Consider the following 60,948-nt stretch of genomic DNA (forward strand, 5'->3'; position numbering starts at 1 on the left):
TACTTACACTATAAACCTTTTTCAGGCATAACAGCACAAACAACAGGATGTTTTTTGAAGACCAATTTAAAAATTGTACATCCTAGCCGCGCCCACTATCTTGTTGATGTAAAGTTGAATCACTACTTTGTATTAATCATAAAATGTAATTATTAACTATAAAATATTCGAAAAAAATGCAAAAACTCCGATGCCCTCCCTGTCCCTGATGCAGAGTTGCTGCTGAATAAAAACAAATTCAAACAAATTCACCGGCTCTCATGATGTTCTATATCACTGCAAGCTACAACCACAATAACACCAGGTTGTATTGTAAAACGTTAAAGATGCATGATTCATAATTGTCTGAGGAATGTTTCAGTCTGACAGCAGATCTTTAGTTAGAGTAAAACGGGCGACGAAGCAGCTGCAGGGATTATATTAAATGACTATCACTTCCCCTGATGAGCCTCACATCGCTGTCCCTGAAACTGTCCCTTTGCTTATATCTATAGGCCATTTCAGAGAGAGATGATGACAATCTAGCAGCAAATCCTCATTGATCTCCTCTTGCAGGAGATTACACAAGTGGAAAGTTTGTGCTCGGGGCAGGCAGACGCTCCCACTCATGCTCAGAATTCTTAAGTAATCCCCCCCACACACACACACACACACACACAAAAAAATTCCTCCACTCAGCCTGCAATTCCTCCAGTCCCTCTTGTTACCACAGCAACAGCCTTGGAACCCACCATCTACCATCATCCACCCCTCCCACTTGGCTCTCATTGCCAGTCAATCATTTTACACCACAAAGTGCCCACCCACACACTGCTGGGGACATTCCTCTCAGTGGGGACACACCGTCACACAATCACACCAAAACCCACAGGCATGCCGACACACCACTGAGCTCTATTTAAATGTGGCCAGCCAGAGGCGAACCAACCTCTGATAAGATGAATTAATATGTTTTCTTTGAGCCCAGTGTAACTCTGAGGGTATTCAGTCTTGCCCTTTATAGCTGCAGATAGTAATTAATAAGTAATTACTCATTACTCGTTATACAATTATCCAAATTGATTTATGGCCTTAAGATGGATTTAAGAACACGTAAGAATGTGCACACGGATGACTGTGTGCATACACATTATTTTCATGAATACTTAATGATTTCCACCATATCAAAGGGTGAAAGTAGTGACTTTGCCAGCTGCAGGGTGCTGTGTGCTGTGTGCAGAATAACGACAAGCTGTGAGGAAACACCTCAGGGCTCCGTTTTCGCAAGATAGTAAACCTAGCTTAAGGAAAAAGAAACCCTAGGCAACTGTTTAAAAAAATAAATGATTTTCTTTAGTTTATTGAAGCAAAGCAGTGCTGAGGAATACATATGAAATGCTTGCCTTGACACTGTTTCAAGCTCATCTGACAGTCAACTGGTTTGGCTTAGTGTGATATGCGACACACTTAAAAACAATTAAAATGGCTGGGACGTGATTGTGTGTGTGACTGTGTGTGTAGCACACTGAGGTATCTCATAGCAGTGCCAGGGCGGTATCTAAGTCTTCTCAATCTCCCACAAGAGTTTAACACACAGCCGAAGGAAAGTAGGTGTGACTCTGCATTAAATGACCACTGATCTAATGCAGCCCTGAGTTGAAAGTTGCACTGGGGGTCCTCGGCAATTAATAGTGATGAATGTTAGCCTGTCACAGGGGAACGGAGATGGGTGGACGGATGGAGAATGTTGGTTTTATAACTCACTCAGCTCGTCCCCAAACTACATTTTTAAAGACAAAAAATATAATTAGCATCCATCCATCCATCTTCTATACCGCTTCTCCTCTTCAGGGTCGCGGGGGCATGCTGGAGCCTATCCCAGCTGACTTCGGGCAACAGGCAGGGTACACCCTGGACTGGTCACCAGCCAATCGCAGGGCACATACAGACAAACAACTATTCACACTCACATTCATACCTATGGACAACTTAGAGTCTCCATTTAACCTAACATGCATGTTTTTGGAATGTGGGAGGAAACCGGAGTACCCGGAGAAAACCCACGCACGCAATAATGCTTTAAAAACAGTTTGAACAAAATACCACTAAATATCTATATTTGTCACAATTCAAAGTTAAACTCAGTAAAAATTGTCGTGCAGGCTGAGTAAGATGACTCGTGTACATGTTCATAGCACGTGCACATACACAACAACAGTTTCAGAGAAGCTTTGTGCGGTTATGATAGGCCAACCATCACCAAATGGTGAACCTCGGTCCAGATCCGGACGCAGTGATGGCCCTTTATGGCCCCGTGACCGGTTAACGTGAATGGGAAATATAATAACATATAAACATGCTTGCGGACCAATCGCTGTGGCAGTTTGCGAGTGTAATTAATTCAGTTATTATGGTTATGTGATAGCAAATGCGGTGACGTCACTCAAAATGAGCCAATGAAATAGTTTTACTTGCCGAGCTCAAAAGTAAAAAAAGTTGATAGCGAAAAGAGAACACTGAAAAGTGAATGGTTAATATGTCAATATAAGTCAATATGTGTTCATTCTTCCACAATCCAGTGCCAAGCCACTGTGTCTCATGTGCTCTGAAATTGTAGCGCTGGTCAAAAGTGCAAATGTGATGCGACAACCTGACAAAACACAGATCATTCGAGGGGAAGTATCCACTCAAGTCTGATTTGAGAGCGCTTAAAATAACTGTGCTTCGATCCCAGTGTGTAAAATCTGAGTAAAAAATGAGTCATCGCACATTTATTTCCAGCGCAGCAACATGCAAATGAGCTTTCACTAAGATTTGTGTTGATATTGGAGCAAAAGAACACATCTTTCACTGAGTTGTGAAGAGTTGTGAAGGATCCTTCACAATGCACTCGAGTGCTTTTGTGCAGAGACCTTACTCATAGGTAAACAAAAAAGAGGAATTGTGTGAAAAATTCAGGCAAATCTAAATGTCAGCTACAACAATAACAAGAAAATGTGAAACTTTAAGAGGATGTTCTGTTGCAGAGAAACCGGTGCAGTTTTATTTCACTTAAAAATAAGGCTTTTGTGTTCATTCATTGTTTGTACTGTCAAACTGTTTATTATTTCTGTTAAATTTGGTCCTGTATTTTTATAAATGCAATTTAGGTGCCAAAATAATTTTGTTGTAGGGTAATGTGCAAGGGTTTCATTACATTTGATATTCATATGAGCTAGTCAGTATGATGGAATTTAAGGCAAAATAAGGTTCAGACTGCATGACTGCAATTAATATATTGACATATTGTTTTACTATTTACTGTTTCACAAAATATGTGACTGTTGCCAAAAGGGGGTCATAGATAGTGGCCTAACACTTAGCACAGTGCAGTTGTTTTCATGCATGTTTCTGCTGGTAAATAATAGGTGACATAAAGAGCCCTTCCATGCCATTATAATTCCTACAGTCTCCATATTCATGTTGCTGTGCCCTACAGACAAGTGTCCATGTTGGAAATTGGGCCAGAGTGGAGGTTGGCTCCTGCGAGATGACGGGCCTGCGTTGAGGCGTACAGGTGGGGGAGGGGAGGAATGCAAAAGCGCATTTCCGAGCAAGTGAGCGTATTTCTGTGTGACATGGCTCTCCCCTCTTCATCAATAGCACACGGTCTCCTCTCTGACAGTGAGAAGGAAGAGTCAGACAGATTAATGATACGTTGATGGGATGACTCACAGATTTGGGGAGGAGAGCGCCACTCTCTGCCCACACTAAGGCGGCTAGGAGCTGCAGTTGTTGCTACTGCTGATACTGAGGCTCATCAAACTGCAATGAATATCATACACTAATGCAATATCAGGATTCAACACTCTATATTCATGAAGTACGACTACTGGACATGTTGGCCTTCCTCTCTGCTCTCCTCTTCTCTAGTCCTACATATGCGATACGCCCCAGCTGATTAAAGGCAGCAAATTGATTTTTTTCTGTCCATCCTAGCCGAACTTGGAACAAGGAGGCTCCTACCATGTGTAACCAGTGATGAGGTCAGGATAATTAGGGGACCCTCTCAGAGTGGTGGATCTGCACACAATTAGAGCACAGCACGCTGGACACACAAATATTGCTCAACTCAATCGGCCACTTTGTTCAGCGGTCCCTGAATGCACCATAGTTGTGTGCCGTGTGCGGCAGATTGAGATTTATGTGTATGACTTACTCTGACAATGCACAGACAGACATGTGTTTTCTATTTCACCTTTCACATCATCCTTGTTCACAGATGTTAATGCTGTGTGTAAATGTAGAGGTGAGAATTAATAATGTTAATGTGCAAGCCCCGTATTGAGTTCATGTCCTTCTTGATTTCTGTCATTTGTGTACCTTTGTTTTCTTTGTTTTTAGCTGCATTGTTTTACTGATCATTCTTGGTATGCCATGTTGTTGCAGCCCACAGCAAAACAGCATAAAGATCATAGTTCACCACAGCTTACCACAGCTTGTCACCACATGTTATAAATAAATCCACCAAACAGAAGACAAACCTGCCGTGTTCTTTAACTTGGACACATCCATCTATACCGTTGGCCACTCTAACCAGGAGACATATGACTTTTCCGAGACCCTCTCCATTTTAGAATAGTATACGTGCAGCTGAAAACTAAGAAACAGAAAGAAAAAATAATTTCCATAATTTAATTTTTTATATGTTTTATTTTGAAAAGTGGCCAGATTCTCTCTGTTACATCCGTCTCACATGTCCATTGTGCGTGTGCTAACTTTATCTCATGCCGCACAGATAGACGACTACTGTATTTTTACCATTTTTCTTTCACCTCATATTTGGTGTCAAATGCTGATACTATGTGGGAATGCATAAAGGTAAGTTTTGATGACTTATTGAGTGCTAATGTGCACATTTGTCTCAAGTTAATTCATGCTAGCACACTGCCTTTTACCACATACGTCAAACAGCGATGTAATAATCTCTCTGGAAAAACTTGGCTGGAACTTGAACTGGTGGATGGTGGGTCGGCATTCATTTTGTGCTTTTCATTTGATGTTATTCATGTCTTAGTTTTACACAATACATAATAAAAAAGATAAATTAGATCACTATAATGTACGACTCTCCCCGCCCCCCAAAAAAACCCAAAACAAAAATGGAATGGAAAAAACTGGAGTGCTTTTTTATGCCTGTTTGTCCGTCAGTTTATGAGTTTGCAAGCTACAAGTCAGGAAAAGATGGCCAGGACTTGGTAATTGTAGGACACAAATATTAATATGACTCAAATGGGAACAAAATAAATCATTTTAACTGCAGTAAACAAAAAAAAAATAACTGAAAACCTTTGTTAGTCAGTCAGGTACTTTCTGGTTCATGGTTCATGTCACGAAAAAATGGACACTACACTACGACATCATGAAAAGATGGGCACTATGCTATCATTTGTTTTCTTGAGGTGGGGAACGGTTACATTGTGCAGAAAGACCAAAATAATTACCTTCATTTTTATGAATTTGCTGCAAAATTAAAAAGCTTGTTCTTCAGCAGGTTTAATGGAAATTGTATACAAAACAAAACCTTTCACCTTTGCATTACTATTAAAAATACAAATCTGTAACATATTTGGCTGGTAAACTGTTTATTTGCCTTTTGTGGTTCATTGTCTGTTGAACAACAGACGCAAAAACTTGCCAAAATCAAATACGCTTGAGCAAACACGGCTCAACAGGGGAGGAAAAAGCTATGAAAAGAACCCAAGTTGAGCAGGCAAAAGGTGAAAATGGAGGCCAAGCTGAATGTTTAAATAGTGTCAAAGGAAGAAAGCTGCAAACTCAATGGGTGAGTCAGATGGGCTGGCCCGGTGGTTCTATTCACAGTCTTAATCCTCTGCATCATGCTGTTCGTGCGAGCGACCCGAGGCGGCATATGGAAGAACAAATGCAGGTCACTAGAGTTTCTAGGCTGCCTTGTGTGTTTGTCTGCTCTAGAAAACCTACTTCTGCTTTGCGCCCACATCCCCCGGCATCAGGCCCAACTCATGCTGATCTGATCAAAGGTCCACAGTCTGGAATTTAAAAACAGGATTTGGTCTGGGGAAGGAATTACACTCTGTGCTTTCGGACAATGAGGACAATATTTGATCGGCGAGTAAATGGTGCATCATCTCATGCAAGTTGGTCTTTTACATTTAGGGTTTTTATAGAGACAAGTAATGTAGTAGGACCACATTACAGTCAGCACGCAGCGGGATCAAACAGGTGTTGACAGTAACCAGGTCAACACAGTAGACGGCAGATCCCAGAGGAGAGCCGCCCTGACACGTTGACCTTCTTTTTCACGCTTAGTGTAAATTAACATATGATGCCCAAAGTCGGCAAGAACTACAAGTGAAGCGGACATAATATTGCCTCTCTCTCGCTCTTGCTGTCTATTTGCCTGCCTGGGTTCTAGTCACATGTGTTAGACCTGAAAAACTAAATATGACGAGAGGCAAACACACTAACGGGCCACTTCACTAGGAACATCTGCGAACTCAAATGAGCTCCAACACAAAAAAGCCTGTCATTAATGTGATAATAATGATATTAATTGTTGTTGCCCATCACACTTTAGCTGAAAATATCCTCAAGAAACCCAGTAATGCATTTTTGCCCTCTGCAGTGGACAAGCCTTTTACAGCCTTATTTCAAATGCAAAACGCTCTACAAGAATAAAAAGCTATTGCGACGTGGAGAGAACATCCTGGGCTTTCCAGTCATATTTGATTTGTCTTCCAAAAATGGCTGCCATACCAACCAGCATGTTTTATAGGTACAAGAGAAGTAAGTTATTATATTTACCCAGTTGTTCTGGTTTTCAGGGTCGAAATTGAAGGTTCTTAAAGGAAAACTGCTTTTTAAAAAAAATATTGCCCATCATCCACAATCCTTATGTGAGACATGAACACACACCTTTCTCTTTTCTGTGCATTCTAAAGATATAAAAAAAAAAACGCAAATGCATGCACTGAGACGCAAATATTCCGCTTGCAAAGCCATCTGAAAAAAACTCCAAAACTGACAACAATGCTCCATTTACATACAGTAATGTGACCTGCATATTAACCAATCTACAGTGACATTGTTATGGTACTACATTTCTGGCGTAGTGACACCACACTGGCTAGCTACTAGCTTCACCACACACTCGCTCACAGCACTTTCCTCACAGCACCTCAGGCCACCACCGAAAGGTAACGCTACATGTTGCTATTGCTGCTAACGCTACTGCTGCTGTGTTTTTGTTTTTGAGTTTGGAAATGTTAACACTAGGTGTAGCGTCCGTTTCTATGATGCTATGTGAAATTAATGTGCCCAGGAAGGAAGTTCCAGTAATGCTTAAAATGACCAAAGTACGACAAAATGTATGTGTACATGTATGCATGTATTTAAAACCATAAAACGTTGTTGGAGGCTTTTGGGGGTGTTTTAATAGTGGGCTTTGCAGGCGGAACAGGTGTTTCCCATTACGTGCATTAATTAGTTGCCTCTTTTACCTGTTTTTATTTCTTTAGAACGCACAGAAAAGAGAAAGATGTGTGTTCATGTCTCACATAAGGATTGTGGACGATGGGCAAAATTCCCCCCAAAAAGTGCAGTTTTCCTTTAAGCACAGGTTTAATCACTATAGTTTTATGGAGTTATGGCAACATACTTTTAAGACAACGAAAACAACACATTGTACCAAAGTCCTCTGAGATGGACATGAGAACTACTACTACTTTTGCGTATAAAATGATGAAGGTGGTTGATGCAACAAATGCATCAAGATGCAGAAAAGCATGTGTTTTACCAAGAAAAACAGCTTCTTGCAGTATCGTTCATAATATGACTTAAAAATTTTGGCATGAAAGTTACAAAATGCCAAAACCACACAAGTTCAAGCAAAGGTTTTCAATGTTTTTTTTTCCATGTTCAATGTTTAAAAAAGTGTAAGAAAGGAATACAAAAAATATTTGGATTATGGATGAAAAAATGGTTCAGTTGGAACTAGAACGTGCTGTCTGCAAAGGACATTGCATAAAAAATAAACAAAACAATTTTCTTGCCAAGAAAAAGACTATTATTCAATTCACCCTCTATTCGTGCACACTTAAAAAACACAAACCACACAACGAAGCATATTTGATATACTATTAAACATATGATATGTTATGACATTATATTAAAAAATAATGTGTCTTAATTTTCAACTGCACACATGGGCTACTAATTTAAAACGGAGAGGGTTTTAGTGGGGTGATAGGCTCCAGCATACCCCACGACCCTAGTGAGGATAAGCGGCATAGAAAATGGTTGGCTGGATGGATGAGATTTAGAGGGGTAAGATATCTCCTGGCAGTTTTGTCTTCTGTTTGGTGAATTTATTTGTATGTGCATTGAGTAGTTAAGTGATGACAAGCTGTGATAAGATGTGGTGAACTGTCTGCAACAACGCCGAAATAATCAGTTCAATGCAACTAATGTTACACGCAAACGTAATAATTACAACTCATTATGAAAAAAGGCACATAACGTACAGAAATGTATTCAATACCAGGCTCATTACTGAACCAAATGGACATATATAGCATGAGATTATGCACCAAGAGAAAACGCACAGCAGCATAGAGGTAACTATTCAACCTCACCAGCATTAACATTTGTGAACAAGGATGAGGTGAGAGGAAGAATAGAAAATGCATGTCTGTCTGTCTGTGCAGCGTCTGAGAAAGTCATACACATAAATCTCATTTAGCACACAATACAAATGATCTTGAAAAATATTCAAGATTAAACTTTTAATGAATAACGTCATCATCAAAGTTACTTATTTGTTCATCTAATGCACACAGAACAATGAACAAATTCATGCTGTCACCTTTCTTCTGCACAGGACTACTGGCTGTGGCTGTTCACATGAGGCATTCGAGCGCATTACGTAAATCTGTGTTCGGCGCTAATGTGTAGTCAAGCCGTTTTTCATTTGTATTCACATACCCCCTACGGCAATCTGCATACCCCTAGGGGTACCCCACTTTGGGAATGTCGGTCTTGGAACATGGTTCACAAATGTTTTCCACCAGCTACAACCTCAAAAATGTTTGGTCTGCATGTAACACTGTTTTTGCTACCACCGCTTACCATCACGATTATCATCGAACATGTGGCTATAATATCATTTTATTTCTTTGTTTTAAATATTTAGTGTTCCTGCACCAGCTGTACTGGTACCACAGCAACTTGAACAAATATTCCAGTTCCCCCTCAGCGTTGCAGGCAACAAAAGGGGACACAACCACAAGAGACTGGTTGTACTCTATTTCGACACAGAATTTAAATATGCTTAATTACCTGACGTGTCCCAAAGACTGAGCTCCACTCTTTGCTCCTCCAGCTCCAGACAGGCAGTGTAGTTCTCAAACACTGTAGGCACGTAAGTCTGTGTGGAACAACGAACATAAACACGCTGCCATTAGTGGGGGAGGTGTCACTCAGTCAGTAGGCAACAGGTATAGAAAGGGGAATTGATGCATGCAACGTGGGAAAATTGCACCAAAAAGGGGTAGGCGTTTAAATAAATACATTGAAACAGCTCGTTTGTTTAATCGACACTGCTGAAGACACTGCGGTGTCTAAGCACAAAATACATACATTAGACTTGTAATTAATGTATTAATAACAAGAAACTTGTTCATTCTTAAATGTCTAAATGGGCACAGACGCAGACAATATTTTTGGTAGAAGAGTAAAAGCATGCGCATCCTGCAGCCAGACATACCTCTGGATAACAGTCCTTGGCCAGCACTTGCAACATCGCCGTTTTACCGCATTGGACGTCTCCCACCAGAACCAGCTTACATCTCGCCACCATCGGCTGCGTGTTTCTCCTTTCCTTCATGGTGGCCACAATAGTCCAGTAGAACTTGGTGGAAATGTGGCGAATAATCAGCGGTCCAAGCCAAAAAAAGAAGAAGAAAATGTGTCTCGGTTTAACCTCGCTCACGTAGAGTGTCTGCAGTGGATCTGATTGAATTTGCCACTGCAGCCCTTTATAGACGGGAAAGCAGCCAATAGGAGGCAGCCATCCCATGACTCCCTTTTGCGTCTTGCGCTGTATGCACTCAGCAAATACACTAGCACGTCATCATATATACAAGAGTCGTTTAAAATCATTTATACATCTAATATTGCAGAGTGAAACATGCTTTAAAACAGTGGCGATCGGTCAGGTCCGTCAAGGCCTTTTGTGTTTGCCTAAACACGATCAGACACACTGACCTATATTTGCAAATTACATTCTACAGTAGCATTTGTTCCATGAAATTGTATTCATTTATTTCCAACAGTCTATTATCTTCATTGTGTAGCGTGTTTCTTGGCTCAGATCAGAGGTACCGAATTGGCATGGGGGTACATGAATAAAAATTAAAAACAGCATGACGACATTGTCTGACATTGTGTGTCTGAAAGACAAACACTGAGAGTTAGGCAGTGCGCTTGAACGCCTCATCATGTGGGCAGCACCTGCACAGAGCAGGTATTACAGTGCAGAAGAAAGGAGACAGACAGGAAGTTGTTCATTTTTCTGCGTGTGTTTTAGGAACAAATAAGTATATTTGTATATTTGTGAGATAATTACTAAAGCAAAACAATAAATTAAATGAATAAAATCAATTCTTAAAAAATTACAATATAACAGGTGAGAAATAATTCAGAGTAAGATGTTTTATTGTGCTTACAGACACTAGGGGGTAGGGGCTACATGGCTTCAGGTGAAACGTCTGAAGGGATGCGGGGTACTCTAAAAAGTTTGGGAACCGCTGACTTAAACTATATTAGCAATGGGGCTGATTTTTTTAACCAATCAAATTTCAGATTTGCCTCACAGAGACCCGCTAGCAAGCATACAGTAACATAAGCATTCTTTTCTTTCCTCTGATTGGTTGATCAGAGTAAAACAAAGCAAAGCTCGACAAGCAGAAGGTGGTGGTACATCAGAAGAAGCGTCTGTAGTGCAAAAAGGTTGTCTTTTCTGGAAAAGCTAGACATTGTAAGAAGAGGTGGACCAACTCTGAAGCTAGCTAGCTAGCTTGTCTCAGCCCAGGAAAGGGTTTGTTCACCACTCCCAGCCCAGTGCTTATGAGCTGTACAAGTGGCTTACAGCCTCTTCTGGTGAGTTTTTATATTTTAGTAATGTTATTAGATAAAGACTGATTCTGAACTGCTCCAGATGATGTTGTAGTATACAGGTTTGGAGTTGTTGAGAGGCGATGTATTTGAGGGTTAACTAGTTTCTTGCTTTCATCCCCAATGCTATTATGCCACACATTGTTATATTGCCTTTTTGCATATTATTGATGGTTTGTATAATTGTAATGTGATGGTGGTGTTAGGAGGTGGATTAGGTCACTTAAGCCCCCACTGAAGGCCTGTGTACAAAATTCACCGCCCACCATTGCTTTAAAGACACTATACACCAGGGGTCGGCAACCCGTGGCTCCTGAGCTGCATGCAACTCTTCAGCCTCCTTCAGGCTCCGAAGTAGGGTAAATGTGCATTTTCAAAATGAATGTGAAATATCTGACTCACTGTAAGTCCGTGAATGCATCTAGACTGCGCAGAGGTGGTGGCTCCCGGAGAGGCAGAGAGTGTGCCGCTGCAGCTGGCTGTACACTCACCACTTAGAACAATATGTGCTTTCAGTTTCACGTCTGCAAATACTAGAAAAATCTCCCAATGACCTCAGGAAAAGTCTTTATATTTGTCGCTAGTCGCTTTTGAGAAAATAAGTCACCAAGAGCGTTTGGAAAGTCGACAGATTTAGCGAGAAAATTGCCAAGTTGGCGACACATGGCTGCGCATGAGATGGGAAGCCATTAACAGATGGAAAATGCATGAAAGAATGGTTCACAAAAATATCAGAGCATCTACTCTCCGAATTAAAAAACAGGAAATTATTCAGAAAATGAAAGACAGGACTAATAGAATTGTTATTGATGACAATTCAGCGCAGGCGTAAACGGTATTGAGCAAACAACATGATGTGCAGTATGTGAACTCTGATGGACTTTTTTATCTTAAAGTTGGCTACATGTTGTTTTAATTTTCCACAATAATGGGAATCTGTGAATATGTATTGTGAATCTATTTCCTGTCAGAGTGCACATTTGTGTTCTTGTTACAACAGTGTGGTTATTGTAACTTTGCCTGTTAGTAATTAATTGATCACACTGACTCCAAGCATCAATAGCAGACCAAACCACTGTGGACTAATGAGTTGACTTTAATATGCGCAGTCGAGTCAAGTCTGTTTTTATTGATCAATTAGTCGATTATACAGTCCATGCTGTAGCAGGGATTTTCAAGGTGTGAGGCAGGCCAGAAGATGCCAGAAAACTTCAGAGGAGGCACAGCAGCCTGAGAAAAATAAAGAAAAACATATTTTTCAAAGCTGCTAATCAAAATGAATTGTTTTTTTATTCATACAGTCAGAGAGTAAACAGAGTCTCATGTGAGAAGAAAATCTGATTTTTGGGGAGAAGAGGAGGTCCCAACTCTGTTCTCGCAGGGAACTACCTGTATGGCACACTCCTGACATACTGTATAGTGTTTTGTTCCAGACTTAAAAGTGACCAGTGTGCTTTGCCATTATAGTGGCCTCCAGACAGGTGACAGTCACCGGAGCCACACTGCTGCCTTTCATATGTGAAGGCTACTTCTAACCACTGTATGGAAATGTCATTGTGAGCAAATGGAGAATTAAAAGAAAAAAGTCAATTAAAAGCTCTTCCCTAATGTCTGGCTGTGTCTGTCGCTAATTTGCTTACTGTTGACAATTAGAGCCCCCTTGCAGGGCTCTTTTTTACCCCAGTGGTTCAAATTGTCCTTATCAGTAAAGCCTCCTGGTCTTCAACCCCCCCATGCTGTCACCTGTCTGGGTTTTACAGCCATGCTATGTTGACATCTCACACTGCTATGATATCTCTGCATGCATAAGAACAAACAAAACTGCCCATCTCAGCTTTGTGTTGTAGCTAACAAAGCAAATAGTTATTTATGTTAAAATCATATTTTTTCATGTTCTTTTCAGTGTGACCCTGACCGTCCCCTTGTATTCTTCTAATGTGGGCTGTGTTTAATTTAATGTTTTAGAATATTCCACAAGCAGATCAAAAATGAATAAAGCTGTTAATTACATATAATACTTGCTCAAGTTACGTGATTACTTGGGATAATCGCGTCACGAGACAAGATTTCTCATTCTGAAAAAAATAATAGAATTAATCACACAATAAATGAAAATGAACTCGATAATTTTGACGGCCTCGATATATTGCCATGTGTATGCATGTCTGTTTTCCTCGTCTCTCGCCTCCAAACAGGCAGGAAGAGTGCTCACTCTGTGCATTGGTTCAGCACTTAGATGCTTCATGTTTTTTTTATGGATGTGACCTCCATGTGAAAGTGCCATGAGATAACTGCTGTTGTGATTTGGCGCTATATAAATTAATTGAATTGAACTGAATTGAATTCATAGAACGGCTTGAGATGTTGTGACATGGAGTGAGACCTCTTGTCAGTCATATAGTCGCATTGTCTCTGTGGGGAGAAACGGGGCCGTTAGCATACACATAGCAAAAGAGTGAAACCTCGTGAGCAACAATGCAAGGCAATAGAAATTAGTAAAAAAAAAAAAAAGCAAAGCCAAATGCCACAGCCCACATTTGGGAATATTAATAATGAGCAAGGTGAGCTCATCAACATGAACAAATTTGTTTGAAAGTGGTGGCAACATAAACAAAACAAACTTGCCCACCTAAACATATCCACCAGACGCACTTTTCCCATGTGGGGAAAAAAACTACGCACCGACAGTCAACGCTCACTGAGCAAGGTAAATACAAACGGAACAGCGCAAAATGGTGTGTGTTTAGAGAGAGTGTAGTTGAATACATCGCAAAATAAATGCTGCTCTTTAATATAGTTGAAAAGCCAGCATTTCAAAAAATGCTGCAAAAGACAGTACAAATTGCCTGTGAGAAAATACATGGCACAAACACCAATTCCACAACTCTACAGAGTGAAAGATGACACATTAAAGGAAATATTGTATTATTATGATATATTATTATACATTATTGTTATTATGTGCAGTCCTTTCTCGCTACGTCACTATTTGAACATCTATTGTGTTTTTTCCCAAAATAATTGATTAATAAATGATTGCTGTTTCATGGTTGGCTATGGCCTATCAGTCAAAAAATATTGAAAGACAAGTCATATGCAGTATTCTGGTCATTACTAGGCATCAGTAACGTTACATTGATCATACATTACAGTCACGTTTCGCGCTTGTGGTGTTGTGGCGGTGACTACAGCATGGGAGAGATGAGACCAAGTGCAGGTAAAGTATGTATTCAAATTATCATTGCTGCTGTGCAACGGCAAGGATCCAACACAACAAGTATACAAACGACTATGCTCCAACAACTAAGACTAAATAGAAGGGTAACAGAAATTAGCAACAGGTGTGAATGATAAGCGTAAAGCACAAAAAACACAAAACAGGGTACGGCAGGAAGTGAACTACTAAATAAGAGTATACTAACAGGAACTGAGGCATGAAAATGAAAACATAAACTCTCAGGCTGGCTAACTCACGGATCATGACAATTACCTTCATTAAGTCAGCCATGGATGAAGAGTCTGGTATGATATGACAAAAAAAGTATGTTTTTGGCTTCTTACTTTGTCCTTCTTCCCCACTCAGTTTCAAACCTATTCTTAAGTTTATAATAAATAAATTGGAGCTCTTGTTAAAGCGGTGGCTGTCTTTTGTGTCATTTGAGGGATCCCGTAGCCTGTGCATAAGCGCTGCGCAATGTGGTTGTCACGCTTCGCAGGACAGGAGCGTGTACTTCCTGTCCTGCGCCATTATTCTGGCAAGCTATGCTTCCGGGGTGGTGGAAGGAACTGCCACTCCACGCCTGGTGGCCGCACAGCTGCGGTCAATACTAATCACTGACAGTTAAAAGACCAGCGCCGTCGTATGCGCCGCGCTGGTTCATTGTTGTTGTCATTTCCATCGTTGATTTTTCCGTGCTGTCACCTACCTGTGTATAGTTGATATTATTTTTCCCACAGAGTTTTTCCTCTGTTATTTTTAGTTTGTTCCTGTCCTGCGCAATAAAATTACTTTTATTTTTGCACCTTGCCGCCTTCTCTCTGCACCCTGGGGGTCAACCTGCCGACAGCTTCAACGTTCGTGACAGTGGTGTTAAAACAGCTAGCAATATTGTCAGAGTGTACCTCTATGTATGGCAGGTTAACGTTAGCCTGGCTGTCCTGTACATTGAACAAGTGGCAAAAGTCATAGTGAGTATGGATGATAGGCTGATGTCGATTTTTTTTTTAATGCTATGCGATCGACCTACATTAGGTTCGAGATACTACAACAACAAGGAACTTTCCCAATGCTTAGTTATTATGTTTTTATGTCTTATTATTGCTTATCATGTCTACTATATTAGTTAATACAAGTACTGTATACAGCTGGAGGGGTATTATTTAATGTCAACAGAGCTCTGATAATGGTCCAAATGGTCAACAATGCTCTATGCTCTAATGTCTATGCTCTATGCTCTAACTACAAAAATATTCTATCCTACTTCAGAAATTCACCAATAGCGGTCGGGAGCCAATTAATCGCGATAAACGAGGGATGACTGTATCATAACAGTGGGTCATTTTGTCTCAAAAATACTGACAATAATATTGTTTAGTGTAAATTTCAATTTCAATTTCAGAACGCACCTGCATTGTTTTGTGACTCATCACAAATGTTTGTTTGTTCAGTCATATTTTTTCATTGTACTGTTCATAAGTCAAATTAAGGTTAAATCTAGTGTACCCAATATCGTGTATTGTCTCGTCTTGTGAGTGGGTGTTTCATGACGGCTCTAGTGATTACTTTAATACATGGTTACCTACATTATCGAGGTAACCAGGAGTATACACTCAAAAATCTCCTTTATTTTATATTCAATACTATACAACAGGGGCGCCGTAAAGGTGGGAAAGTTAGGACAATTCCAAGTGGCCATAACTGATAGGGGCCCCAGTAAAAATGTAAATAATTTTGCTATCTGGTTGTGTTTATTTTTTTTTAAACATACTCAGAAAATGATTAAAACAATCTTTTGTATTTGGCAGTAACAATTAAATGGACATATTGTAGGTAAGGCACTAGGCAAGGTTGTCCACTCTCTCCCTCACTGTTTGCTATCTTTATCGAACCTCTTGCAGCAGCAATTCGACAACATATAAATATTAAAGGGATCCACACAACAAATGTTCATCATAAGATAAGCCTTTATGCAGATGATGCATTACTTTTCTTAGAAAATTTGCATTCCTCACTTCACGAGTCTGTCTCATTCATCAACAATTATAGCACCTTCTCAGACTACTCCATTAACTGATTTAAATCCACAATATTGCACATTACTTTTGGTTTCCAGAGCACCTCCTCTATACCACTGCGTTCAGGGAACATAAAGTATCTGGGTATTAACATTTCCTCCAACCTGTCAGACCTGAGCCATTTGAATTATACTTCACTAATTGAAATCAATTGAGGATGATCTTGTGCGTCGGAGAACCTTGCCCATCTCACTTATGGGCAGAGTATCCACCGTGAAAATGATGATCTTACCAAGGGTTAATTATCTTTTTTCCATGATCCCCACCAAACCCTCTATAACATGGTTCAAATAATTAGATTCACATATTAATACATTTCTTTTGAAAAACAAGTCAGCATGAATAAGTTTCAGAACGTTACAAAAATCCAAGGAATGGCTTAGAACTCCTAAATTTCTCCAACTGCTTCCTTGCAAACAGGCTACAGTATATCTTAAAATTGATATTTATGAATAGACATCAACCAATCATTTAGCCAAGAAATCCTTGTTTTTAAGTTGCCCTTCATTAGCCAAATCCTCCGGAAAAAAATAATTGCTTTAAGTATAAAGTATAATTATAAGCACCACTCTGATAGTTTGTGGGGATTTTTAAAAATAACCAGATCCTCGCTCACTCCTTGCCAATTCAGACTCATCTCGAGTAATCCTGACATCTTGCTTAAAAAGAAACCATGGATTTTCCAACATGGCACAAGGAGGGAATAAGATGTCACAAGCGGCGTAAGACAGTGTATGAAATTAATACAAAAGATACCTAAACAGGAGTCAAAAAGGCATACAAAAAATAATACAAAAATAGTAAAAGTCCAAAACACAAAAAATATCAGGCAAAGACCACAGAAAAGGAAAAACTCAAGACCCTGCTAGAAAAAGTAACAGTATGGAAAACAGTAATAATACAAACTAAGGGCGCTGCTGAAAACAAAGCAGGAGAAAAATACAACAACACGCTGTTGAGAACCAAGCAGGTGTAAAAAAAAAAAGGTTAATCTACTTTTAGCAAACAAGGCTACAATAACCACTGCTGGAACTACCAAGTAGGGAGAAGCATCACAGAGACAGGTAGGTAAAAGGACCAGAAAGCTAGCATACAGGAAGGCATACATGAGGCAAGGTTAGTGTTGAGAACAGGCGAGGAGCAAGGACAATCTGGCAACGAGGATGTTCTACAGCCATGCTTAAGAAGGCAGGAGATGATTTGCCACAGGTGTGTGCCGGTGGCTCCGCCTCTGCTGGGCCAGCAGTGTGCTGCAAGAGATGGCAATGGGGGTACACTGGGTTTGGCTCTGTGGGGTGGGTGTTCCACCTCTGCAGCCCCAATGGGGTAGGAGGCGATACCTCCTCCGTCCTGGCGGTTCTGTGTCAAGGGCCGGCGTGTGGTGGCATGGGGCGGGGCGGGCCCCGCTCCCTGGGGGTGATGGATGGCGTGAGGGGGCTGGCACTCCCTGTTGTGGGCAGGCTCCTTCCAGTTGGCGGGGGTGGTTCTGGACCGACCGGTGTGTGGCCCTCGGTGCCCGCCCGCCCTTGTGGTGTTTGGACTTTATTCATGGTGTTATCATGTTGTTGGTTTTATTACAGTGATGTAATAAATGATGATTTTGTTCACTATTATGGTTAATATTTTCATGACTATCCTTACCGCTAACTATGACTGTTTCAGTACAGTATTATCACTGTGGCTGTTGATATTATCTTGTCATTTCTATTATAGTCTTTATGGCAGTCATAGACATTTGCTGATGTAGTCCTGTTTGTTTCTGTTGTTTTGTTATTTCTCTCTGTATTGTTCTCTCTGTATTGTCCCCCTCTTGTCTCCGCACTCCCCTCTCTGTCGTCTTTTCTCTTCTTCTCTATCCCCTCCTTCTCCGGTCCAGCCGCTCCAAATTTGCATAAAATAAACATCAAATAAAGTCAAATAAAAATCTATATAACAGGGGAGGAGAATCTTACACTTTTCCCTGGCAGAGCAAATCTGTTAAGCATGTAAGGGCATCAACAATACTGTCTGCCTCTCTGTGTGGAGTTTGCATCTTCTCCCCGTGCATGCATGGGTTTTCTCCGGGTACTCCGTTTTCCTCCCACATTCCAAAAACATGCATGTTAGGTTATTTGGTGATTCAAAATTGTCCATAGACAATCATTCATGTGAGCGTGAATGGTTGTTTGTCTATGTGTGCCCTGCGATTGGCTGGCGACCAGTCCAGGGTGTACACCGCCTCTCGCCCGAAGTCAGCTGGGATAGGCTCCAGCATACCCCCGCAACCCTAATGAGGATAAGCGGCATAGAAAACGCATGGATAGATGGATACTATCTGCTGTGATGGCTGGACAGGACAAAAAAACAAAAAAAAACAATGGACAGCCACTAGCGTGCATATGATGTCAGAGAAGGTAAAGCCAAGCGATTTGTGAGGTCCGATTTTTTTGAGGAGGCATTTTTGTTATGCAAATGTTTTGTCATGCATTGTAATTGTTGTTGTTGCTGTTGTTGTTGTCTCTCTCTGTATTGTCCTCCTCTTGTCCTCGCACTCCCCTCTCTGTCTTCTTTTCACTTCTTCTCTATCCCCTCCTGCTCCAGTCCGGCCGCTCCAAATTTGCATAACAAGAATAACGTCAAATAAAGTCAAATAAAGTCAAATAAAGTCAAATAAAATGTATCACAGGGGAAGAGTATCTTACACTTTTCCATGGCAGAGCAAATCTGTTTAGCATTGAAGGGCATTTAGATCAACAATACTATCTGCCCCAATAGACAGCCGATAACACGCATTAATACGACGTCAGAGAAACTAAAGCCGAGCGATTTGTGAGTGTAACTAGTAGAGCTCTATGAACCTGTTAAGAGAGGTAGCACTTTTCACACTGCCACAGTGAAAACATCCACACTCTCGCTGTAACTCCAAAGCCACGTTTGTCAGGAAGTAATTGGCAGACTGTGTGTGTTCATGCATGTTGTCGACACTGGGGATCAGACAAACTTAATTTATCCGAAAGAAAGAATCTCAAAGGTAAGTTCTGTTGATACATTATTTGTCTATTAGTAGTTCATTCCTTGAAATAATCATGTTTGGAACTGTAGCCATATATTTGTTCCTTGGCTAGACTGTCTATTTTTTTAAGTAAATATTATAAAGTTTATTATTTTAGCAGTTTGTATAGAGGCTTAAAGGTGCTATCCTTGTTACAATAATTCTACATCAAATGCCAGCCACGGGCAACCACTGTTTTTCCTGTTCCTTTATTATTTAAGGTAAAAGCCTTGTTGTTTCATCCAGTTCTCTGGGGGTTTGTTAGTAACAGGGGCTACGAGCCTAGTAACAGCCCAGTTGCCTTACAGGTTGTACCACGGGCAGTTTGCCAGTGTGCAGTGTGGTGTAATTCCAGTGTGAACTGAGTTATCATGTCGCATACGTCAGCTCCCTCTTGTGGTCACATTGAGTAATACTTACTCCACTGATGTGCTTTTGAGTTTTTACTAAACTGAAGACGAGCATGCCGCCCGGAAGTGCCCATATAGTATAATTTCGTTTGTTCCTTCAACATTCGGGTCCTATGGACCAATCAGCGTCCCTTACTCCAAAATTCTCCAACTTTCTCACCCAATCAATATAGCTGAGTTTGTTTAAATCTGTTGAGTTGTTATATGTTTTGATTCATTTATAAGACTAAGACACAAAATGAGAAGCAATACAAGATAAAATGTATTGAAAAACAATGGTTTGCATTCCTTCACTTATTAAGGCCCACGGTATGTGAATGCACCGCATGGTATATGTAACGGATGGCCGTGTGGTCAATGCTCTCGTCTCGCATTACAAAAGGCCTGTTTTCGATCCCCGGGCAGTGTAAAGCAGGCGGGTTACATATATATTATGGTTATAACATATTCATTATGGTTATGTAGCATCTCATTTGATATTTCTGCCTCAATTTGCCCGCATGCCCACTGAATTATGATATTAATATTTCTTCATGTTACGATTTGGAGGAAACAATGCTGCAGCTGCAACAGCAAATATAATGACCAGAAGAGTAACTCAGGCAAGTAGCACTGGCTCAAATTAAATATACTACTGTATAGGTAGATATGATTTGAACCTTGTAATAATTACAATTCAAATGTTTTGCAGGATGAGACCCACACTGTTAACACAAGAACAGCCAGAACAAGCAGAAAGAGGCAACACTTTAAAGAAGGATTTTGTGTTTCTACAATAGCTTGTTTACAACATTTTTATGTTTTATTTGCTTGATATGTGTACGGCTTTTACGTGTACTTTTATGTGTACTTCTTTTACTGGCTTGACACCTGCTTGCAAACATACATGTGAAAAATGCTTTCAAATGCTGGTTTTGGGAGTGCTTACAACTCATTTTGCTCTGCTGACAGACCTGACCTCAACCTGTGCTGCTGCCACTACCCCCACTCATCCTATGCTTGCTACAACAGAAAGTGCCCCCCCCTCTAAAAAGAGGATACCTACAGTGCACGGTAAAATCAAAGACCTGTAAAATGTGTGGCCTTAGCTAGTATTTTGTCAGAGTGTATTCTCCTGCTGTAGAACCAGGGGCAAAAGATGAATGCTTAATGCAAATGAGAAAAAACAAAAATAATACTTCACTCACTTTATTTATTTTACATGATTTTTTAGTTAGTTGGTGTTGTGCACTTCTTTTAACTTTAATATGTTTTTTAATGTAATTTTTTAAATAAAGTAATTATTTTTCTATTTATTGTGTACATGGTATTGTCATTACTGGCTGTAGTTGGTGTATTTTTTTTCAACTCATATTTATTGCTTAAACCATTTCTGTGCTATTGACATTTATTTATTTATTTTAAAGTTTGTATTCATTGCCTCATTTTTTGTCACACACTACTAAATATGTTTATATCCAAATAACTTAGAATGGCTCATGATCACATTTACAGGATACTGTATCTTTAAGATGATGAATTTCTTCGTGATGTCTGTCTCAATACCACACACCAAATGTATCAAAAAACAGTTGAGAAGCTCAGTAAGTGGCTTATTTGTCTCAATGATGAAAACATCTGCAATGGCAATCGAAGCATTGACAATACAGTTAGATGGCTTGAAAAAGTGTAACTTTATGACAAATTTGGTTACTGTTGCCACGCTTTTATCAATAAAGTTTAACCTAAATTTAAAGACTCAGGAATCTAAACTTAGCAACTACGGTTCGAACGCCGTCCAAGGCACATAAAAAAGTGTTTAAATATATTTATCTGTGTTGAAGCATACAAAAACCGTCATCTTACACGCTTCTTTTTGTTTCGCCCTCTTCTTTTTCTCTCTTTTCTCTTTCTTTCTTCCCCTCTTCTCCCCATTCTTTCCCATCTTTGACAGACTATTGTTCCCCAGCTTCTTTGTACTCTACTTAACTGTTGTACTACCTTACATTCAAATATCATGACATTTTATGTATTGTTTTATATGGTTTTTGTATCTGTACACTAGGTCCCCAACTTACAAACACTCAACTAGCGAACACTCACGGATACGAACACAAGCCGACTGGTCTATATTTTATTTTATTTTGCCTTGTAGTCAGTCGCTCAATCAGTATTTATACTGCTACTGCACATGCTTGACCAGTAGAGGGCACTGTGACACTGCTAATGCAGCCTTAGAGCTAATGAGACCAACAGAGGAAGAGTTAGACTCTGGGGAGATACAGTTTAAAGCTAAATGGAAAGCTAAATTGTAGAACCCGGACAGAGCGTGTGATTAAAGTTTATGAAGAGTTAATAGGCCTGCTTAATTCTACACCACCCACAGAACACTACCTCGTTTAGAAGAGTCTAACAACGACGACGACTTGTCCTTTTTTTCAATATCTCCTCCTCCAACTCCACCACAAGCAATGCTCGACCACTCCTCTTCAAAGGTAAATAACATTTATCATTACGTATTATTATATCATTTTTATTATTGTTTTTTTCATTAATTATCCTCGTTTAATATTACTACTGCATCCAGACTCATATTTACATACATACGCATATATGTGTATATGTATACACGTACATGTAGTACCTATATCATTGGTAATATTACCTTTTCCCCTACTTAAGAACGATTCGACATAAGAACGGTTGTCTAGAACCAATTGTGTTCGTTAGTTGGGGACCTTAGTGTATTTGCATATGTTGATGTACTGTATACTGTAGTATATGTGACCAGATATGACGTGGCGCTTTTTATGTACATTGCATGAGTTTTTAGGTAGGATCACTTCAGCTGAATAAAGACGATAGAAGCATCCACATGCTGGCGAAGTCTTTTACTAAAAGCTACTAAGAAAAAAATACATTTATAAAGTATGGTTATCGACCATTTATGTTTATAAATGTAAAAAATAATAAAAATCACAGCACGTGACGTCACAGAAGTGCTGTCGTAAAAATTTGTGCGTGGAGGAAGTGACATACGGTCTTACGCGTGTGCAGAACCGATCAAGTTTCCAGTATGGAGAGTGTAGTGACTCCCCTTAGACCAGGGGTCTCAAACTCGCGGCCCGCGGGCCATTTGCGGCCCGCCAAGTCACATTTTGCGGCCCGCAACTTGTCTTCAAAGATTACTGTAATACGACAAGCGGCAAGCCAATGTTACTCGTAAGATGCACACATAAGCCTACACTGAACTAAGAGTGAGTGAGTCACTTAAAAAATGTGGTAAAAAAATTCCACCCATTTTCTATACCGCTTGTCTTCATTAGTGTCACGGGTAAGCTGGAGCCTATCCCAGCTGAATGCAGCAAAATATAAACTGTGAAATTATTTATTTATTTATTTGATTCACCCTATTACTGTATCAAGATATTATTGTTATTGTGAACCATGTATCGCGTGTTGTATCGTGAGGTAGCCCGAGTTTCACGGCCCTACTCCCAATACTATGCAGCCCAGCCTCTTCAGACTCTACCTTCAGCCCCCAGGTAAGTTGTGTTTGAGACCCCTGCCTTAGGCCAAAATACAATATACCGGGTCAGGCAAAATGATGTGACACATTTGTAGGTTAAATAAAAGGCAAATAAAGTAAAGAAACAAGAAAGTGTTTTTATTTTGGAAAAGTACATATAATGCCATTCTGTTTCATTATGGTTTAAAAATTAAATCAGTCAAATGGGATCCATTATTGTCCACACACTCAATGCAGATCCACTAGCTCTGAAGTTGGTAACCCATAACGAGATCGTGTTTCGAGCTGGTAAGGGATCATGTCTAGCAAGATTGAAGTGCAAATGGAACGCTCGTTGTGTTGCAGTTACAGATTCGTTTGTTTTGATAAACGTTTCCACAATGAAAGCGCGATGCTCACCAGTACAAATCATGGCAGCAACTGAAAAAGCAATGAAAAACAATGGCATTATAAAGAAACAAAACAAAATGGCATTATATGAAAACAAATGGCATTATATGTACTTTTCGAAAATAAAAACACTTTCTTGTTTCTTTACTTTATTTGCCTTTTATTTAACCTACAAATGTGTCAGGTAATTTTGCCTTACCCTGTACTTTGACTTCCCAGCATTTGCATTATTTTAATTACAGTAGATGAAAGAAATAGTAAATGTTCAAGTTTAGTTCATTTCTCAAGAAGAATGAGAGATGTAAAAAGAATGAGAGTTAAATATACTTAATGGAAGTGGCCTTTAAATAGGCTTATTGGCCCTTTTTAAAAAATGTAACCATAACCCATAGCAACATTTTAGTCTTGTTCTTTATTTGCTTTTTCTCCTTAATGGTAAATAAATGATCTACATTGTGTTTTGCAATGCTTCTGGAGTTTTGCTTCAAGTCAAAATAGTGGTCTGAGTTCTATTTTTAAAATAAAACTTAACTGAGTTTTCTCCCCCTCTTTTTTTTTTTTAAATAACTGCTCTCTATGGACTTTAGTCGGACCCATATTTATCAAAACTTGGCCAGCTAGACCCGAATGTGCTTGCTTTTTGTAGCTGCTCTAATTGCTTTCAGAGTCTTTTGAATTGAGCCAGTGTGTATTAATATATTTACAACAATCACGACATAGCGGGTGTAGCCACACTATCAGTCACAGAGCCAAAATAAATTCTCTCACACATTACTTCAAGGTATAATTTTAACTTTTTTTTATTAATTCACCCTCTTTTTGTCCAAATGCACTACTGACAAAGATACACCCTGTTCGGATGTACATCAGACGCAGCTGCATTTGTCATTTATCTTGCAGACTTGCCAGTAAAGCATCAGGGACATCAGATCAGACAGCTTGTGGGTACAGCAGAACGTGTGGTGCATTTATTGCATCATAAAGCAGACATTAAAAAGACAAGTAGTGCAAACATATACTCCAATATACCTGAGCAGGTATTGTGATAGTCTCAGCTTTTGCCTCGGCAATGTTAGACTTGAAATACGGTATTGCATACAGGACATTTAAGAAAATGTGCTTTGGGTTTTTAAAGAAGTGTGACTTTTTCTTTTTCTACTTGTGTTTAATTGATTAAATGTATTGTGGTCCCTGTCTTGTGACCAGAAACTAATGCTGCAAAAATGAATGCAGATGTTAGCAGAAAGTATTACATATTTGCATTACATCATTCTAAAAAGAGGATTAATACATAAATACATGCACTCTGTGGTGTACGTTATAGATTTTTGTGCGGTGACCTCTCTGCATTATATGCAGCTTGACAGTAACAATTCTAATATTCATAACAATATCTGCATATTAAATATACAATATGTACACTGAAGCTTTGATAATACATGTGATTGGTTAAGCAGGCTGTTATGAGGACGGTCCTGTAAAGCCCTTCTGATGGAACGGCAATACAATTATGTCATGCACTTAGACGATTTATTATTTACAATAATCACTGTCTGCAGATTAGTTTTACATGATGATAATGAATGCATTCATGGATGTGTTTACTAGAATACACTGTTGGCCAAGGCAAAATAACGGCAAAAAGGAAGACAAACTGCAAACTTTTGTTGAAGCCACTGATGTGATGTTTGAACTGTAAAACATAAAAAGTCTCACGACTTTTAAACGTCTCATGACTGAAAGTTGATTTTTGATTTTAATACTACTGTATTATTCCCAAGTGGTATAGAAACCTGTAATAAGTCAAATATACCACAAGAGGTCGTCCTCTAGACAGGTAGTACATAAAGATAGTCAACCGTCAAATTCATGCCAAAAGGCAATATGATACTACAATAAGAACACTGGTGAGTAGAAACCTGACTGTTACCACATTTTACATTACATTTAATTACATTTTTTATTCTTTATGTGATACATGGAAATTTGCGTCTGATGATAAAATGTGTATTTCAAGTCATAATAAGGTGTAGAAAATAAATGAATATAGTTGTGGAAATATTAATGCTTCTACTCACCGTATAAATAATACCATAGAGCTGGTAAAAGAAAAGTGAGGAAAATGGAGCGAAAGGAGTGTTCAAGTCTATAAACTCCACATCTGGAGTTAGGAGATGACAGGTAGCATTTTAAAGTGACTCTTCTGTGTTTTTATTCACTGATGCTATACAATTTTCAGTATGGATTGTACTTCCCAGCATTTCATCATTTTACCGTTGAGATTTATAATAAGTAAAAGGTAATCAGATTAAAAACACTGAATAAAAACACATTTTCGCTGGGTCAGTACTAAACTGGACGTTTGGAGTTTGGTCACGACTTTTTAAAGCCAGCAGTTTTATGCATGCATCATGCATCACAGTGTGCACAAAAATATGTAAGCAGCTACTATATTTGTCAAGATATGAACCTGATATAATAGTTTATATTAAAGAAAATGTAAAAAAAAAAAAAAAAGGCTACAGAATATTTAGAAGGAAATAAAAGCAATTACCGGTACTTCACTGTGTAAACTGACAACTAGAAACATTTGTGCCTTTTTCAGTAAGCATTTGGTTCAAGTGGAATGTCAGCTCACAGTAGAGCTGTAGAGATGGAAGACATAGAGAAGTACTGTATGTTGCTCAGATGGGTGAACCCTGGGAACCTTCTGCTCGCCAGCTTTTCATATATGACGACTTTGCTACTGTAGAGCATGATAACACAGGCTGACCTTTAAAGCGTGTCATTTGATGAAGATAAGTGCTGAATCACCTTGCTTGCGCCAAGGCTGGCTACCTCTGGGTAGGACACGGGGGCTGGCTCAGCTTTTCCAGGTGAAGGGAGGAGGGAGGGCATGACTTTCAGTAGGGAGTGGTAGGACGTGTCATGCAGTGTCTTCTTTCCTGTACTGTGTTCATTTAGCATTATAATGTGCAGCTTTAGAAAGCGACCCTGAGTAGTCACGTGGCGTTGGGACCGCAGAGGTGGGGTGGGGTGAGGGTTGGGAGTGGCCGGGGGCTCTCCCCTTGGTGGCAGCAGTGTGCCCAGGGCGCTCTGAATGATGAGCCGATGGTCAAATCTTCCCTCATCCCCGTTTGTTTTGTTTCAGCCTTTTCCCTCCAGCTGACATGCCTTCAGTGGCTTTTCCTTCAGACTTGAGGATGGAAGGATAAGGGCTACTGTAGCTGCTGCCCGCTGGTGGCGCCTTTGTCCCTGTGCTGTGCAAACTCCAGCAAACAACATAAGCTTCCTGAGAAGATAGCAAAATGAACGATCCTTGCTTTCAAATGTTAGAATAGTGAGAGGAAGACAGTTTTATCTCACCAGTGTCAAAGAAAGAGATCACTCTATCAACTCTTGAGTCTCAGAAAACTATAAAAGATGCATATGATCTGTTAATAATGTTGTCTATCAAAGCTTCACAACATCAGCTGTCTGGGAGCATATATTACCTGTTGGCTGGAGTTAGCAGAAGGAGGAGTGATGACGCTTTGGTCCTGTACAGGGTTGACGGGGACAGAACAAGGAAGGTGTGTAGCACGCCAATAAATGTCCAGATACTCAGCCAGGTGTTCACATGCATCTTCCAGCTGGTTCTCATCCAGGATGACATCAAACATTTCCTGAGTCAAAAATGGGATCATTACATTAAAGATTCCTTCATTTCAATGAAAAAGTCTATTACCGTTTATTGGGCAAGGAACCATATTTGGCATGTTTGACGCACACCTCACTATGAGGCAGTAGGATCATGTGATTTCTCCCAGTCAAACACAGAAGACAAATAATGATCATAAAGTCATACATTAAATCTACCTTTATTATGCTTTGTTTCAATTGCTGGATTGCAACCACGTGCGGAAGGGACGCAGGTATGACGCTTGAGGGGCAAACAATCAAAATGACCACATACACACTCAGATCCTTTGTACAATGTTTGGCAGATTCATTTGAATAACAGTGCATGCCGTTGAAATTATGTGCTCCAATTGTGTGAGTACGCATGTGTAAACCCGCCTCCTTCACACTGCCCGCGCCGGGCTCGAACACAGGACGTTCGGAATGGAGACGAGAGCGCTGACTGATTTTTCTATATTTTCTATCTATATTTTTATACCTTTTAAATTTGGATTTGGAACAATTAAGTTTTAACATGTCTTAATGTCGCTAGAAATGGAAGTGGAGCCACCAAACTAAGTTTCGTTGTATACTGTGTGCAATGACAATAAACATCAATCTATCGATCAATCTACATAAAATACAACAATGAAAAAAACAGAAGTCTTAACCTTCAATCCAATCAGTAATACAAAATAAATAAATAGTACAAAGCCCCCTAAATAATGGCACATCTCTTCCAAGCACAGATACAGTAAGTAAATAAAAGTACTGTATTTGTCACAGGAGTGAAATGAAAATGCTGTTGGAAATGCTTGGAAAAGTAAGCCATCCCATACTCATAACAATCGTAATCACACAACATTTCAGACTGAGCATTGTGTTTTCAACACCCCAGGCGGAATAGTTCAAAGTGCGTAAGTTGATCTGGCTGGTCAAGTTTTGCACCCTTCTCGAAAATTAATCCAAAGACGTTCCAAACGTTGGCGTTAAAACACCAGCTAGCTAGCTAGCATACTCGCCTCCATTGGTCTGGCTGGTCAAGTTCTGCACCCTTTTTGAAATTAATCCAAAGACGTTCCAATCTTTGGCGTTCAAACGCCGGCTAGTTTGCTAGCGGCGGCGTCCGGCGCACTGACACTCTCACGTTGTTTATAATACAGTGTTAACCGACTGTTCCTCTCGCGATATCCGGTGCATGTCTCCACAAGCAATTAATCTAAAGATTTGTGGCTGATTATTATCGATACAGGAGTATCTTACCGGCGAATCAGAATCGTTCGCTCCTCAAACCAGATATCCGGTTGCATTGCTTTATCGTTCACATCCCTAAAACACACATAGGGCAACTACTACTATGGGATTAATAAACAACTGTTAACTCTAAACACACAGCTTCAGCAAGTTTTTACAAACCAAGCACCACAATGCATGCTGGGAGCATGGCATCACTCTCAATTAGGGGTGTGACAAAAAATCTTTATCTCAAACCATCCCAATATTAAACTCTACTATGGATTATTGACACACCCTCGCCTTGTATCGTTTTTTAAAATTATTATTAGAATATAGCCGCTATAAACTTGTGGCGCCGTCCCTTCTCAGTGAGCCTAGTCACCATTTTACATGTAATCTAGGAGGAGCTCCTCGCCAACAGCAACTTGTTTGTCATCATGCTTACGGAGAAAACTGCCCAGTATGAGAAATGCTTCTTTTTGTGTTCAAATGCTAAATGTCGTGTTATTCAGTCAAGTGATGTGTGTTCAGTTGACGTTGTTCTGGTCAATACGTCACTACTGCCATACTACTCTAAATATTTATTTTTGTTATGCTTCTACTCTATACAGAGTTGATCTACTTGAGAGACATGAGATGTTATGTTTTCTTAATAAGTTTAAAACAGTGTCACTGTTTGTCAGACACCTAAACTTAAATGTTGTCGACAATTATGTTGTACTAAAACAGTCTCATACCTTTTGCAGCATTGCTGCCTGTATTCTGGTTAAAATATGCTAAAAATTCCATCCATTTGCTATACCGCTTGTCCTCATTAGGGTCATGGGTAAGATGGAGCCTATCCCAGCTGACTGCAGAAAACTACAAACTATGAAACTACTTATTTTTTAATTTTTCTGTCACCATATGAAGATATCATTATTGTGAGCCATGTATCGCAAATCGTATCGTATCGTGAGGTACCCTGAGATTCCCAGCCCTACTCCCAATACTTGATGCGGCCCAGCTTCACTCAGTCTCTACCTCCAGTGGCGCCCAGTGAAATTGGGTCTGAGACCCCTGATTTAGATGACGCGCTACGAGGAAATGAGGAATCTATACTTTTCTGTTGTGATGCTATTCTTTCTGCATTTCACATTTTTATGAGCATTTTCAAGTTCCGACTATATTTTAACTTTGATTTTAGTGTAGTCCTAGTGAGCATATATGGCGTGTGGGGCTCCTGAAGCATCGGACAGGTACCAGCAGGCCAAGTGGCACTCGGCTTCGATGCTGGTCGAAGCAAAAACTGGAGTGTGAAAGGAGTTGGGTGAAAGCCATGGGGCACAATTTTCGGTCGGTGTCATAAAGGTTCTGGCAAACCATTCAACACCTCAAAAGGGGGAAGCAGTGCCCGAGCCACACTGTTTACAGTGGGGATGGGGGCCTGCTGACCTCGACTGAGGATATAGTCGGGCGGTAGAAGGAATACTTTGTGGGCCTTCTCAATCCCACTGACATACCTTCCATAGAGGAGGCAGAGTCTGAGGACACGAATGAGGACAGGTCCATCACCATGGCTGACGTACCTGAGGTACTCAAAAAACTCCTCAGTAGCAAAGCTCCAGGGGTGGACGAGTTTCGCCTGGAATTCCTCAAGGCTCTGGATGTTGTAGGACTATCTTGGTTGGCACGTCTCTTCAGCATTGCATGGAAGTCGGGAACAGTACCTCTGGATTGGCGAACTGGGGTGGTGGTCTCCCTTTTTTAGAAGGTTGACTGGAGGTAGTGTTCCAACTGTGGGGGGATCACATGCCTCAGCCCCCCTGGAAAGTCTTTCCAGAGTGCTGGAGTGAAGGGTACAACCTGCAATGTGTTTTTTGTCCTGGTTGTGTAACACTAGACCAGCCCTACACCCTTGCAAGAGTACTGGAGGGTACATAGGAGTTTGCCCAACTGGTCTACTGTACATGTGCTTTATGGACTTGGAAAAGGCATTCAACCATGTCCCTCACGGTGTCCTGTGGGGGATGCTTTAGGAGCATGGGATTGGTGGCATGCTACTATGTGCCATTCAGCCCTGTACCACTGGAGACTGGTTCGCATTGCCAGTTGTAAGTGGAGTCTGTTCCCGGTGAACGTTGGTCTTCGCCAAGGCTGCCCTTTGTCACCAATTCTGTTCATAATTTTTATGGACACAATTTCTAGGGGTCCAGTTTGGGGGCTGAAGGACCTCGTCTCTACTATTCACAAACGACGTTGTCTTCGATGGCCTCATGAGGCTGTGACCTTCAGTGTTTATGTACACACGTGAAGTTTCTGGGATGAGACTCAGCACCTCCAAACCTAAGGCCATGGTACTGTGTCAGAAAAGGGTGGATTGCACCCTTTGGGTTGGGAGTGAGGTCTTGCCCCAGGTGGAGGAGTTCAAGTATCTCAGGGTCTTGTTCTTGAGTGAGGGAAGATGGTTGAAGACTTGCGGATTGGTGCAGCTTCTGCAGTAATGCGGTCGCTGCACCGGACCGTCGGTGTGAAGAGAGCTGAGCCGGAAGGCAAAGCTTTCAATTTATTGATCTAAGTTCGCACCCTCACCTTTGGTTATGAGCTTTGGGTCAAAAGAACGAGATCGCGGATACAAGCGGCCAAAATGAGTTTCCTCCGTAGGGTGGCTGGACTCACCCTAAGAGGTAGGGTGAGGAGCTTGGTCATCTGGGAGGGGCTCAGGGTACAGCCGTTGAGGTGGCTTGGGCATGTAGTCCGCATGCCTCCTGGACGCCTCCCTGGTGAGGTGCTCTGGGCATGCTCAGCCGGGAGGAGGCCCTGGGGGAGACCTGGGACACGCTGGAGAGATTATCTCTCACACACAGAAAAAAATGACTTTTGGGTGTACTAAGTTTTGTTTTATAAAACTACATAATTTTTACATTGTATAATCAGGATTCCGTGTTTATCACTTTTGTTATTTAACATTCTGTATTAACATACAATTTAGTCATATAAAATAAAGAATTGTATAGTAAATGTAGCAATTGCTAGAATTCTATTTATCCTTTTTTTTGTATAGTACCCCATTCTAAAAATGCAAGTACATTTTGTTGAAAAAAGTCAACGTTCAAGGTTGAATGTGCACGTGTTGCTTCCCATCATGCTTTGCTGCACTGTGCTGTAAATAGTTGTTAATATATAAGTTTTGTTATTAGTTTTTTTGTCATTCCATGTAGTATTGGTAGTTGCCCTGTGTGTTTTTACTTATCTGTTATCTCTTCTCTTTGAGTCATCTGACACCATGACTATGGTTAGTGTTGTGTGCAGTCATCCTCCTTCCATTCTGACTGTTATGCCTACTGAACAATGGAATACTCCATTTTCTATACCGCTTGTTCTCACCAGGTATGCCGGAGCCTGTTCCAGCTGTGTTTGGTGAGAAGCGGTGTAAATTGTGGACTAGTACAACCATTTACTATCATTGTTAATCAAGTGCTTGCTTGTAATTAGATGGTTGCAATCAAAAATCAGTTCTGTTAGTTTTATAGTTAAAAAAAATTAAACATAGAGAATATTAAACTGGCATGCCAAAGAATAGGTGCACATAAGAGTTACACAGTATTTGTAATCACTATAAATCAATATTGCAAAATGTTAAATATACCTTACTTAATTTTTTCACGCAAGGAAACGCATAGATCATTTACTTACCAATTGTGTTTAGATTTTATGTGATACAAGCAACGAGATTTGCTTGATTTACAGCTGTAAAATTTAATTTGAATGTCGTTGTGCAAAACGTTACAAGGATTTTTCGAAGTAAATGTTACTATTTTTTTTCAGTGCAGCTGGCCAGGGAACGCCTTGGTGTCCTTCCGGTGGAAGAGGTGGCCGGAGACTGGGAAGTCTGGGCTTCCCCGCTGAGACGGCTGTTGCTGCAACCCGAACCCAGATAAGCAAAAGAAAATTTGATTTTGAGTTTTTTAGTTCCTACAGTGAGTGTAAGCAGTCTGAGGTGAGCAGAAAATTCCACAAAACATGCTCGAGAACATTTTTTGATTTTCAATTTTTTGGGTCTGGAAGGGGAGGCTCACTGTGCCACACTTTAGATTGGTGCAAAAATTGTCCAGTAAGTTCAGGGCTGTGAATAGTTTTCACAATATAAACTGCCAATATTTAAAATCAATATCTAACACTACTTCTTACTGTATTTTACCACTTTCTTATGTCATTTCCAGCCAGAAGATACCCACTCAACAAACAAATACAGTTGTCCCTCGCCACATCGCGGTTCGAATTTTTTGGCTTAACTCTACCAAGGTTTATCAAACATACATGTATATTAATTAATAAATCACACTGTTTTGTGGTTGAATACGGCCTTTTGGTTTCTTGCAATTATTTTGTTTGCCTGGTGGTTCCTGTTTATTTTCTGCTTCCTAAGATGTCTAGGAGCTTGGTGTGGGGAGGATCCATGAGCAGCTGCAGTTGATTCCTTTTACTAATTAGTATTTGTACTATTTACTAATTAGTATTTGTACTATTTAGTCTCGCTGTTCGTGGTATGCTACATTGGTCACTGGGTGTCAGTAATTGTTCGGTGAGACAAGCAGACTTAATTGCTGAAACAACAGGCTTTTTTAGTGCAGGTTTGAATTATCTTGGAACAGACACAAAAATAAAATAATAATAATAATAATAACACTAGCTACTTTTGTGGCCATAACCCCCTATAAGCTAAAACTCAACTCTGAACCTCAACGTCACTTCCTACCCTCCACACATCCGGAACACATTTACGGCGATACACATGGACACAAGTTGTATTTATGTCTTAAATGGCTTAGGTTCTTATACTAATGTAAAAGTCAACATTTAGAAGATTATATTATTATGGCATTTTCTATGCCATAACGTATAAAGAAGGAATCCTACTTTGCGGAAATTCACTTATCACGGTCGGGTCTGGAACCAATTAACCACAATAAACAGGGGATTACTGGATACACCTTAAGTGACAATTTGTCCAAGGTCTGTATAATTTTGGCCCTAAATGTACTGTGCATTGATGTGTACTGTATGTAAGAACACATGAATGACTGAGGTGTTGAGAGTCAAGTAACATACAGGCGGACACTGTGCAAGCTTGTCCCCCGCCATCATCTGGACGTTGAGGTGTTTGCTCTGTGACTTGCCCCGAGATTTAATCAGCCTCTGCAGAACCTGATCACACAACAGACAATAAAGTAAAAGGAAACATTTGTTAAATGCATCGTCAAAGGTCAAGGATAGCCATCTCCAGAGACTGCACAAATACATGGCCTAGACGCTATGAGGAGAATAATACTAAATTGTGTGAGCAGGGTTTCTACAGATTTGACATTTCAAAATTTCATACATTTTCCAGGCTAAGTAAATAGATGTGTATCATTAGAGCTGCAACAATTAATCGATAAATCACTGATTAATTGCTTATCCAATGAATCAACTATTTTGGTATTCAATAAATCATTTTTTTATTTAAAAATGTAAATAACCTCTGATTTCAGCCTCTCAAATGTGAATATATTTTAAAAGCAGACCTTTTTGTCACATTGCGTGTTTTAGACTGCATGACGGTTTGTTTTTTTTCCACCTGTATGCCTTAGTTCCGGTTTCCTGCTCTTATTTTGCTATACTTCCTGTGTTGTTCTGTTCTGTTCTTGGTCTGCTTTATGTTTCTTATTACAGGCACCTGTTACTAATGTGCATTCTTGTTATTTACAAGTAGTTCAGCCGATGGCGTGTTTAGTTTTTTGGTGCATTGAATGTGTTTGTTTGGTTCCTGCTAGCCGCATGGCTGTCTGCTTTGCCTTTTTTTTTTTTTTTTACACGTTCCGGCTGCAACCTTTCTTTTTTCTGCTCTACGGTTAAGTTTAATACATACTTTTTAACTGCATGGGCCTCGACTCTGCATCCTGACGCCATCGTTAACAAATCACTATGCCACGACGTGACACTTTTATTGTTGTGTTGTAGGCAAAACAATATATTCACACACACATCAGCTTTGACTTTGGAAAACTGATGAAATTCCATACTTTTCCATACTCGCGTAGAAATCCTATGTGAGGCTCGTCTGATTGGTAAGTTCTACAATCTTTCACCAATGCCATGACATCATTGCTTTTCTGTCCATGATTACATTTTTTTTAATCTAGGGTAAGATGTAGCATAATAACAATAACAATAACAACACCAACTATCACTGTAAGGAACAAATAATTGAGTTGTCTTTCATTGTGTTGAAAGTAAGTGAGGTAGGTTTGTGCTTTACTTTGGGCGATGACACTTTGACATAGACAATGATGGGGGCCAGCGAGGTTTTGAGGAGCTGTGCAGGGTGATTGATGGTGTCTGCATCCAGGACGACCAGCTGGAGAGACTTGGCGAGCTCAAAGATCCTTTCTATCTCACTCTGCACCTCAGCTGAGAGCAAAGCATAGAAACATGCTCGTCAAAACAAGATGCAGCATCTATTCTTAGCAATTATTCATATTAATGAATGGTTGAAAAGAAACTCAACGAGAAGAGATCAGTCACATTGTCATCACTCACCCAGACTGGAGCGCATGTTGGACCTCTCCATGATGGTCTTCTTGTTGAGAACGGAACGCTTCGCCAGCGACAGGTCAGCAGTCACCCGAGTAATGGAGATTCTGCAGGAAAAGGATCTCATCACAGTACATCCATCACAGCAACTGTGTTTTGTGAGGCTATCAATAAATCTTTAGCATCACACATGGATGTCCTACAGCAGAGGTCTCCAACAGGTAGTTGTGAGCTACCAGTAGCTCTTGAGTAGCTCACTAAAGGGTCAAAGAATATTTGCTTACTTACTCTTAGCATTGATTTGTGTTCAATTCAGACATTATGCTGCTATTTATTGACAAATGACCACAAAATAGCATAAAGACAATGACCACACTGTTTGTGGGGAGAAAATAAAGTCCAATTTAAATGTTGCCAGTCATATAAATAGCTCAAATAGTAAAAGTAGCTCTGATAGTGATGGAAACTGGAGACTCAGTCCTACAATAAGTATAGCAGTTGAGAGTTGAGTGTGAATGTGTACCCACCTGCCATCGAACCTGTGCTTTAAGAAGTCAAACAAGGCTTTCTGCATCATATCTGTCACCTAGAGAACACACAAATAGAAGTTAGCACATTCAAGCTTCTTCTTTTTCTCTCTTACCGAAATCCAAAATGTTTATGGGCTCCTTAGAAAGCTGGGTGCTACACACACTACCTGGTCCAAAAAAGGTCATCACCTGGACTCAACTACAATATACAGGTATATCCCGATATGTTTTAAGCAAAGTGAGAAACAAAATCAAAGCCAAATATGTGTGTCAAGTTGTTTTATTAATAAATACTTACTGTAACATAAGGATGTTTTTTGAAATTTTAAACCTTCATGCAAGACGCACATAAAAAATCTTAGCTAAAAATAGCCTCTAAAATAAAGTAGGCCATTGTCTTTTTGAAATAAATACAGAAAAAGTCCATTTTAAAATGTCAAGCAACTCAAAAATACTTTAAACTTGAACAATAGTATTTTTTAGGTAAATGTTTTTAGAAGACACAAGCATGTCCTTATTTTGTGCCAGGAACACCAACCTGTCAAGTGCGTCAGGCTTAGCAACTGTCTAACGTCCTTGCACATTTGTGGTAGAGCTTGTCATCAGTGTTGTACCGTTTACGCCTGCGCTGAATTGTCAATAACCATTCTATTGGCTATTGGTCCTGTCCTTGACTGTCTTTGCAGACAGAGGCATTCTTTCATTTTCTGAATAATTTCCTGTTTATTTCCTAATTCGGAGAATAGAGGCTCTGATATTTTTATGAACAATTCTTTTATGTTTTTGCCCAGTGTCTTTCTTAGGGTGAGGCCTGCAGAGTGTGTGTGTATATATATATATATATATATATATATATATATATATATACACACACACACACACCACTCAGCTCTCATTGTATAATGATGTGGCATTTCATTTCCACAAGCCACATCACAATGTCACAACATTTATACGTGTCCAGAGTTGCATTCATTTTTCTCCAAGATCACGGGAGAGTCGGAACACTATACAAAGTTTTCCTTATGTCCTTCCACTTTTTAATAATTGGAGCAGTTCTTAACCTGATTTTAGTGGTTTCAGCAATCTCCTCAGATGTTTTCTTAAGCTTGATGCATGTCTATAATTTCACCCTTCTGCAGCACATTAACGGGATAGTTCCGATTTTTTAACATGAAGTTGTTTGACATCCCCGTCAGCAGCGTAGTGCATCAACAGTGACTTTCCACCCCACTGTGTCCCGTGAACCGAGTTCTGGTAGGTTTTCAGTCTGACGACCGCTGTGAAACGAGACATGGCTAAACTGAGAGCTAGGCTAGAGTGGTATTGTCACAAAAACAACTTCTACAAAAATGATGCGGACTTATATTGTCTGGGCTGCAACAACGGAATGTGTGTGAATCGCCCTATATATTCCATCGTTTTCATGTCACAGACATTGCTATTAGACAACTTTGGCTTCTTGCCATATTGGCTATAAAGTGGGAACCAAAGTGGCCAGTATGAAACAGCTTTATGTGTGTAGTGCACAATTCAGCGAGAAAGATTACGTGCCTACATGCCCAAGACAGAGGAAGAAACACGTTAGAAGAGTTCTTCTGTTCCAGCACCCCAGGTAAGAACTAGCTGTACTAGCTAATTAGATGATGCCTATTAGCACTTTGTTTACAAGCTAATGGTATGATACTCAGAACAGGCTATCAAGAATCAGCTACTAACGTTGTGTGCAGCAAATCACCAAATGTCATATTACAAGTGAAGCCACTACATAACATAACATTATATGATGTATGTTATTACAGTATTATAGTTGGCTACATGGAAACGTGAGATTGTCTCCACGTTTCTATAAGTATGCTTCCAGTCACAATATACAGTATGTGTTAGCTGTATGTGAGTGACAAAGATGTGTGGGTCCAGCTTCAGCACTTCTCTGTCCCTCCTCTCTCTCTCTGCCCGTTATAACTCCATCTCACAATGTCATCTGTGTATTCATGTTCATATAAAGGAATTACTCTTTTCAACGCATATTGTTTTGAGAAGCAAAACGCTTTACTTAAGTGACCCCACCAACTAGCGGGAACTACTTTCCTCAACATAAAAAATCCAACAGAACTCGTCTCAAGGAACGAAGTGGGGGAAAAGTCACTGTTGATGCACTACACTGTTTATGGGGATGTCATACAACTTCCTGTCAAAAAAATCCAAACTATCCCTTTAACATGTTTTCCACAACCACACCATGTGCCTTTGGACATGGTTGTTTAACAAGAGAGAAATTACTCACTGCCTCAGTTAGGGTTAAATAAGCTGCTGCCATCTGAAACAACTAGGGATGTCCAATAATATCGGACGACAAATAATATCGGTCAATATTTGCATACAAATTTTATATTGGTTGATATCTGTATCGCTTTTTTGCCGATAATGACATTGGTGCCACACGGCAACAAGCTTGCTAGCTTAGTATGGCTGCGATTTGGCATTATTCCCAAATATTGCCGTCAGATTGTAAATATGCAATTTGCAGTGACTGTAAAGTAAGTAAGGCGTCTTCTTTTAAAACCTCTAATCGAGGGGTGTCCAAACTTTTTCAAGTGAGGGCCAAAAACTAAGAAATGAAAGGATGCAAGGGCCATTTTGATATTTTGTAAAGCAAAAAATAAAGTGAAAAAGTGTATTGTCAGTATGAACTTTACTCTCTTTTTCCAGCCATTTTTCCTCTTTTCTCCCAAAGATTTCTTGCTTTTTTCTTAAATAACATTAGTAAATGTTCTTCTCATAATATTATGACTTTCTTTCCATAATATTCTAACTTTTCTCCAACCTAATTTTCCAAATTTATTTTGTTTTGTTTGTTTCTGATCTTTTTTTACAAAAAAAAATATTTTGGCTTTAATATTTCAACTCTTTGCTACTAAAATGAAATTTTTTCCTCATAATTGTAAAATCATAAAACTGCGACATTTTTTCTCATTAGAAATTGAAACTCTTTTCTTAACATTTTTACTTTATTCTAGTAAAATTGCAGCTGGTTTTTTTTTACCATATCTGCTATTTCAACTTTCTTCTCGTAATTAGGATTTTATTTTGGCTTTATTTCCGTGACATTGTAACTTTTTCAACAACCAAAAAAATTACAGCATTTAATCATTGTTTTATGTGTTTCACATTTTCCAATGTTATTGTCATAAAATGATGACCTTTTCTTGTTCTCCTAATAGTTTGACTTTATTCTTGTAAAAAACAGCTGAAATTGTAATTTTTGCTGTTTTTTTTAAGTTTTGTTGTTAAATTATATTTTTACAATGTGCCGCGGGCCAATAAAAACACAGCCGCGACCCACAAATGGCCCCCGGGCCACACTTTGGACATCCCTGCTCTAATCTGATATCACACCTCAAGAAGAATCACTCTGAGCCACACGCTGCTAACGTCTGCAAAAAAATAGTAAGTGACGGGAGACAATTTCACTGATTGTATTAGTCCAGATTTGCACTTTGTTCTTTTACGGATATTTGTGTCGCATAAAAATATGCAGCTTTCCAAATTGTATAGTTACCAGCATTACAGCCGTCCCTCATTTATATATTACAAGTAAGTACTTTTGACCTTGACTTCAGCTACCTAAACTTGCTTGGATTTCAATTTTTGCAGCGCAGCTTTATGAATATAATTTTTACAAATGGCATCATCCTTATGCAGTAACAGCAAGAACAAGAAAAACTCGTCCTTGATGACAAAGACACAGATGGTGTGTGTGTGTGTGTGTGTGTGTTTGCATGTACATGACTGCATGTGCATGACGAATGAAATGAATGCTGTCTATTTTTGCAAAGTCCTGAAAAATGGATGGCTTGAGGCTGGGCGTTGCTCGTCCATAGTTAAACAGGAAGAGAGAGAGGGGGGAAGAGTAAGAGAGCGAGAGAAAGAAGAAAAAGAGCACAACACTAATGATGTGCAATAAAGACACATCTGAGATGAAGAAGGCGAGCTGGCGGTCACCACTGGAGCATTCACAATGTACACTGCCAGACCGGAGCAATGCATAGATGTATATTTTTTTAGATACGCACACACGCGCACACACACGCACACAAACATCTAATGGCTTGGCAGTCAGAGGAAAGAGCGAGAGGGAGAGAGAGTTAGAGAGAGAGAGCGCGCTGGGCAGAGAGAAAACATTGCAAGAATCTGTTCTCTGACATACGCATCCCATTTCATCATAGGAATGCATTTTAACAGGAATTACTGTAACTCTCGCTGATGCTCGCATGCATCACATCTTGTTGTAGACTAGCACTGTATAGTATAGGCTACAGGACAGTATGTCATAGGGAGGTAGATAATTAAGGGCTATGTTTATGTGCAAAGTGTGTTGCATTGTGCTGGCTATTTATTTAATCGGAGATTTAATTGGAGATTTATATGCATTATTTGGATTGTGGAAAATGATGTAAGAGCAACAAGAAAGAAGCGAGCAGTTATTTCCATTATTAATAATTGTACATGTGCTGCCCTCTCCTGGAAATCATGTTTCCTGAAAGTTGGTTCTGTCGCTTGTTTCTGAGTTTGAGTTTTTGTCCAACGGGTTTCTGTCAGTGTTGCCAACTTGATGACTAAATCGCTAAATCTGGCGACATTCCAAACGCTCTTGGTGACAGATCTTCTCAAAAGCGACTCGCAACAAATCTAGCTACTTTTTCTGGCGACGTTGGAGAGTTTTCTGGTATTTGGGTGAAAGCACGTATTGATATGCAGTTTCTGTTCTCACTGAGCAGCAGCGGATGCTGGAGCCTATCCCAGTTGACTTCGGGCGACAGGCGGGGTACACCCTGGACTGGTCGCCAGCCAATCGCAGGGCACATGTAGACAAACAACCATTCACACTCACATTCATACCTATGGACAATTTAGAGTCTCCAATTAACCTAACATGCATGTTTTTGGAGTGTGGGAGGAAACCGGAGTACCCGGAGAAAACCCACACATGCACGGGGAGAACATGCAAACTCCACACAGAGAAATATACCCATTGCCCATTATAAGGGCAAATAAAGTTCAGGAAACAACCAAAAAAACGCCAAGAAGCCACCATTCTCAGCGTTTGCTAACCCTGTCGATCTAATTGAGAGGAGCCGCGTATGCATGCACACGCTGGAGTTTACATTTTGGTTTGGTTTGGTTTAATTTTATTTGAACATGCATGCAGGTTACAGTGGAATACATCTCATGAATCATTTCACAGTTCCACATGTCCAAAAGGAGTAGGAAGAAGCAAAGCTTATTTAATCCTACCCCTCATCTGTTCCACATCTTGTACAGTACATATTATTCACTTCCTGCATTCCATGGAATATTATTCCATATAATAATCAGTGTAATAATAAATCAATAAAAAAATAAACAGAACAATAAACAGAACAATAAATATAATAATCAAGACTCTTCTGGCTTGTATTTAGCTAACATCAACTGCTGGTATTGTTTTTTGAATTAGCTCGTCTTGGTATATGTTTGAGTTCCTTACTCAATCCGTTCCATAATTTAATTCCGCATACTGAAATGCAACAACAACAACAATTTATACTAAAATCAAATGTCAAACATTGTTGAATTTGCATTATTCAATCAACACGATAAATATACCGCCAAGATTGCAAAGCCTGTTATGTTGAATGAAAGCAAAAAAAAAAAAAGAGGGGATGTATTGTCACTTGTGCAACGATCGCATCTGCCGGGGGCTCCACGCACTATGACGACTCAAAGGCGGCCTCAAAGGTGGCACTGTACCCTGGTTCTCGTGAAGTCCAGAGCAATAACTCCAGCAGGAATAGTGAATAATGTGTAATATCCAGCAATTCCCCAAAAAACATACACAATATATGTAGCGCCACAGGCGTACTATCTATCCATCTATAACTGACTGTCGAAAAATAGGCACCCCGATGTAGACGCGGTCTTCTTCCTCTTCTTTTTGTTTATGGCAGGTCGCAACCAACGTTTAGGTGCATACCACCACCTACTGCACCGGACTGTAGACGCGTTGTGCACATACACAATCAGTCACAATAGTCACAATCTTCCATCGGAGAAACCACACGAAGAAATGGATATGAGTGGATATATACAGTATATGATATATGCCGCTTCCAAGTAAAAGGCAATGGATTTAGCTGTCAGAGAAGGGACTGTGCAACTTTAGCACAAGTCTGTGTATAAGCTCCTTATAGCGTGGAGCAGAAAAAACACTATCTTCAACGGATTTCGAAAGGCTGGGACTACTGCCAGATAGACACAGATAGCACTCTAAAAGAGAGACAGAGACAGTCAGTGTGTGTGACGAAGGAATTATGACGCTGTTCAATCCTGACACGGAAGAGGAAGACTTTCATAGTTTTAGTTCCCAAGAGGACGGCGATGAATGACTTTTCTGGTAGGCTACTGTTAGCTATGTTACATGCACTATTCCGCACTGTTTAAATAGCTGTGTTGCACCACTGTTTGGCACTCATTGTTTGGAAAAAAACATTTATTTTATTAAAATTTTTTAAAAATCTTTCTGTCCACTAAATATCCCTTTTTATGACCTGGACACGTCATAAATTATACATCGGTGCAGCTCATATATTTACAAATCTGTTTTTTCCTCTAAATTTAGTGGGTGCTGCTTGTACAGTGGTGTGGTTTATATACCGAAATTTATGGTAGTCCTAACTGCAAGATAAAATGGATAAAATATATATATTAAAGTTTGTATAATGTATAATATTAAAGTTATTTCATTTTGATGAAGTGATGGCCAATTTTAAATTAATAAAACAAATAATTAAATCTATTTGTAGTTCTAAACATAATTAGGTGTTTTTTGCTCACTTTTTTGTCTCTCCTACGGGGTTATGCTTTTTTTCCTACAGTTCTTACAACATCATATGCAAATAATATGCAAATTAGCAAATGACATCATCTAGTGACTTCTTGGACAGCCAGTAGCTACTTTTGTTACTGAAGAGTTGGCAACGGTGGTTTCCGTAGCTTAGCAGTGAGAAGCCAGCAGTCATAACGTTGTTTCCAAAGAGCTTAAGAAATACTGTGTGTGCCTGTAAGTAAATATACAGTATGTAGTGTATGCTGTTGTATGCCAAGTCTGTTCTGGTAAGATCTCATTAAATGCTTGTCACATTTAAAGTCATTACAATTGCGAATGCTAATTCCGTTAGCCCGTCTATGAGGTTTCGCATTTAAAGTCATTACAATTGCGAATGCTAATTCCGTTAGCCCGTCTATGAGGTTTCGCATTATTATCGCATCAAGGTAGCAGAAAACTCACTAACTTTGTTCTGCACAGTTGTATTGCATTTTTTTTTATATTATGCCGTCCTATATTGCTATTTGAACAATTGAATTTGTGTTTTATTTTGTGTTGCACAGTTTTATAGTAACTTCATTTGAAGGCAATCACTAAAGAACCTCAACTTGTAAAGCGTGCCTCTACAGTGAAGGACCTGTCTGCCAAACTCAATATGAACATTGAGGGAGAGCAAGAATAGTACAAAGAATGCAAAGAAATGCTCATATCTGCAAGAACAGTTCGTCATCTAATTGCTTTTTTTCTGCAACAAAATAGTATGAGTTCACCATCAGATGCTTTTGTAGGGGGTGCAAGTACAAATGCAGGTTTAAAATGTGTAAATGTCACTTGGCATACAGCACAGACAGAATGCATGTATGTGACCTCATCTAACTTGAGAATTACTTCAGAATACTACAGATGTTTTTCCTCACCTCATAGCCTTTCAGCGAAGGTCCCACCAGCACCACCGGCCGCATAGAAGGAACCACATCGTATGGAGGAACATGTTCAGTCTGTACAAACAGAAATGATGAATGCTGACTAACACATCAAACTGAATAGTACCGTCTGATGGACAGGAAATGCATTGGTTATTACAAAGCGTACCTGTTTCTGCTTCTGTTTGGCTTTGAAAGCAAAAAGAGCAAACATCACACAAGAAGGGAGGAAGCTCATGAGGAGTACAATCATTAGTTTGTTTAAAAAAAAACGTGAATTAGTGCCTTAACATGAAAACATTCATCTAATGCTGAGCTAAAATGAAGCACTTAGGGTTCCTCTCAAGCAACTATAAAGCTTAATTTACTGTTACTATATGATCACAGGATGGGACAGCTCCCGCTTGGGACGCTGACCCTCCGGGGGTCTAGCAGTTGGACTGACTTACCTGCAGATGGAGGCGTGGATCTCCAGCCCCCAGATGACGCATTCCCTCCTTTCCTGCAGAGCGACATAATGCAAAGTGTCATCATGGGCGAATTCCCTCAGCTGGCAATTCAAAGACAAGGACTTGCAAAGTGGACAGACACGAGCTAAGAACTAGTGTCAACAATGAAACCGTCATTAAAAGGTATGGTGGCAATGTGGTTTTACGCCAACAGCGGGTTAATGACAGCAGGCTGCTCATGTAAAAGACACAGCGTCAACGCATGAACTTTGACCTTGCTGCAGCTTTCTGCTCTTGCTTTATCCGGATGGCCTCCAGTTTGACAGGGCTCGGGATGAAAGTGATGTCTGCTCCCTCCTTCACCAGTCGACCAATCCACCAATCATTGTTGTATTTCTGCATGACAGCAAACCACAATCTGTTTTTAATGTCTCTGAAGACCTATTATGCGTGTGGCATGAAATGTGACATGCCAAACCTTTGGTACCAAGGAAAGAGAGATAGTATAGATAGAAAAATGACCTCTCACCTCTTTTATGTGCAGAAAGTCTTTGGTTTCAAAATTAATGGCTGCACCTTGGACTGGACAATCTTCATCCAGGGCCCCGCAATAACTAACATTTGTTTTCACTGCAAAGGCCACTTGTTTAGACTGTTGGAAGACAACAAATACCAATTATAAAGCAAATATGGCTAATACAATGGCCTTAACTTCCTGAAACTAAAACCCAATTGGCTGACCCTGACTGATTGCACGTAAAAGCTTTGACCTCTGACCCTCAACTTCTCACCTTGGCTCTCTCTAGCTGCAGCTGAGCCTGGCGCTCGGCTTCACGCCGAGACGCCTCCTGGTCCTCCTCCAGGGACAGGTCGGAGTCAGAGGGTCGACTAGTGTAGGAATCGGCTGAACCCTAAGACAGAATGCTTGGTTTAACATGAGCGATAATAAATACACATATTTCCAGTGTTTATACAATATAATACGGTATTTATAATGTGCTGCTAAACAGAGCTGCTAAGCTGATTGTCATTCTACAACAACAACAACAACAATAAATGTATTGTATTCTATGTATTTAGCCCATAGCAAACAGAAAGGCAGCCAGGAATTAGCTGATATCTAACACCACTAATAAAATGGAACTGGACTAGACATCTCCCTTAGTCCATGATACGTGCATTGCAATGAAAAAATGTAATTTAATTCCATTCCATTCCATTCCATTTTCCTCCGCTTATCTGGGTCCGGGTCGCAGGGGCAGCAGTCTCAGTAGGGAAGCCCAGACTTCCCGGTCCGATGTAATTTAATCTCCCTAAAAATTTTGCTGACAGTGGCTGAGGCAATAGTCTCTATAGGAGAGGAATAAACCTTAAAACCGAACTAAGGCTAAGTGTGAGGAAGCCAACTTTAAAACAAATGACAGAAAGCTACAGTATCAGACGAGAAAACAATGCATCCCACATCACACTTACAGCAAATTTAAATGGCCTTGCATTTTTGACAGATGATGGATAGTGCCTTCAATCAAAATGTGATCTATCTACTCTAAGATAACAAACAAACAAACAAACATACTGAGTCAAGGTACATGAGTTGCTAAATGAATCCTACCCATATAATCAGCATGTCGCCAAAATAATGTTTGCAGAAACATTTATTATACACCATAACTTTTTGTAGTCCATGTAATCTTTATCTAAATGTGACATCATTATTCTTGCTAATCGGACATTAAAATAGAGAGAAATGTTGCTGAGGTGCTGCAGTACTCCTCCTTTTTTTCAACTTCGTTTAAATACGCAAACATCAGGCTAACTGTCACGCTCTGTGTGACAGGTTGGACTTTCAGTTGTGTTTTCCTGTGTTTCCATCATTTCAGTTATTTAGTAATTCTTCCTTTTTTGTTCCGCCTTGTTTTCTGCCGCCTTTACTTTCTTTCCTGTTCTTATGCACCTGCCATTAACTCATTGACTGCCAGCCATGTTCAGAGAAGAGAGCTCCATACTGCCAGAGTTTCTGGCCATTTTTGCTGAACTTTCAAGACCCACAGAATATTGAGTTTTAGGACTACCGACATAAACATTCACTACCTAAAGAAACTTTAGACTCTCTTCTTTCATTAGAAAAAAGTTTTTGACCCAAACCTTTTTGGGTCTTTAGATATTGGCGGTAGAACATAGGGTAGTTTCAGCAAAAACACCCGATTTTGACGAAAAAACTGAGAAAACTAGCTTTTTCTGCAGAGAAGAAAATTCAAGTAAAACAGTGACTGATGTCCATATTTTTTAGTTTTCCTGACACCTCAAACATCTGAACAGTTGTTTACTTCTATGAAACAACAAAAATAACAGGAAAAAAGGATTTTGTTGACAAAATAACTACATTTATCCACAGATTTAGAGCATAACGCATAAAACAACACAAAATATCTATTTACAGACGTTTGAACTATTTACAGATGTGTGTGTGTGTGTGTCTGTGTAAACTATTTATAGAAGTGTGTGTGTGTTAACTATTTACAGTATTTACAGTTGTTTGCAGTATGTGTGTGTACGACTCTGAACTGCTTCCCGTGTTAGGCTCCAGTGTCGCGTCACATGGCTCAGCAACGCTAACTACTCGCTTGTCACCATCACCAATGTCACCTCTATCTTTTACGATTGCGTCACTAATAAATGCAGATCCACGGCCACACGAGCTCTGTGACAGGGTTAGCTGCCTGTATTTTTTGTCTCCGCACCATTTCCGAATGCGCTTTGCCATTCTCCTCTCTCAACCCGCAATCCACCAATTTCCGTCGTCTTCATAGCCAATCTGTCACTGTCGGTCGGAGGAAGCGAGAACAGCTGCCCCCTACTGGGACAGAAATACATTGCCGACATGTCTGAAATTCACACGCAGGATGAATAAGACTTTGATCTGGAGCTCCCGCAAAAAAAAGCAAAAGACGTTGATAGACGTCTTTGGCAGTCAACATTACTTTGGCAGTCAATAAGTTAATTTTACTACTATTTAGTTCAGCTGGTGGCGTCTCCCTTTGTTGGCGCATCGTGCCATCAGTCATTAAAGACTTTTAACTGCACTGGGTTCCTGTCTCTGCATCTTGGGGTCATCGCCAACACCAAACGGTGACACGAGGGTCAATGTGTCAGCAAAAGTCACCACTCAGCAACAAGTCAAGTGCATTAAAGATATTTTTATGTTCAGCTGAATGAATGAATGAATGAATGAATGAATCGGAGGATTACGTGGTCAAAAGTCCCAACTCGACTTTCAGACAAAACAGAACGTGATCACATTTTTATAACAAAGTAACAGCTTTTCCTGGAAAAAAATAGGCAAAAATAGGCAAATGGAGGCAAGATTACAAATGGGTTTCTGTTTTGAGAAAAAAATATATATAAATGGGACAAAGATGTATTTGAAAACAACATTTTTAACAAAAGTAAATTATCATCTTCATTTTATTGTTATCTTATGACCCTATTCCCCTGTTGGCGTTTCAGTGTTTTTCTATTCACTTCGTTCGTGTATTCTCCCACTAAGACTCCTGACATGCCGACCCACCGTGCATAAGATATGAATCAAGGTGGTCTTATGCAATTCATTTAGAAAGGAGTGGCGTGGGAACTTGATCTCAGCCATGGGAAGGATGTAAATTTTAGGACACATCATCAGTAATGTACCTTTGAAGCACTGGGTGTTTCGGCCTTTCAACACCAGACACCCTCATCAAAGATGGCCAACCACAGGGTAATCAAGCCTGAGCCTGTGTCCCATGCCCAATCACGAGTACGGTAGTGCCTGGAAAGTGGAGGAAGATGAGCTAGGCAGTAAGGTCCCGACCTGGGATAAATGAATAATTGCCTCGCCCACCGGTTCATCACTCAGCCTCCCCCCTTACCCCCACACCCCACCAGGAAGGGCAGGAAGGAAGGGGGTGGGTTTAAAACTTCTTTAGGCTTGTCAGGTGGGTACCCGCCTTCATTGGTGTTTTGATGATAGGTCCATGACACCTCCAGAGAGCTCATCGGCAACACCCGGCGTCCCAGGTGTGTGCCCCCCTCTGCTTTATGCATTATGTTGGCTACTTTTTTCTCTTATTCTGCCTGCTACGTTCTTCTGATCATTGTGGCGTGGTTGTGGCCAACAGCAACCTGTTTTCTTCAATAAAGCGATTGTTGATTGATCTCCCCTCAATCACATCCCCATCCTTTTTATAGCATTTGAAAGAAGCTACAGTATGTATTTTCTATTAAATAGTCACATAGTTCCAACTGTCAGGCCGGTAACGATAGCAACTGAAAGTAGCTTCCCTGCTCCCTCGTACAAACGTAACGTGGACTGTTTGTTGTACATCAGGAAGTCAGGCTCTGCAGATGCACACACAGTTTACCTTGCAGTTGAAGTGATCAGACAACTGGCTGATTGATAATCAATCATCACTGAACCATGCATGTTAACTTCAAATGAATGCTGAAGTGGAAATAAAATAGTGTTTTAGTTGTTTATTATTGTCCAGAAAAAAAGGAAGGAAGAAAGAAAGAAAATAAAATGAAAAAGGTTATAGAATAAAAATATACAAAATATAAATAGATACAGATTAGTACGTAAGTGCAATATAATGTTTCACCTTCCTGGGGCGCTGGACTTATCGTAGCCTCAGAAGCGCACAGGTGCAAAAGTACTAAAGTTGATGGGAGGATACATGCAAGGCCAGATTTGACTGGAAATGCCCACATTTTAGGGTTGCGCCACAGAGCATGTATCTTGAATCGCAACTTGCAACCTCTGTAACTTCATCGCTCAGCTGCACAGCTTTTTGCCCTTATGCACATGGGAGAATAAGGCCCTTAATGAGCAACCAAACAAAACCCAAAGGAGTGAGTGCCTCACCAGCCATAAACCTCACTGAACGTCACTGTAATACAGTGAGCCACACCGTAAACCAGGATATCGCTCAAGACAACACAAATCAAAACCAAAGATATAGTCCAGTAGAAATTGACTTAAAAAAGCTCTGGTCCTGTGATGTCCACCCAAATTGTTAATACTTGAAGGGATAGTTTGGATTTTTTTGACATGAAGTTGTATGCCATCCCCATCAGCAGCGTAGTGCATCAACAGTGTCTTACCTCACACTTTTTCCAGTTAGTTGGTGGGGCCCCTTAAGAAAAGAGTTTGGCTTCTCAAAACAATATGCTTTCAAAAGAGTAATACATTTGCATCACAAAAATGCCTCCTCTAAAAAAAAATCTGACCTCACGATCGCTGTGCGTTACTTTCTCTTCCGTTGTACCACTGTGCGTTGTCGCCAGTCCGTTGTGTATGTGTTCCACAGTGTTTACATGCGTGGAGGAAGACCGCTGTGACGTGAGACTGTCGCGTAGCAGCGGCAACAATGGACAGGGGACAACAAGCGGTGATACGACGGGAGAGAAAGTAACGCTGAGCGATTGTGAGGTCTGATTATTTCGAGGAGGCATTTCTGTGATGCAAATGTATTACTCTTTTGAACGCATATTGTTTTGAGAAGCCAAACTCTTTACTTAAGTGGCCCCACCAACGAGCCAGAACTATGTTCCCCATCACATAAATCCGACCAGAACTCGGCTCACGGAACGAAGTGGGGGGTAAGACAGTGTTGATGCACTACACTGCTGATGGGGATGTCACTCAACTTCATGTTAAAAAATCTGAACTATCCCTTTAAGGGTAGAGAACACATGAATCGGCTCATGATGAAGCGCTGAAACATCAGAAATGGTCGTCGGCCAAGCGGTTATTCCCTGCACGTTCGAGTGGAGATCCAACTATTTCTACTCAGCAATAAAGTAATACATATGTCAGTTAAAAACGAAAGAGCCTAATTTTTTGTCACCAGTTCCTCTTTGCACTTTGCAAAATGTGGGAAGGACGACCACAACAGCAATCAATAAATGGAGACATCGCCAGTGCACCTGCACAATACCTTCAATACCTTCCAAGAGCTGCAACAACAATTCTATCTTAACAAAAAAAAATTCTTGATCGAGAGGTATTCCATGAACAATATGTTTATCACTTTGATTGTAGTTTGCAGTGGTGTAAAACTGCATTGCCTCATAGTGACAAGCTCACCCATCCAACTGTTTTCTATTGTGTTAAGTGTCACATGGGAGATGGAGCCTATTCCAGCTGACTTAGGGACCGATCGCCTGCCAGTCACACGACTGACACATAAGAGACAGACACCAGCCACAAGAACACCTATGACCAATTTAGACTCGACAGATTTTAGATCATAGGACAAGGTACCCAGAGAGAACCAACACAAGCACAGGTAGAAGATGACAACTCCACTCAGAAAGTTGACGTTAATAACCTAACAACGAACAACAGTAATAATAAATAGAAATGAATGAAGTGTTTTTGTTGCAGCGCTCAGTAATTGCAGGTGTACCTAATGTTATGGCTGGTAAACATTCAGCTGAGCAGAAATGCAGCATGAGCGCAACTGAAAAAACTGTCCTGTGAAAACTGCTTGTAGACCGTAAGAAAATGACAGTGAAAAGCCTGACATTCAACAAATGGGACGCCCAGTGAGGCACAAGTTCAAAGCAGAGCATCCACTGCAAGTCCGAGCCCAGCTGGCGAGTTTGCAGCACGACCAAGGAGAGCGAGGGAGGGGAGGGAAGAAGAAGTAGAGAGATGCTGGCAAAGTAAGTGAGGTAGAATAGACATCTGATACCAGCGAGAAGGGAAGGGAAAGAAGGCAGACAGGGGTTGGGGGGGGAATACTGCATGCGACCAGATGCACCAACAACAGCAGCATCACAACATACCTTGTTGTTGCAGATCAGTCCTGTAGCACTGGAGTCAGACATGATTCTCCTGCCAGCGCTCCCCCCACCACCTAGAGAAGGTGGAACCCTCCTCCCCTCAGTGGTTACGATCAGCCTAAGAGCTTCACAGCTGGCATTTTGTGTGCTGCCTCAACACTCATTTCCTTCATAAGATTGATGCAGCAACTGCAAGGCTGCTGTGTGTACACTAGCACAGCATCAGCTCCACCCTGATGTAGATTCTCATGCATCTGCCTCTCCAGCATCAGATTTCCTTTTTTTTTTTTACGCTTTTGCAGCCACTCCGTCATACAGGCTAGTCTGGTGTCTTGTCCTTGACTGGGCACTGAGGAAGAAGTTATATAAATAAGAGAGAACAAAGACTGAGCCGTTATGTACGCCGCTGATGATGACAATAACTAAGCAAGGAGGGGTCCGTGTCTGTGTTTATCATTCGTCTTTCATTAGGGATGCACAATTTGGCATAAGCTTGGAGAAGGGTGACTAATGAAAACTAAATAAAGAACGTGTGATACGGCATCGGGCCACCATGAGACACGGGAATAGCTGCCGTGTGCTTTGAAGAGATTCTATAATAGATCTCTTTGGAATGATAAACATTCTTTCAAAAATATGTTACATTTGTTTTGAATAATGTCAGTGCAGCATCTGATTTACATCAACATCTTTCTTTGTGTGTCCAATTATCTGTCTAGAATTCTTGATACTTCAACTTGGAATTGTTAGGTATTCTCCCAATTATTGATTCAATTCTGCTGAGAAACCAAAACACACAAGACGTTATAAGGGGGGGGGATCTAATCTTTTAGACATCATCCAATTTTCCCCAACTTTGTGTTTTGTAAGCAGGATCAGAAGCAGTAATATCAAACCAGCTTGTATCTGGATCTGATCCAGCACATTTAAATATAAGCTGGAATGTATGAATGTTTTTATACACTGGTGGCCTTCAGACAACAATGCCAAAACAACCAATTACCAATAATACTTAATACTTCATAAACATACTTTCCATTGCACTTTTTCACCAATAAATATTTTTTATAACCTTATATAGCTAAATTAAAAGTAATTTGCTTTAAAAAAATGTATTTGCTCTTTTCTTCTGCTTAAGGTGCCCCGCTGGACCAGTGCCAGTCAAATTTTTGTTCAGGCTGCTGTACCAACCTGTGCTGCTGTGTTACGGAACCTCATGTACAGATGTATGTGTAGGTTAACATGCTCTGTAAACAGCATCATATATGTTCTGACCCACCCTGTACAAAGCTCGGTCAGATTCTTTTCTATTTTGTGGAAACACTGGCGCCTTAACCTACAGTATATACAGTAGCAATTGATAGCCATCTTTTATTGTGTCTTGTTGGTGATGTGTTTGTTTTAATGTTTTTTTTAATGTTCTATGGACCATGTATGTGTCTGAAATAAAGTTGATGCTGATGATGAATACAGTTTTGTGCTTTGTAAGACCTACTGGGAACATGCTATTTTGCGTGTCTGCAGCTTTAACGAACTGTGTTTGTCCATGCCTGTCTCCGACAGAGTGTGAGGCTCCAAAAAGGACTATTCGTGCACTTTATCCACTTTTTACATATGCACTGTAATTTTGCACTTTTCCAAGGTAATATATGCCGTATACCAGTGGTCCCCAACCAGCGGGAAGCTTTCAGGTGCAATGATAAATAAAAAAAAATACACTTGTAAATAACTACATCAAATTTTATGTAAATGCATATCAATTTCGAAAATATGGGCCATTATTTTATTTAAAAAATAATATACAGTTACAAATCCCATAGTTTTGGCATTTATATGTTGTTTGTTGCAAGTGGCGACCCGTCCCAGTTTGTTCAACGGTCCCTGAATGCACCATTGTGCGTGTGCTAACTTTCACTCATACCGCACAGATAGAATATTATAATGTATTCTTACCGTTTTTCTTTCACCTCATATTTGGTCTCAAGTGCTGATACTATGTGGGAATGCATAAAGGTAAGTTTTGATGACCTTATTAAGTGCTAATGTGCACATTTTTCTCAAGATAATTCATGCTAGCACACTGCCTTTTACCACACACATCAAACAGCCATGTAATAATCTCTCTGGAAAACAAACTCCAGGTTTGTACTGGTGGATGGTGGGTTGGGTCTGCATTCATTTTGTGCTTTTAATGTGATGTTGTTCATGTCTTAGTTTTACACAATACATAATGTCTGTATGTGCCCTGTGATTGGCTGGCGACCAGCCCAGGGTGTAACCCCCCTCCCCGAAGTCAGCTGGGATAGGCTCCAGCATACCCCACGACCCTAATTAGGATAAACGGCATAGAAAATGGATGGATGGATAACGAATAAGATATATTAGATCACTGTAATGTACGAACTCTCCCCTAGTCCGCGGGAGATTTGTGGGAACACAAGCCCGTCAAAAAGGTTGGGGACCAATGCCGTATCCTACATCAGATACTGGACACAAACATTAGCAACACTAGCAGAGCTATGTGAACTACTGGAACATCATGCGCTGCAATGCTCGGGTAGCCTAGTCACTGAAGAAAAACAACATGATCACACTTATAGATCCCACGTCTGTAGTGGACTACTTCATTTTGGATGCGTAGTGAAGCCTGCATTTTGTAGAGTTTTTCTCCATGAAGTGATGGACGTTTACACAGGGCAATCCAATCCAATCCAATTTATTTATATAGCACATTTTATAAACACTGTTTCCAAAGTGCTGCACAGACTAGCAAAACCATAAATAATAAGTAAATAAAGGAATGTAAATGTAAATAATAAGTAAAAATTACGACAATAAAAACTAAAAGATCAAATAGAAACAAAGAAACGTACTACAATAAAATATTTAAAACAAGAAATCGAAACAATAAAAGCCAAAAGTCCAAGAAGTAGGTAAAAAATAAATAAGTAAATTTAATTTAAAAACTAAAATAAATAGAACCAATAAAAACTAAAAAAATAATAAAAGACACAGAGGACCACACGACTCACGCCGAGTTAAAAGCCAGAGAATAAAAGTGGGTTTTAAGACGAGACTTAAAGCTTTCAATTGTGGGGGCCGTTTTTACATGAGGGGGGAGAGTGTTCCACAGCTTTGGGCCGACTACAGAAAAGGCCCGGTCTCCCCTGGTCTTAAGTCTCTTCTTGGGCACCACCAGTTGGAGCTGGCCTTCGGACCTCAATGTGCGCGCTGGAGTGTAAATTTGGATGAGGTCCGAGATGTACTGAGGGGCCAGCCCATTCAAAGCCTTAAAAACAAACAATAAAATCTTAAAATCAATTCTAAAACGCACGGGCAACCAGTGCAGGGAAGCTAAAATTGGGGTAATATGCTCCCTGTTTTTGGTTGCTGTTAAAAGCCGTGCTGCAGAGTTCTGGACTAACGGTAAGCGAGAGAGTAATTTATGGCTTTGCAGCCACTCCAAATGAGAATGATGTTCTTATGTTTCAAGTACATGGGCCAGACGTGGCCGTCAAAGAGGCCGGGGGGGTCTGGTACCGTGTAGTTCCTTGAGCAGGGCAGCATTATGGCCTTGAAGATGGAGGCCCGCCATGATGTCAGAAAAAAATGAACTTTCAAAGTGAAAGTTTGAGTGACTCCTCAAACAAATAAGGGAGACCTTTATCACGTTTGGTGGTCATAAAGAGGCTCTAGGGACTAGGGACAGAATTTTGCATAATAAATAACCATAACGTACTGGTCGAAAGCCAGTACTGTACATGCTAATGTAAATGTCTTTTGCTGATGGCGTTTCCCCTGATTTTTACAGTAAACCATGTGTAGCAAGAAGATAGCTTCAAATATCCAACAGTCAGCACCATCAGTACAGTAACAGGAAATAGAGTGAGAAAGAGTGGCACCCTGCACCAGGAAGATGCAGCAGTGAGTCAGCAAGCAGCCATCTCCAGTCTGATGTCTTAACAAGCCAGAGAGGAAGAGGCCTCCACAGCAGGAGACAGCCTTGTTGATCCTGGCCAGCCTAGGTTTTACATTGGCTCTCCAAGCAGCCCGAGGCACTGAAGCCCCTACTTTGGTGTCCATTATGCTCTCTCTCTGTCTCTGTCTCATCAGCCTCATGCAATGTAAGAATGAAGTGCACTCCACCAGAGCTTTTAGCACATGTCTCAGGGCTTTCTGCAATGGCTTTTTTAATGAAAAGGAAGCCAGCAGGCAAGAATAAAAGTACACACTGTAGCAAGGATCTCCCTCACATGCCTTGGCCGCGGACAATACAGACGGACTATTTTCATCATTAGTGCTGAAGCAGGAATTGGGGAACAGTGCCTCCAACATAAGAGATGGGGGATCGAATGAAAAACAACACAAGGCAAGAGAGAGACAGAAACAAAGACAGGATATGTTGTGTAAAAATTATTTAACATTAAAAAAAGGATTATCATCTCAAAATAGTCCGCTTTGCCTGCTAATCCAAACGGTAACAAAAGAAGATGATACAATCAAGGCAAGGAGAAAGGAGAAAAGAATAACAGGGAGATGGAAGAACAATAGCACAATCTTTTATTTTTTTTACTGTTTGCTCTATCTAATTATAGCTGTGCTCTCCTCCCTCATCTCCTCACCTCCTCCATTCCTTTGCTCTTCATCCTTTCTCTTTCCTCATGCATTCCTCCTTTCCCCTCCACTACAGCCTCTCCTCATTCCACCCCTTCTTGTGCTCTATCCTCTCCCATTTCCTCACCTCGCCTCCATTTCCTGTCCTCATCTCTCGCAAGGGGTTGGGGTGAGGGTTGTCAAAGTTCACTGACTTTTGATGAATTCCATCCAGAAAGATGCAGAGCAGATTTGAGACAGGCTCAGCTATATTTTCAGATAGCCCATCTGAGTGTGAACTTAGTGCCTCAATGAGGAACACAAACAGACAGCGGCTGAGGTTGCAGGATGGTCGAATATTACATCCTGCAGTATTGTTTTATCCTCTTGGTACTGTCAGGCAGGTGTGTGATTGTTTCTTTTTTTAGCTCTTTACACAAGGGCCCCCAAATATAAGGACAAAGAGAGATATGCAGACAGAAAAACAAAGACAATTGAAAATGCAGTGGAAAGAGCTATTACAAGGATATTAAAACAACTGTTTTAGCAATCCAAAGCAGAAAAACTGCCTCCGCACTTACGTTGGTAATGGTTTTATTTGTTTCGAACATGCTTTACATGAAGGAACATCACGTTTACACTTGAACACAACATGTCTGAAAAGGAGTAGGAGGGAGCAGAGCTTATTTACCGTAATTTCCGGTGTATAAGCCACTACTTTTTCTTAAAACTTTGAACCCTGCGGCTTATACAGCGGTGCAGCTAATTTATGGCTAAATTCTATTCTTGTGACATTTCCTTTACTTCAGAACTACTACTAATTGTTTAAATACTGTGCCGCTCGTGAGTCAGTGAGGAAACGGTAGCGCCTTCTTGGCAGGAGCCAATCACGAGCTATCAGTGCACTCATGACTAGCTTGTCAAGCCATTGGAAATCGCAGGAGGTCATTATGTATAACAGTATAACAATATAACAGTCTGACCCACGGTGTCATCTTACAAAGAACACTAAACTCATCACATAGCAACTTAACACTCAAAAAATATACCTGGGAAATAATCAAACATGTACCAATATGAGTTTAAAATGAAAAAAACATTTTAAAGTTTTCCCATAATGTATTGCTTCTGAGCAACCATTCATTGGGGTGCTGCAATGACGTCAGTCTCCCTCTGGGCTCCTCTTGCTCCCTCTGGTGGATAGAGGCAGCATTGCAGCGCCATCCCTCCATGCATCCATTTTCTATGCTGCTTGTCCTCCAATGAAATGCTTTGTTAAGATGAAATGCATTATGGGAAAACTTTCAAGTGCTTTTTTCATTTTAAACTCATATTGGTACATGTTTGAATATTTACTAGGTATACTTTTTGAGTGTTAACTTTTAAATGTGTTAACTTTTGTGTTTTATGTAAGATGACACCGTGAGTCAGACTGTTATATTGAGTAATGACCTCCTGCAATTTTCAATGGGTTGACAAGCTTGTCGTGATTTCTTTCATAGCTCTTGATTGGCTCTTGTCAAATAAAGAGCTGCCTGGTCCTCACAGATTCATGCCCGCCACAATATGTCATTTTATGATGTGGACATGTGCAGCTTATACACCGAAATTGAAGGTACTCCTACGTCTTTCTCCATGTCTCAGTAATTGCTTTGTCCTTTTCCTGTGTTTAAATGTTCGTCTGTTACCCTTTTTAATAGGGAGAGAAGGAATATAGAATGTGTCACAGACTTCCCATCCTGATTGAATTTGTTTGGCCTCAGATCTGATCCCATTTTGCGTCCCGATCCAATACTTTGACAATGTTATTGCAGAATATGGAATTGAAAATGTTTTTTTAGCAAATAACTAAAGTAATAACAATAACACATTTTTACAAAGCTTATTTAATTAAATTTGGAATTTGCTAGTATTGTTCTAAATACTATGAAATAAAACTTACAGAGACTTAAGGGTAAGCTTCACTTTAATATTTGAGAAAAAGTCAAATCATGGATTTTGGATTAGTATTGTAAAACGTAATGACAGTAATGATAACGGGAAAACATCAGAACTCCATATATCCGTGGTGAAACTTAGAGCTGTCGGGTTTTGTTTTAAATCACGTTGTGTGTTTTTCTGTACTTTTTTGCACAACTGCCCTGAGGCAATGTCGTGTTGTGATGGCAGGACATAGCATGGATCCATACATTCTAAAGATGTTAAAACCCCACAATCCATGACAGAGCTGGGCTGGTCCAATGAGGTTCATTTGGTCTAACATTCAGACATTCTAAAGAGTTCTTTTTACAGACCAGCGTTAGTTACTTTTTTTTTGTACCTGACAGTTTCGACTTTTCACTTGCACTCTCCCTCAGAGTGGTCACATGATGTTCCTGTGACGTGTCTTGTCAGCTGATTTATACGGACGTTGTCGCTGTCTTCCTGTCAGTGAAGGTAGTGCGACAGCACCGTCCGCTGTCCGACTTTAGGACCACATCAAAGGTGTGAGAGAGTGCAAAGGCCCCCTAGCCCCGATTTATGGCCCATTGGGCACGCTTCCGTATTTCAGTTGCCTCTTCGATCCAGATTGAGACACTTACAATACACTAAAACAGTGTCAATACCCAAAATACAGAAAGGAAAACAACAGCTCAGAGAGAAAGACAAACTAAAGAAGCCAAATAAATCCAAAACAGATAAAAAGAACACAGCCATGGTTACACTACCATACATGAGGAGCATCACAGAGAAAGCGCAAGCAGCAATGAGAAAACACAATATAAACACACATTAAAAAACTCAAACAATTACTAGTACCAGGCGCGGATTTAGAGGGAGGCGTTTTGAGGCTTAAACGATATATTCCAAGGATAAAAATAACAACAAACTCTTGAAATTAAGGACATAAAATATCACCAGATTGCTGGAAATAAGGTCTAATTTTAAAATTTTTTCTTGGGGGAGGGCCCCCAGAGCCCCCACTCCATTTCTAGCGGCTCGGCCTACGGCCGGGGCCACACCCCCCCTTTTCAAAAAAGCTAGATTCGCCCCTGACTACATCCAAAGGATAAAACAGAACCAGAACAAAAATGTAATCTCACATCCAAAATACCCTGCGTGTCTTGCAATGAAACATTGGGGAAACAGGGAAGGAATTTAATACAAGGAAAAAGGAACATAGGACAGAAAGTGAGAAGGGAACACAGAGTGCATGCACACGAGCAACCAAGCACAAAACAGAGCAGGAATAACTCAAAGCCGCCATTTTGGACCATTTCAAAAGAGAAAACCACATTATGGTTTGGAATGGAGCAAACATCATTGGGACAACAAACACCTGGATCAAAGAGGCAATTTAAATACAGAAACATGCCCATAGGACCATAAACCGGGAGGAGGGGGCTTTGAACTCTCTCACAACTGGGATGTGGTCCAAAAGAAGTCTGACAACGGATGGCGTAGTCGCCCTGCCTTTACTGACAGGAAGACAGCAACAAAAGCCGTATAAATGAGCTGACAAGACATGTCACATGAACATCATGTGACCACTCTGAGGAAGACTGCAAGTGAGCAGTCGAACTGTCAGGTACGAAAAAACGAGCTAATTCTAATCTGTAAAAAGAACTTTTTAGACAGAAAGAGATGGGCAGGTTGACCTAAGCAATAAATTTGATGACCTTTTCAGTGATCCACTTTCCCTTTTTGCACTCTTTTGTATATTTGTCTCTCCTACGAAAGTCCAGAGTTTGTTGCTTTGGTATAGTAGCCTTTTTGTCAGTGGCCTTGCTAAATGCTTCAAACTTCCTTTTTGCCACAAACAATACAAGCTAGGAATGGCCATAATAATCCATTAATTCACTGTTTAAAATCCAAATTCTGTGATGCAACTGAGGCAAAATGGAATGCACTACTCGACTCTAACCAGCAGAGGCACTGTTGATTAAGTCTCAGATAGTTTGTGGTCCAAGAAGAACATGGCATCAGCTATGGAAGAAGAGCTATGTCCAGGCAGACCACCAGTACAGCTCTATCCTCAACTCCTCTGGGCAGCATTATTCTGATCAATACAGCACTGGCATGGAAACAGGACTTCAAAATATTCATATTCATATTCAAAATATTGAGAGAGAAAAAACAATTAATTCACTGATCATTATTTTCCATAAATTGGTCAAAAGCCCATCCTAAGTGCAAACTTTGGCTGTTTGCACTAGGTTAGTTGACTATACTTTGCACTTGAATATGAAATTAGGTGGCTTTCAGAAAGGCACCTTGTTCTGTGCAAAGTGGAAGCTGAACCAGCATTCCAGTCAGAGGTGGATCATCCAGTCTCCTGACAGTGCAACCAGAGTCGGGCAGAGCGGATCAATAGAGGAGTCGCACATGCACAGATGGAGATGGTCCGTCCTGTCCTGAGCAGCTCCACCCTCCTCCTGCTCTAATGTTACTTCGGGATACTTTCCCCTTCCATGCCTGTAATGAGCCATTAGCAGCTCCTGCAGCCTATAAATAAAGTACCTTCAAGTCACGCTGCAAGACAAGCTGTGTACTTTGTTTCCCACCACAGACAACAAGGCCGCTGACATCTTGTGTTAGCCATCTGCAAAGGGGACTACTACTGATGCAATAGGGACAATGCAATCACGTGGAGGCTGGCGCACTGCCGTGCACGAATCAATGAGCCCAGCCAGGAATCTTTAGTTTTCATCTACAGTACTGTTGACTTTACCCTTGCCGGATACACTGTGCATACTTACACTTTCATCCCTCCAGGGAATCCTCAACCTGACATCCCCAAACTGCTTTAAAGTGCAGGGAGGCTGGAGCTAACTAACTAACCCACATAGAGAGCTGTGAGCCTGCTGTGCAGCACAGAATGGCCCATTGCCGCATCCTTCACTAAATCGCTTGTGTTTCTGCTAGCTGACCTGATTTAGGCTCTGGGTTTGAGTTAGGCCTAATTGGTGCCTCTTGAATGGTGGGCTGGGTTACTGACGAAATGTTAGACTTATCAATATGTAATGCCGTCCTACATACAATGTTACCGGTGAAACATTATGAATTACAATTTCATCTTTGACTGTTTCTAGTGAGCTTGGTGTCTCCCAACAATAACAAGTATTTAAACACGATGATTCATATCCTTGGCTGGACAAGCCTAACAAACATATGTCAAACACACAATAGAATACATTCCAGTACGTATGGTCTTTAGCATGTATAGTGAATACAATAAAAATAAACATAAAGCAACATATCTAAACAGGAACTGGAATCTTTGGCCATCTCAACATTGCTGCTTCATCAACTTTAATCAAGGCATTGCACACTGATGCTCCAGCACACACACACACATGCATGCACGCACATACACAAAGCACTTTGCGCCTCATGGGGCAGGCTTTTAGTGCTCTGTCTCATGCAGTATTTAATTGACCCCGCACAGGAAGCCTAGCAGTCCCAAATGGCTCCCCACTCCCCACTACTCCTCCACCAACCAACGCCTGCAAGTACGCCCGCAGCT

The 60,948-nt window shown here is 40.4% G+C and overlaps 2 protein-coding genes across 3 annotated transcripts in view; both read right to left on the reverse strand.

Annotated features, from left to right (window-relative positions):
- rnd1b (Rho family GTPase 1b) overlaps positions 1-10,024 on the reverse strand; it is a 19,308-nt gene extending 9,284 nt beyond the window's left edge. The window contains exons 1-2 of the mRNA XM_054789584.1: positions 9,764-10,024; positions 9,337-9,424 (exon numbers count right to left, since the gene is read on the reverse strand). Of these exons, the coding sequence (XP_054645559.1) occupies positions 9,337-9,424; positions 9,764-9,883 (208 nt within the window). The 5' untranslated portion in view covers positions 9,884-10,024. The remainder of the gene's footprint in view (positions 1-9,336; positions 9,425-9,763) is intronic.
- A 14,421-nt stretch (positions 10,025-24,445) lies between these two features.
- On the reverse strand, positions 24,446-51,177 carry cacnb3b (calcium channel, voltage-dependent, beta 3b). Of its 2 annotated transcripts, XM_054786037.1 has the most exons (14): positions 50,853-51,162; positions 44,819-44,938; positions 44,557-44,679; positions 44,302-44,423; positions 44,028-44,080; positions 43,748-43,767; positions 43,573-43,653; positions 35,785-35,843; positions 35,264-35,364; positions 34,983-35,134; positions 33,794-33,889; positions 27,301-27,471; positions 27,173-27,220; positions 24,446-27,098 (listed from the first exon to the last, which is right to left on the reverse strand). In XM_054786037.1, the coding sequence occupies exons 1-13, from the start codon at positions 50,892-50,894 to the stop codon at positions 27,191-27,193; spliced, it is 1,170 nt and encodes a 389-aa protein (XP_054642012.1). In that variant the 5' UTR covers positions 50,895-51,162; the 3' UTR covers positions 24,446-27,098; positions 27,173-27,190. The 2 variants fall into 2 exon arrangements, 1 of the variants encoding a protein (XP_054642012.1); XR_008572366.1 differs by lacking the exons at positions 24,446-27,098; positions 27,173-27,220 and adding an exon at positions 31,361-32,601 and having other exon boundaries at positions 27,332-27,471; positions 50,853-51,177.
- Positions 51,178-60,948: the final 9,771 nt, after the last annotated feature.

The sequence above is a fragment of the Dunckerocampus dactyliophorus genome, chromosome 1, assembly GCF_027744805.1.
Source record: "Dunckerocampus dactyliophorus isolate RoL2022-P2 chromosome 1, RoL_Ddac_1.1, whole genome shotgun sequence".
Lineage (NCBI taxonomy): Eukaryota > Metazoa > Chordata > Actinopteri > Syngnathiformes > Syngnathidae > Dunckerocampus > Dunckerocampus dactyliophorus.

What these genes read in the sequence shown, in the direction of transcription:
- cacnb3b (XM_054786037.1), bottom strand. Translation starts at nt 50,894, where the DNA reads ATGTCTGACTCCAGTGCTACAGGACTGATCTGCAACAACAAG. An exon ending in CAACATGCGCTCCAGTCTGG is followed by an intron (nt 35,135 to 35,263) that starts GTGAGTGATGAC and finishes CTTTGCTCTCAG; the next exon opens with CTGAGGTGCAGAGTGAGATA. An exon ending in TCAAAGTGTCATCGCCCAAA is followed by an intron (nt 33,890 to 34,982) that starts GTAAAGCACAAA and finishes TTGTGTGATCAG; the next exon opens with GTTCTGCAGAGGCTGATTAA.